This window comes from Geotrypetes seraphini, chromosome 16, assembly GCF_902459505.1.
Source record: "Geotrypetes seraphini chromosome 16, aGeoSer1.1, whole genome shotgun sequence".
Lineage (NCBI taxonomy): Eukaryota > Metazoa > Chordata > Amphibia > Gymnophiona > Dermophiidae > Geotrypetes > Geotrypetes seraphini.
In genome coordinates this window covers 12,566,153-12,638,241 of record NC_047099.1, presented here as the reverse complement: position 1 = coordinate 12,638,241, position 72,089 = coordinate 12,566,153, and the positions used below count along the sequence as shown (strand labels likewise).

Sequence of the window (72,089 nt, the reverse complement as noted above, 5' to 3'; positions counted from 1 at the left end):
TGATGGATAGGGTTAAAGGAGAACTGCCCTCTTCCCAGAATGGGATTAGCGTATATAGAGTTAAAGAAAGGAGACCTGCCTTTTTCTCAAAATGGAATCATGATGGATAGGGTTAAAGGAGAACTGCCCTCTTCCCAGAATGGGATTAGCGTATATAGAGTTAAAGAAAGGAGACCTGCCTTTTTCTCAAAATGGAATCATGATGGATAGGGTTAAAGGAGACCTGCCCTCTTCCCAGAATGGGATTAGCGTATATAGAGTTAAAGAAAGGAGACCTGCCCTTTTCTCAAACTGGAATCACGATGGATAGGGTTAAAGGAGACCTGCCCTCTTCCCAGAATGGGATTAGCGTATATAGAGTTAAAGAAAGGAGACCTGCCCTTTTCTCAAAATGGAATCACGATGGATAGGGTTAAAGGAGACCTGCCCTCTTCCCAGAATGGGATTAGCGTATATAGAGTTAAAGAAAGGAGACCTGCCCTTTTCTCAAAATGGAATCACGATGGATAGGGTTAAAGGAGACCTGCCCTCTTCCCAGAATGGGATTAGCGTATATAGAGTTAAAGAAAGGAGACCTGCCCTTTTCTCAAAATGGAATCACGATGGATAGGGTTAAAGGAGACCTGCCCTCTTCCCAGAATGGGATTAGCGTATATAGAGTTAAAGAAAGGAGACCTGCCCTTTTCTCAAAATGGAATCACGATGGATAGGGTTAAAGGAGACCTGCCCTCTTCCCAGAATGGGATTAGCGTATATAGAGTTAAAGAAAGGAGACCTGCCCTTTTCTCAAAATGGAATCACGATGGATAGGGTTAAAGGAGACCTGCCCTCTTCCCAGAATGGGATTAGCGTATATAGAGTTAAAGAAAGGAGACCTGCCCTTTTCTCAAAATGGAATCACGATGGATAGGGTTAAAGGAGACCTGCCCTCTTCCCAGAATGGGATTAGCGTATATAGAGTTAAAGAAAGGAGACCTGCCCTTTTCTCAAAATGGAATCACGATGGATAGGGTTAAAGGAGACCTGCCCTCTTCCCAGAATGGGATTAGCGTATATAGAGTTAAAGAAAGGAGACCTGCCCTTTTCTCAAAATGGAATCACGATGGATAGGGTTAAAGGAGACCTGCCCTCTTCCCAGAATGGGATTAGCGTATATAGAGTTAAAGAAAGGAGACCTGCCCTTTTCTCAAAATGGAATCACGATGGATAGGGTTAAAGGAGACCTGCCCTCTTCCCAGAATGGGATTAGTGTATATAGAGTTAAAGAAAGGAGACCTGCCCTTTTCTCAAAATGGAATCACGATGGATAGGGTTAAAGGAGACCTGCCCTCTTCCCAGAATGGGATTAGCGTATATAGAGTTAAAGAAAGGAGACCTGCCCTTTTCTCAAAATGGAATCACGATGGATAGGGTTAAAGGAGACCTGCCCTCTTCCCAGAATGGGATTAGCGTATATAGAGTTAAAGAAAGGAGACCTGCCCTTTTCTCAAAATGGAATCACGATGGATAGGGTTAAAGGAGACCTGCCCTCTTCCCAGAATGGGATTAGTGTATATAGAGTTAAAGAAAGGAGACCTGCCCTTTTCTCAAAATGGAATCACGATGGACAGGGTTAAAGGAGACCTGCCCTCTTCCCAGAATGGGATTAGCGTATATAGAGTTAAAGAAAGGAGACCTGCCCTTTTCTCAAAATGGAATCACGATGGATAGGGTTAAAGGAGACCTGCCCTCTTCCCAAAATGGGATTAGCGTATATAGAGTTAAAGAAAGGAGACCTGCCTTTTTCTCAGAATGAGGTCAACATGCGTATGGCTAAATGAGACATGTAATCACTATTATTCTATCTTTCCAAAAGGTACTCAAGGCATTTTACAGCATTGTTGATTTTCAGGAACAATTAGGGCTAGATTCATTAAGCCCACTGATCAACTTCCGAACACTTAGCAACCCCTTTACAACCCAATTTCCCTCCAACCCGATTCATTAACCTCTGTCCCGATCATCCTCCGATCTGCGCATGCAAATGAGGGAGAACGGCATTCAAATGCAGGCAGGACACGATTCACTAAAATAAAAAAGCAACACCAACTGGGCTGGCCAATCCAAAAATAAGAGGCTGCTGAGAGACTGCTGAGTCACTGAGGTCCTTTCTGACTGCCCTACCTTCTGCCACCCTGCTCTCAGCCCCGATCTTCTGATCTCTCCTGCCTGCCCCGAATCTCCCGTTCTTCTCATGCCTGCCCCGAATCTCTCCTGCCTTACTCCAAATCTCTCCTGCCCTTCCCTGCACTACGAGCCCATGGTTTTAACCCGCGGGTTTAAAGCGGATTAAAACCACGGGCTTGCAAAGAAAAAAAGAAACAAAAGTAAAGTTTTGAAAAAGATCGCTGCTCTTAAGCATGCGCAGACCATCTACAGATGGTCTGCACATGCGTCAAAATCGCTAGAGAGCGATCCCAACAGTCGGATGGGGGCATGATTCCGATCGCCCTCATTTGCATGAGGGCAATTCGTGAATCCGCCCCCCGGACACGGATCGGATCCCTCATGGATCGGATCGGAGCCGTGCCCTTAGTCTCTTCCCTCAAGGGCTTACTGTGGAAGGGGCTACCTGAGGCAGTAGAACCTGGTCACAAGAAACCAGCAGGGTTAAATTGTGGAGTTAACCCTGGCTTGCCTGGTTCTTCACTTGTGGACTGATGTTCAGAATTCTGGTGCTATCTGGAATAGTCTAAAAAACACAATATGCCAATATGCTGTGTAATAGTAATAAATATTCATTAATCTAAGTGAAGTGCTCAGTCGCCAACCGATCCGTGCATAAAGTACCGTTAAAAGTACAAGCGCCGATTGTACAACAGGGACCATCGTAGCACTCACATTCCCTAAACCTTCCTTATCTAATATAATAAAACGGCAAGCCGCGCATGCGCACTTCCTATGCGTGCGTCCGTTTTCCATGAGCTGTAGCTAGGAAGTGCGCATGTGCGGCTTACGGTCTGGCCTCACGCGGGCAAGACAAGTACACATGTGCGCCCTTCCCTGCTCTACACCTGCGGAGCGGCGGCTGCCGGCCGCTAGCACCCCTGCCCTCTCCGTCGCCTCCCGGCTCCAGAGGCGTGACAGTTTTCAAAGAGGCGCGGGATTCTTTCTACGCGGAACCACCAGCCGTTAAAGCTCCTGGCGCTGACTCCCGACTCCAGCCTCTAACAGATGGCTGCTTCCCATTGGATCCGGCCGCTGGCAGGTCTCGCGCGCAGCAGCCAATGGATGCCAACCACGAGTGGGGCAGCACCAGAGGGGGGAATCAGGAGAGACGAGCATCAGAGGGTGGAGGAGAGGCAAGGTAGAAGAAGAAAATCGGAGAGGAGGAGAGAAGCAGAGAGAGAGAGGACAAAGAGGAGGGGATGGTGAAGGAGGAAGAGAAAAGAAAAGGAAAGCATAGGAGGAGCATTAGAGAGGGAGAGGAGAAGGCAGTTTGCCAGCCTGAGAAACTCCCTAACCCCTTATGCTGCTGCACAGGGAAATTGTGAAAAATGACAGACAGACAGTGGGAGGGAGGGAGACAGAAAGAAAGAAAGACTCAGGGGCGGGGAGAGGGACAGAAAGACAGAGAAAGGGGGCCAGAGAGAGAGTCAGCGGGAGAAGGAAAGAGGGCTGCTTTGGGGGGAGGGGTGTGCTTGGGGGCAAACAGCTTTGCTCTGGGGGGGAAGACAGAAGGGGCCATGGAGAGACAGGGAGAGGGATAGGGGGCTGCTTTGGGGGGAGAGGTGTGCTGGTGGGAGACAGAAGGGGCCATGGAGAGATAGGGAAAGGGGGCTGCTTTGGGGGGAGGTGTGCTGGGGACAGACAGCTTTGCTCTGGGGGGAAGACAGAAGAGGGCCATGGAGAGACATTTGGGGGGGAGGTGGGTGCTGGGGGCAGACAGCTTTGCTCGGGGGGGGGGGGGGGGGGGAGGGGGAGACAGAAGGATACAGACAGCGGCCAAGGAGAGAGAGCTAAAGAATCACAGACAGACAGACACATCTATTCTAGCACCCGTTAATGTAACGGGCTTAAAGACTAGTACAGTAATAATTGTCAAGAAGAAATGAAAAAACACTTATCTTCAAATAAGCAAAAATAAGGTAGCAAATGCTTTGTTCAAATCCAGCGCTCGTAACAGATATCCATCTCAATAAAGACTCCCCGAATTTGAAACTCTCATAGCCTCCCTTTTGAAGGGTTTTGAAAAGTTTCTGGCAACGAGATACATTTGCGCATGCATGGATGCAATGTGGTGACATCACATGCATGCGCATGACATCACCGCATCATACCAGCGCATCATACCAACAAGAGGACATCCACTAAAACTTAAAGGGGGAAGATTTCATGGAGACACCAGGAAGTACTTCTTCACCGAAAGGGTGATTGATCGATGGAATGGCCTTCCACGACAAGTGGTAGAGGCCAGCGGCGTGCTCGACTTTAAAAGACGTTGGGACAGACAAGTGGGGTCGCTACAGAGTCATGCTTAAAGGACGGACTCATGGAGAGGAGGCTCTAGAGAGGGCATTTTAGCTGAGGGAGGGTTCTGGAGTGGACAGTCTTGTTGGGCCGCCGGCCCTTTTCTGCCGTCATATTCTATGTTTCTATGTGCGAATGCCATCCGACGCCACTCGTTGCTCGTGCAGGTAGAGGGGGGTGGGCTGGGCGCCGGCCTGGGGGCAGAACAGGGCAAGGCCGGCCAGAGCGGGGTGGGACTGCGGGCGGGGCCATGGGTCCGGATTTTCCGTTTGGAAAATCTGGTCACTCTACATGCAACGCCGTAATCGGCGGCCACTTGCAAAACCACTGCTGATCGCATGTCAATCATGCTACGGTGCCATATACAGAATTGCAGCTTCCAGTAAAGGCAGGCATCAGTAATGTAAGCCAGGGTTTTAAAGGCCTATATTACCGGCACCTACCTTTGACGAAGAATCATGCCTAAGGTCATTTCCTGCCCAAACCACGCGTACTTTGACCTTAGGCATTGCTAGGCACCTCTGTAAATGTGATTCCAGCACTCTTTTAGCATGTGCCTTTGGGCACCTACTTTTTTTTCACAATACAGCAAAACCTTGGTTTGCGAGCATAATTCATTCCAGAAGCATGCTTGTAATCCAAAGCACTTGTATATCAAAGCAAATTTCCCCATAGGAAATAATAGAAACTCAGGCGAATCGTTCCACAACCCAAAACCTTTAATATAAAATACTATACATACTTGTATTGCAAGACCTCGCTCATTTAGGACAGTCACTACACTCCCACAGCGTCCGAGAGAGAAGAACCATCGGCTCAGTTGTGATGATGTGACACTTGTATACTGTATGTACTCGTATTGCAAGACTTTGCTCGTTTAGAAGAGTCACAACACTCTTGCAGCGTCAGAGAGAGAAGAGCCATCGGCTCAGTTGTGATGTGTGTATACTATATGTACTTGTATTGCAAGACATTGCTTGTATATCAAGTTAAAATGTAATCAAATGTTTTGCTTGTCTTGCAAAACACTTGCAAACCGAGTGACTTGCAATCCAAGTATTTTATTTGGTTTTTAATTGGCGCAGTCAATTAGTACACCGATTCAAACAATTAAGTTAGTGGGTAGGGTGCCTACTGGCACCAAACTTATGGCACTGTTTGCAGAATCAGCCCTTCTGTAATCACTAACGTTAACTAATCCAGCGCTAATTGCCTCTAGCGCCAGGCGTAAGGTTTTGAGCATTGGCCCATTGGTGTGCTATGCATCAGGCCACTTTGCCTATAGGCTAAATGCAAAAAACAAAACTGGTTTCTTTCCTGCTTGTTTAACAAGATATTTTGTTTATATGTTGCATTTTTTTTTAATGTCCTGTAATAATGAGAGACTCCTTATATATTTTTTTATTGTGGTTTTGAAATATACATTTCCTGTCACCATAAAAAGAAACATAAAGAATCACATGCATCATTCAGCAACTATTTCACTAGGGTACCATATGCACTTTCTAGACCATATCTAAAGAAAATAGAGTTTACATTTCATAAGAAAAATAATATACTCCAGAAATCTTACAACATCTATATTTTAGGTCTTGACAATCAGGCTAATGTTTAGCCATCCCCTTCAGCACCCTGAGGTTGTGGGTTTAAATCCCTCACTGCTCCTTGTGACCCTGGGCAAGTCACTTAATCCCCCCCCCCCCCATTGCCCCAGGTACACTAGATCAGTGGTCTCAAACTCAAACCCTTTGCAGGGCCACATTTTGGATTTGTAGGTACTTGGAGGGCTGCAGAAAAAATAGTCAATGTCTTATTAAAGAAATGACAATTTTGCATGAGGTAAAACTCTTTATAGTTATAAATCTTTCCTTTTGGCAAAGTCTTAATAATAATATTGTCATTTATAGCTAAAGAGACATAGGATCAAGAAACTGTTTTATTTTACTTTTGTGATTATGATAAACATACCGACGGCCTCATAATAGCACCTGGCGGGCCGCATGTGGCCCCCGGGCCGCGTGTTTGAGACCACAGCACTAGATAGAGTTTGAGCCCATCGGAACAGATAGAGAAATATGATAAAGAACCTGAATGTAAAACCACTTAGGATATAAGAGGTATATAAATAAATAAATATCTTGCCCAAATATAAATATATATTTCTATATAACTGTAACCACCGCCCTGGCATTCTGTTTGTCTTGATTGCTTAGACTGGAAGCTCACTCAAGCAGGGACTTTTTCCTTTGTGGTTCTGTACAGTGCTGTGTCTGATAGTGCTCCAGAAATAATTAATAGTGGTAGCAGTGCAGTATTCACCCCATCCCAGTCTATTTCAAGAATATTAGATAGAAAAATTTTCAGCTGCAAAGGATCAAAAAAAGATATTGTTTCCCTTGCTATCCAACCAGATATCTAGAAGGAAAACAAAGGAAAAAAGTTGATCCCTTTGCAAACCCAGCTTTTCAGTACAAAAAAAAGACCTTGCTGGACACATCTATAGATTTTCATTTTATTTGATGATGTTATGTATGTTTTTTTTTTATTTTGTACCTCATTTATTTTGAATCAATAAACTTTTCCTTCCTCTCCAGCATCTGGGTGTCTTTTCCTTTCTTGCTCCCCCCACCTTCCCTTCCACACACACTTGTCACCTGTCTCTGTCACGTTCCCCACCCTTTTACCCCTCTTAATGTGTTGCTAATCACCCTGGAAAATGCCCAGTCCCATCCCAGTACGTCTATAGAAATGTCTGGTACCTATCTCATCCCCCTCCCACCTCTTCCCCCCTCACAAAGATCAGCCTCAGCTCTGGATAGTGCAGCTGGACTAGGTGAGAGAGGCGAGCCTTTCAGATATCCCAGATCATAATAGTGTGTGAAGTGTCCCCAAAGGGAATCTGCTTGAAGTATAGATTTATCCCTTCAAACGCTGCTAAGAAAGGCCAGGATTCACTAACCTGCCAGATCGGGCCCAATCCGGGCAGGTCTGACCAATTCAGAAAATATAAAAATGCAGATGGGGGCGATCGGAGGAACGCCCCCCATCTGCCTGCACGGCTCACGTCCTAGCCGTAACTTTTTTTTTTTAAACTTTAAACTTTTGCAGCCCGTGGGTTTAACCCGCTTTGGGTTAAACCCAAGGGCAGGGCAGGATTAATTCATCGAGGGCCCCTAGGCACACAAGTACACTGGGCCCCATGCCCCGCCCCACCCCACCATGCGCCCAGGCGGAAACAGGAAGCTGCGTCAGAGGGAAGCTTTGGGCAAGCAGCACCGCTTGCACAATTACAGTTCCTGTTGCCTTTCTTACCCGCGTTGCTTGCTTGTCTTACTTTCCATTGATGGGGGGGGGGGGGGCTGCGTTGCTAATTGGGGTGGGGCCCGCATTGCCGATCAGGGGGGGGGGCCCTTGTTGCCGATCGATGCTGGAAGGGCCCATTGCAGTTTGGAAAAAAACAATGTTGATGCCCCCCTTCATCGGGCCCCCCTGACAATTTCGGGCCCTAGGCACGTGCCTACTTGGCCTATTGGTTAATCCTGCCCTGCCCAAGGGCTTGCACAGGCAGTCGGGGCAGTGCTGTTGCACGCGGCAGCCTCTTCCCTCCTTCCCTTCAGTGCAAGCCCGTGGGTTTAAAGCAGGGCTGCACTGCGGCGTGCAGCCCCGCTTTAAACCCGCAGGCTCGCACTGGAGGGAAGGCGGAATAGCCAGGGGGAGCAGAGAGGACATGTCAGGCAGGCATTCGGGGCAGGCAAGCCCAGGGGTGCAGGACTGCGAGAGCCAGGGGGCAGGCAGATCAGGGCTGCAGGAGATCAGGGCTGACAGGGCAGAGAGCAGGGCTTCAATAGAACAGGAGAGTCAGAAGGATGTGCTCCCCAGCAGTCGCTTCTTCCGTTGATCCGATGTGAAATTTTGGGTAGTGAATCGGGTCGCTGGGTGTGACATTAGCCAAATGCGAACAAGAAAGGGACTTGGGGGTCCTGATAGACAGAACCCTAAAACCATCGGCTCAATGCGCGGCGGCAGCAAAGAAAGCAAACACGATCCCCCTATCCCTCAGGACGGATTCCTGAGGGATAGGGGGATCGTGGGATACTGAGAGAGGTGCCGGGATGTAACACAGGTATAGAAAGCAAACCAAGTAATAAGTATAGAAATCCAACCAGGTCGTGCATGTGCAAGACCAGAGGGTTAAGACTTCGATGGGAAGATAAGACTCAATGGGAAACCAAGGTGGCAAGGGGGCCCCTTCTGGTGACTCAGACAGGCCGTGACCTGTTCGGGCCGCCGCGGGAGCGGACTGCTGGGCAAGATGGACCTGTGGTCTGACCCAGCGGAGGCACTGCTTATGTTCTTATGTTGAGCATGATTAAAAAGGGGATCACGAGTAGGTCGGAGGACATCATAATGCCACTTTACAGAGCAATGGTCAGACCACACTTAGAATACTGTGTCCAGCACTGGTCTCCATACCTCAAGAAGGATATAACTCTGCTGGAGAGGGTGCAGAGGCGAGCCACGAAACTAGTCAAAGGTATGGAAAATTTGAGCTATCAAGAACGCCTCAGAAAACTGGGACTGTTCACCCTCGAGAAGAGAAGATTGAGAGGGGATTTGATAGAGACTTTTAAAATATTAAAAGGATTTGACATAATAGACCAGGAAGAAGCATTACTGACATTTTCAGATGTGACACGGACAAGAGGTCATAGCCTGAAACTGTGTGGCAGCAGGTTCAGGACAAACGTCAGGAAGTTCTGTTTCACACAGCGAGTGGTGGGCGCTTGGAATGCTCTCCCAGAGGAGCTTGTGGCAGAGACTAGTGTTCAAGGTTTCAAGCGCAAGTTGGATGCACACCTTCTTGCAAATCATATCAGGGGATACGGGAAATCTGGGTCTCCAACAGGGAGCACCTAACTGGGCCTCCGCGTGTGCGGATCGCCGGACTAGATGGACCTAGGTCTGATCCGGTGAAGGCGTTTCTTATGTTCTTATGTTTATGTTCTAATTTGCAGGCGTTTCTCCTCATTTGCATGCACGGATCGCAGGAGAGGTAAGTGAATCAGGCCAGAGGGAAATTTGCTCGTTAAGGGGTCGTAAACCGATCGGTACACGATCAGTTTGCTTAGTGAATCTAGCCCAAACTGCGGATTTTCATCAGAGCTCCCAGAAGGCATCACACTGATACACAAGAGTAACCGTACAAACAGCTAAAGTGTAGTTATGAACATAAGAATATAGGAATAGCCAATGATCCATCCAGCCCAGTAGCCCATTTTCACGGTGGCCAATCCAGGTCACTAGTACCTTGCAAAAACCCAAAGAGTAGCAACATTCAAGTAGCAACCAGTAAAACAGGTTATGGCAGACAATATTTAGAAGATTCTTCTCATTTCAGTAACGGTTCACCAAACATTTTAGATTATCCAAGTCTGAGCAAAGTCCAAGAAGCCAGAATCAACTATAAAGATTGTTCTACAAAGATCCCCCCCCCCCAAAAAAAAAAAAAAATCTACATCTCACAACCCTTCCAGGGATGCTCTACGTTTTGGCCTGGCGGGGGAGCAGACATTAAGGGGTTCATAGACAATCCCGCGAAAGGTAAAGGCGCGCGCCGACAACTGAGCGCAAGACGGAGGCGCGCGCCAAACAAAAGTTACAGTTTTTAGGGGCCCTGACGGGGGGGTTTTGTTGGGAAGTCCCCCCAGTTTACTTAATAGAGATCGCGCCGGCGTTGTGGGGGATTTGGGGGGTTGTAACCCTCCACATTTTACTGTAAACTTAACTTTTTCCCTAAAAACAGGGAAAAAGTGAAGTTTTCAGTAAAATGTGGGGGGTTACAACCCCACAACACCCCCACAATGCGGCACGATCTCTATTAAGTAAAATGGGGGGGTTCCCCCCCACGCCCCCCGGTCGGAACCCTAAAAACAGTAATTTTCTGCGGCGCACGCCTCTGCGCTGCGCTCAATTGTCTGCGCACGCCTTTGTCCCGGCGCACTTTTGACCTGACACCCATTAAGGAGGAGGAAGGGAGCTTTGGTATATTGGCTAGAAATTTCCCAGTTCAATGACAGAATGAACTGGATGAAATAGGTGAAAAATATCAGAACATTACAAGAGCTCCTTTAAGCGACAGAGCTAGGATTTACTTGGTTACTAGTAGTGGTCACTTAGGCTTACCAGACTTCTGGACTTACCCGGACATGTCTCTTTTTAGAGGACTGTCTAGGCACCCAGACGGCTTTTCAACACCCAGTACTTTGTACGGGTTTTGAAGAGCTTCCAGCTGGGGACCGCATCGGGAGGGTATCTGCGCATGCACGGATGCAACGCGGTCATGTCACCTACATGTTTAGGCTCCTCCCTGTGCATCACATGGTGCACCAGAGAGGAGAAGGCCAAGCATTTTTGATGGGCGGGCCTTTGAACTGGAGGGACCATGCTTCCCTCCAGCTTCCCAATGTCTACCAAAGGTATGGGGGTGTTTGGGGAGTGGGGGTGGGGTTCGGGGGAGCATCTGGTGGCAGTAGGGAATGGGCATCACACCTGCCTTTTTTTTTCATGAGGAAGAGGGGAGGGGATTGTTGGATGGGGGACCAGTGGCATGGGGGTATGGTATGGGGGTATTGGGCCAGGCAGGAGGGAATAGGTATTATTGGGGGGCTTTTTTTTTTTATGGGGCAAATTGTGCGTGTGTAACACACACACATGTGTGCCATTAAAAAAAAAAGAAGCCCTAACAGCAGTGACAGGAGGCTGCTTCCCCTGTCACTGCTGTTAGGGCTCTGGGCATGTGACTAATTAGGACACGCTGGGTAGAGTTACCAGATGCCTGGATTTAGGCGGACATGTCTTCTTTTTAGGGTTCATAGACAAAATTGTGCGAGACAATGGCGCGCCGACAACTGAGCACAAGGTTGATGGCGCGCCGAAGAAAAGCACTATTTTAAAGGGTTCCGACAGGGGGTGTTGGTGGGGAACCCCCCTATTTTAAATTAACAGACATCGCGCTGGCATTGTGGGGGGTTTGGGGGGTTGTAACCCCCCTCATTATACTTGAAACCAAACTTTTTGCCTGTTTTTTAGGAAAAAAGTTCAGTTTTAAGTATAATGTGGGGGGTTACAACCCCCCAAACCCTCCACAACGCCAGCGCAATGTCTGTTAAGTAAAGGGGGGGGTTCCCCCCCCACACCCCCTGTCGGAGCCCTTTAAAATAGTGCTTTTCTTCGGCGCGCCGTCAACCTTGCACTCAGTTGTCGGCGCGCCGTTGTCTCGCGCGATTTAGTCCCGTCACCCTTTTTAGAGGACTGTCCAGGCATCTGGAGAACTTTTCAAAACCTGTCATTTTGTCCGGGTTTTGAAAAGCTTCCATCTCAAGACTATATCGGGAGGACATCTGCGCTTGCATGGATACAATGCGGTGCACGCATGCGTGTGATGTCAACGCGTCACATCGATGTGGTTCTGAGCATGAGAAGAAGTTGGGGTGGAGCTGGGGCAGAACGAAGTGTGACTTGGGTAGAACAGGGCGGGCCTAGGGGGCAGAGCTATGGGTCCGGATTTTAAAATCATAAAATCTGGTAACCCTAACACTTTTAAATGTTTGTGCTTTCTTATTGGTTTCCTTCCCTCTCCTTCAGCATCGGTGGGGCTTAGATTCACTGTCACTTCGTTAGAAAGTTCAAAGTCAAATTGCAACTATCAGTCCATGCAAAGGTAATTAATGTTCAGGGCCGGATGTTAGGAACAATTTTCTTTTACATGGCTATGCACAAATATATAGCATGCTATTTGTGCAAATGGCCCCATAAGAGAGGAAGAACTGTGCCTGGTGCCTGCTCAGAAGAGCAATCACTAGGCACAGCTCCTCCTCCTGCCTACAGCCACCATTCTCATTTCCTCTACCCAGTTGATGGTGGCTACAGAACCATGATCAGCTGAAAAGCTGGCAGAGGGGAAAACAGTGGCTGCCAGCTCAGCTGATTCACAGCTCCCCCTGCTGGCTTTAGAGCCTTGATCAGCCAGCTACTGTAGCATTTCTCTCCCATTCAACTCCCTCCTTCCCTCCACCCCCCCCCCCCCCCATCAGCAGAGCAACCTTCAGAATACACTGCTCTTGCCAGCTTCGGGCTTTCCTTTCTGCCAGGTCCTGCCTTCGTATGGCTCCAGAAAAAGGAGGATGGATTGAGACATATTGGATTTACTCCCATTGTTTCCAATGGAAGCAAAGCCCAGGTGCCTCTATGTGTCCTCCTTACTTCCATTACTTTCAGTAGAAGTAAAGCCACGCTGTCTCAATCCATCCTCCTTTTTCTGGAGTCATATTATAACCCTATTCCAGGGGTCCCCAAAGTCCCTCCTTGAGGGCCGAATCCAGTTGGGTTTTCAGGATTTCCCCAATGAATATGCATGAGATCTATGTGCATGCACTGCTTTCAATGCATATTCATTGTGGAAATCCTGAAAACCTGACTGGGATAGGTGGCAAAGTTCAGTTGTGGATTAGGAATTGGTTATCGGATAGAAAACAGAGGGTAGGGTTAAATGGTCATTTTTCTCAATGGAGGAGAGTAAACAGTGGAGTGCCACAGGACCGGTGCTATTTAGCTTATTTATAAATGATCTGGAAATTGGAACGACGAGTGAAGTGATTAAATTTTCAGATGACACTAAACTGTTCAAAGTTGTTAAAACACATGTAGATTGTGAAAAATTAAAGGCAGACCTTAGGAAATTGGAAGACTGGGCATCCAAATAGCAGATGAAATTTAATGTGAACAAATGCAAAGTGATGCACATTGGGAAGAATAACCTAAATCACAGTTACCGGATGCTGGGGTCCACCTTGGGGATTAGCACCCATTTAATGTGCGGCGGTGGCCAGAAAAGCAAACAGGATGCTGGGAATTATTTAAAAAGGGATGGTTAACAAGACTAAGAATGTTATAATACCCCTGTATCGATCCTTGGTGCGACCTCTTCTGGAGTATTGTGTTCAATTCTGGTCTCCTTATCTCAAAAAGATATAGTGGTGCTAGAAAAGGTTCAAAGAAGAGCGACCAAGATGGAACTTCTCTCCTATGAGTAAAGACTAAAATGGTTAGGGCGCTTCAGCTTGGAAAAGAGACGGCTGAGGGGAGATATGATTGAACTCTACAAAATCCTGAGTGGAGTAGAACGGGTACAAGTGGATCAATTTTTCACTCCGTCAAAAATTACAAAGACTAGGGGACACTCGATGAAGTTACAAGAAAATACTTTTAAAACCAATAGGAGGAAATTTTTATTTTCAATAGTTAAGCTCTGGAAATCATTGCCAGAGATTGTGGTAAGAGCGGATAGCGTAGCTGGTTTCAAGAAAGGTTTGGACAAGTTCGTGGAGGAAAAGTCCATAGTCTGTTATTGAGAAAGACATGAGGAAAGCCACTGCTTGTCTGGTATCGGTAGCATGGAATATTGCTATGCCTTGGGTTTTGGCCAGGTACTAGTGACCTGGATTGGCCACCATGAGAACGGGCTACTGGGCTCGATGGATCATTGGTCTGACCCAGTAAGGCTATTCTTATGTTCTTAAGAGGAGATAGTGGATGGTGTGGAAGGGCAGACTGTAAAAAAGAAAAATAGGCATTGGAATCGCTTCTAAGTATGATGCCTAGAGGCGTCTGAGGTCAACGTAGGTGTGGCTGTGAGCAGAAATGACCTTAGGCACTGCTATGCATGATTCTTCTTCAAACTTAGGCACCGGTAATGTAGGCCTTTAAAACCTTGATCTGCATTACCAGCATCTAATCTTTTTCTTAGGTGCCAGTAGCTCCGATTCTGCAAACGTTGTTGAAGTGCGATTGACATGCAGATGGTGCCATTTTTGTAGGCACCGTCCTATGTAGGCGCTGTTTGCAGAATAGAATCCATCCCTAAGGGCTCCCATCTAAACCAGTTTGGACTGGATTTAGTGAATGGCATTCAAAAATCATCATCCAGAAAAATCGGTGTTGAGTAGATAAGTATAAAATGGGTGCTTTAGCATTTAGCACATACTACTTCAATTAGCATGGCCTCTTAGTTCAGAGATATTAATTTCATGAATATGGACATTTATCCTACTGACAATCCTTGAGACCTCGGGCATGTCAGCTAACGCTCCACTAACTCAGGTAGGACCTTTCCACCTGATCTTCAAAGCTGCTTATCCATGTTCCCAAGCATCATATTCTGCTTGATGGCAACAACAAAATTTGAGTTGGATGACAATAAGTAAAAACATTCGCTTGTGATCTGAATGATTCACCAAGGATCACTTTTCCCCCATGGTTTCAGAGGAAGATTTATAGCCGTGCTATCAAATTGGGAATTATAGTCTGTGAAGCGGATCAGAAAAGAAGACTAGGGTAGGTCATGAATTTGGACATTTTTTCAAGAGAGACATTGCCACTAAAAGATCGGTAGTGAACTCTAACTTGATAACACTCTCAAAGAAAAACTACGTAGTTTTGCAGTAAAGATAAAAGTCATACTGTGCTTAATTGCAAGGTTTACTGTTATGCAGTGTAACCCATGTACGAGAGGGCGCTGGAAGTTTTCAGCCCAAGCAACCAACTTCCTAAATTCTGAATGTTATTTTGTCACTGCAGTTGCAAAGAGGATTCTCTTATTGCATTAAGTGACAATCTGTAGAAACGAAATTCTTTGCTTTGACATTGATTCAGATCATTGATGTTGATGATGCTGATCTGATATAGGGCATGAGAAGAGAGAGGGGTTGCGTGGCTGTAATGACAATGAAGATAGGTCAAGTAATTACAAAATAATTTTTAGTTGTAGTTTACTTTTTCAAATAATGTTAAATCAGACCTTTGTCCAAAAGGCATGTGATCAGTTGGTACTGAGTTAGTAGGTGAATATTTTACTTGCCCAAAGTCACAAGGACTATCAGAGGACGAACTGTTTTCTGAATTCTGTTTTTTTTCTGATTACTTTGTCTGCTAGGTTCCGTCTTCACCGGCTAAATTTTAAATAGACTTTTGTGGAGAGAGAAGTTCAGTGGGAGATTAGCAAAGTGCAGGTTGTAAGTGTCAGAAGGAGAGTGTGGCGTATTGGTTAGAGCTACAGTCCCAGCCCTTTGAGGTTGTGGGTTCAAACCCCATGCTGTTTCTTGTGACCCTTGGTAAATTACTTACGGTAATCCTCCACTGCCCCAGGTACATTAGATAGATTGTGAGCCCACCAGACAGATAGGGAAAATGCTTGAAGTACCTGTATGTATACTGCTTTGAGTGTGGTTGTAAAATTAGAAAAAGTGGTTTACAAGTCAAAATCCCTATCATTGAGAAAGTGGATAAGCCTTTTGCGACTCCATTACTCTTTCACAAAGCTGCAGTAGAGATTTCTACCGTGGGCCAGAATTCCTATGAGCCCCAGAACATTTACCTCACCGGCCTGTGGTAGAAACCTTTGCTGCAGCTTTGTGACAGGAGCCCTTGGTGATATAGCTGAGAATGTTTACAGAAAAATTAATTTATTTAAAATATGTACACTCCACTCTGTCCTACAATCTAGGTGTGTTTCAATAGTATAGGATAAAATAGCAAAAAAAGAATATCTAAATGACATATGGATTAAAACAGAGAAATAAAAGTGTCTTAACTGAAAAAAAATATTAAAATGAGGATATTCTGTTATACCCAAGAGGTGTCATAGTAAAGGCAGGAGGCGCCTAGGGCAGTGGCGAGCCCATAGATGCCAGTGAATTTGTTGGCCTGCTTGCAATCGGACACAGATCTCAGGTTAGTGAATCTAGCCCTTAGTATTTTATAAAAACCCATAGATGCCAAGGTATCTTCACATAGATGACCTGTTATGAGATTACCCTCCATGAATGACAAAGTGTGAGTTCCTTTTATCCCATGAGTTGATGTCTCCTAAAGCTAGCACAAACGTGCTTCCACGATCTTGCTTTGTAATTTGTTAATCTCCATGTTTGCTCTTATCAGGTTAAACAGACGAGTAAATGTCACCAGGAAACCAAACTTCAGTTACGGGATTCATCCTCTTGGGATTCTCAGGCCTGTCTCTGCCACTGCAGTGTTTTCTCTTTGTGACATTTTTAGTTATCTACGTTCTTACCTTGTTTGGGAACATCATCATCTTAATGGTTATTACTGCAGAGCCTGTCCTCCATACCCCCATGTACTTCTTCCTCCGGAATCTTTCTTTCCTGGAGATCTGCTACACTTCTGTTACCATCCCTAAAATGCTGGTGATATTCTGGTCCAACAACAGAAGCATTTCATTCCTGGGTTGTGCTGTACAAATGTATTTCTTTTTTGCCTTTGGTGTGACAGAATGTTTCCTTCTAGCCATGATGGCCTATGATCGCTACGTGGCTATTAGCAATCCTCTGAGATATGTTAGCATCATGACCAGGAAGGTGTGTCTTTTCTTATCTTTGATTTCAGTGTTTGGTGGTTTTCTGGAGTCCTTGGGACAGACTTCCTTTATATTCAGTTTACCCTACTGTGCCTCAAATAAGATCTACCATTTCTTCTGTGATATCCCTTCATTGTTACGGTTGGCTTGTACAGATACTTTCTTGAATGAAATTGTATTTGCTATATGCACTGTGCTGTTTGCTTTATTCCCTTTCCTGATGATTGTGGTCTCCTATTCTCACATCCTGTCGGCCATCTTGAAAATTAATTCCTTGGAAGGGAGGCACAAGGCTTTCTCTACCTGTGCCTCACACCTGACTTCCGTTGCTTTGTTCTATGGCTCTGGTGTGTTTACCTACTTACGGCCCAAATCCAGCCACTCACCAGAGAGGGATCAATTCTTTGCATTGTTTTACAGCATTATAACTCCTTTGCTTAATCCTCTGATATATAGCCTGAGAAATAATGAAGTAAAGGGGGCCCTAAAAAGATTAATATTGCCTCATTAAATGATTGATTTTTTTTTTTTTAAATGCTTCTTTTGACTCCTTCACTGATGTTGCAGATATATGTTTTTCTCACATGCTCATCCTACAGTAGAATGCCCTGGCCTACTTAAAGTTCTATGGCATCACAAAGTTCCAGGAGGAAAAGAGTTTTCAGCATTTTAGTATTAAAAGGAACGTCTTCTGTGGAATAGTCCAACCCTTTGGAATGGAATTGCCGAAAAACTGAAACAGATTGACTGCTGAGACTACGAGGATTTTTAGAAGCATTTAAAACCTGTACCTGCCGCTAACTGAAATAAAACCTGTAGCTTGTTCTTGTGCTGATATTAATTAGTCGGTGGGGAAGGTGGGGTTAGGTGAGTTCATGTGCATGTGTGCATTGGGTATATATATTGGGTATGTAGTTTTTTCTACATTTTGTTAACTAACCTCCACCCTTTTACAAAGCCGAAGTAGTAGCTGACATGCAATAATGGAACTGAAGCTCATTCATTCCCAATGGGCTTCAGTGCAATTACCACAGGCTGCCACATTAATTGGCTTTGCAAAAGAGGCCATAAGTTATGGTAAAGACACTGGTATGGAATTTATTTTTATGGCTGTGAAGTTATGAGCCTCATTGAATGGTCCTGGAGGCTAGAAAGAGATGTGTGATTTTATTATGTACAAACCGCTTAGAAGACTGAAAGGCGGTGTACAAATTTTTATTAAACTTGAAACGTGATTAGATTAGACCATGACACTTTATTCCAAAACTTTCAGCAGCTTCACTTTCCTAAATGTCTCCTCTTTATATCTCCCCATGGATTCTATATATGGCAACTAAAGCTGCATGGCCAAATTTGGCGTGAATTCTATGAACTGCACCTAATTTTAGATGCTAAGCACTATATAATCATTTTACATACTGGAAAATTAAACCAACAGAGGGATGTGGTCCCTTATTGCCTGATATTCAGCCAACAGCGAGTAGCACTTTGACTGCCCGCCACTGGTATTAAATCAAAACATACAATGCCAGATCATTTCTGGTCACAGGCTGGTTAAGATGATTTTCAGACTTAACCGGTCGTGGCTTAGCAGCCAAAGATAGGCCTACTTTTAGTTCAGTCTTATTTGCCCATTAAGTCTGTCCACTTAAATTCTAAATATCAGGACTTAAGCATTCATGCCTCTAGAACAACCCTTGGTTGGTAAAAAGGTTGTATATTACTGCATCTTAATTTTAGTACAATAAATATTGCCTGCATCTTGTACACAGTCTGCAGTTTTTGTTTGGTTTTTCCTCGTTTGGTTGATTCACTGTAGATTTCGTTGGATTTTTTTCTTGTTGCTCTCTAGAACAACCCCAACATTACTGGCTTATTTTTCGGCACTGCCGGTGCATTTTCAGTGACTATAACCAGTTAAATGCTGCTGGAAATGTCCAGTTAGCTGGAAAGATGCAAATTAACTGATCAGCAGACCATTCCCAGTCAGTTGACTCATGCTGAATATCAGCCGGACCTACATTATTTCTATTAAACTAATTTCTTCATTAACATATTTCCACTCGTTTCTGTATAACAATTTCAGAAGTGAAATACACTTCGTTATAAAGGTTTCAGTCATAAGTTCATATTAAGTGATGGAAGTTATCTAATTACAAATGTTTGAACATTCCCACAAATTCTAACCCCGTTTTATAAAACTGTAGTGCAGTTTTTAGCGCCGGCCGTGGTGGTAACAGCTCCGATGTTCATAGGAATTCTATGAGCTTTGGAGCTGCTACCGCTGCGCTAAAAACCATGCTATAGTTTTATAAAAGGGGGTTCTATGAGATATAAATATTTCAGTTGAACCAGTTTCCTGTAATGAAAAGACATCTGGATGGCTAAAATTGTTTAACAATCTGCACGGCCTTTCTTCTATTCTTTGTCATGTTTTAATGATATTTTTTAAATGGGAACATTCTTAAAATAAGAATTATGTTGTAGGACTTTGAAAAATATTTGTTTTGGGGTTTTTTTTCTTCCTAACAGAGGAAGGAAAGGGACTGGGACTTCTATGCCACCTTTTTGTAGTTATACAACCACACTCAAAGCAATGTACATACAGGTACTTCAAACATTTCCCTCTGTTATAGAGGAAGTGTGATTATAAAAGGAATCAGTGCTTTAAGAATTAAACTAAGTGCAGTAGAAAGGGTAGATGTGAATAGCTTGTTCACTCTTTCCAAAAATACTAGAACTAGGGGACATGCGATGAAGCTACTAAGTAGTAGATTGAAAGCAAACCAGAAAAAAATATTTTTTCACGCAACGTGTAATTAAACTCTGGAATTTATTGCTAGAGAATGTGGTGAAAATCAGTTAGCATAGCGGGGTTTAAATAAAGTTTGGATAACTAATTCAATGCAAAGAAATGCAGAGTAATGCATTTGGGGATTAATAATCGGAAGGAACCGTATATGCTGGAAGGTGAGAAGCTGATATGCACGGACGGGGAGAGGGACTTTGGGGTGATACTGTCCGAAGATCTAAAGGTGAAAAAACATTGTGACAAGGCGGTGGCTGTTTGCAGAAGGATGCTGGGCTATATAAAGAGAGGTGTAGCCAGTAAAAGGAAGCATGTGTTGATGCCCCTGTACAGGTCATTGGTGAGGCCCCACTTGGAGTATCGTGTTCAGTTTTGGAGACCGTATCTGGCGAAGGACGTAAGAAGACTTGAAGCGGTCCAGCGGAGGGCGACGAAAATGATAGGAGGCTTGCGCCAGAAGACGTATGAGGAGAGACTGGAAGCCCTGAATATGTATACCCTAGAGGAAAGGAGGGACAGGGGAGATATGATTCAGACGTTCAAATACTTGAAGGGTATTAACTAGAACAAAATCTTTTCCAGAGAAAGGAAAATGGTAAAACCAGAGGACAATAAATATTGAACTAAGGCCAGTACTGGGCAGACTTGCACGGTCTGTGTCTGTATATGGCCATTTGGGGGAGGATGGGCTGGAGATGGCTTCAATGGCTGGGGGGGTTTAGATGGGATAGAGTAGGTTTTAATGGAGATTTTGGCAGTTGGAGCCCGGGCACAGTGCCGGGAGGAGCTTTGGATTCTTGCCCAGAGGTAGCTAGGAAGGAAATATTTAAAAGGTTTGGATTGGATTGGGTTGGGCAGACTGGGTGGACCATTTGGGTCTTTATCTGCCGTCATCTACTATGTTACTATGTTATTATGACATAATTTGAGGTTGAGGGGTGGTAAATTCAAGAGCAATGTTAGGAAATTCTACCTTATGGGAGGGTGGTGGATGCCTGGAATGCGCTCCCGAGGAAGGTGGTGAAGAGGAAACGTTGACTGAGTTTAAAGAAGCGTGGGATGAACACAGAAGATCTAGAATCAGAAAAGAATATTAAGTATTGAACTAAGGTCAGTATTGGGCAGACTTGCACGGTCTGTGTCTGTATATGGCCATCTGGGGGAGGATGGGCTGGAGAAGGCTTTACTGACTGGGAGTGCGTAGATGAGCTGGAGTAGGTTTTGATGGAGATTTCGGCAGTTGGAACCCAAACACAGTACCAGGTTGAGCTTTGGATTCTTGCCCAGAAATAGCTAAGAAGAAAAATTTAAATTGAATCAGGTTGGGCAGACTGGATGGACCATTTGGCTCTTTATCTGCCGTCATCTACTGTGTTACTTGGGGAAATCCACTGCTTATTCCTAGAATAAGCATCATAAAATCTATTTCACTACTTGGGATCTTGCCAGGTATTTGTTGCCTGGGTTGGCCACTGTTGGAAACAGGATACTGGGCTTGATAGACCTTCAGTCTGTCCTAGTATGGCGATTCTTATGTTCTTTATAGTGTTATGAAGGAGTCATATCACCGGCACTGGCGTGAATAACAGAAAAAACTAGATCAATACTGGTTCTACCCAGACTCTGCTCCCAAACAGTGTTGGAGCAATCTTTGTTGATATTCAATGGCATTATTCGGTGGTGTGTCTCTGGATATCAATGGTTAGACAGGCACAAATGATTTAATAGGCTGTGGCCTCCACTGCCCCATTAAAATGTTTTGAATATCATTTGTGTGATGGTGACAGTAATTATAACTAGTCACACATACCATATTCCTTCTAAGGTTCACTGATTATCAACAATTTAAAAGAACCTTCTTTACCTTCTGGTTTTAGGCCTTAATGGAGGGCTGGGTTCATTTTCAACGTTTTGATTATTTGGAGCAACACTGTATTTTATATAGAACTCAATTTAAAAAAGTCATATCACAGGACATCTTACTATCATAGGGTGCACTGGCTTCCAGTTGAGTCCAGAGTTATCTTTAAATTTGGATTATTGTGTTACAAGCAGATCACTTGGCGGAACATTTTACACTGGCTAACTCAAGGCGTTCTCAATGTTGTCTTGTAGTTTTTGCCTTCCATTTAGTCAAGGACTGTCAGTATAAAAAATATTTCAATAGGTTACTCTCATTCCAAGCAGCAGTGTTGGACTAGACGTTTACAACGTATACAAAATACGGCAATAAAACTTATTTACAAAAAAGGTAAATTCGAACACGTCACCCCTCTTCTCAAAGAGGCTCATTGGCTCCCTATCACCCACTGCATTATCTATAAAATTATCCTGCTCTCCTTTAAAATCAAACTTTCTCACTTGCCTTTATTTCTTGACAAATTACTAATACCTCAAAGTTCCCCCCGTTCTCTAAGATCAACCGACCAAAAACTTCTTTTCATTCCATCCTTAAAAGAATCCTACTATACTCGTAAAACCAACTTTGCAATAACTGCACCCACATTATGGAATTCTCTTCCTCAATTTCTCCGCAACGAACTTCAATTACCCAAATTCAAGACTAAGCTTAAAACTTTCTTATTTCAAGATGCCTTTGATAAATCATAATCTAAATTTAGTTTTTTTTTTTGTTGTTGTTTTTGTTTTGTTCTGCTTATCAGTTATATTTAAAACAAATATTTTTCTCAGCCTGTATCCACCTCAACTATGCACCCTTCCCCTTCTCGTTCTATCCCTTCCCCTCTATCTCATTTCTTCTAAATTATGTAACTTTTCCCTTCCTCCCCAGTTATCCTCACTTTCTAGTTTGTCAGTCTACGTCATTTACGTTCACTTCATTTACTTTTACGCACTTACTATTATTTCTTTCTAATTTTTTCTCTTTTTTAAATTTTATTGTTAACCGGTCAGATATTTGTTTTATGATCGGGATATTAAAAACTAATAAACTTGGAAACTTTGTTACCTTGCAGCAAAGAAGCTCAGGTTTGACTCCCCTGACTGGATGTTTGAATTTGAGGAGAGTGTGGCGCAGTGGTTAAACCTACAACCTCAGCACTCTGGAAGGTATTGCGGTAATGTTATGTTACGAAGTCTTCCACGAACATTCCTGTCATGAGGGGATTTGGACCATCTTTGTAGTTTCAATCACAAGGGAAAAGTCAAGTTCTATATAATTCCCAGATGGCCTGCTTGACCCTTGCTATTGAAACCACATAAGAATATAAAAACAGCCATACTGGGGTAGACTAATGGTCCATCTAGCCCAGAATCCTCTTTCCAACAGTGGCCAATCCAGAAACCCAAATAGTAGCAGCGTTCCGTGCTATCAATCCAGGGCAAGCAATGGCCTCCTCCATGCCTCGCTCAATAGCAGACTATGGACTTTTCCTCCAGGAACATGTCCAACCTTTTTTTGAATCTAGCTACGCTTACCACTGTAACTACCTCCTCTGCCAAGTTCCACTGAATTACTGCAACATATTTGCAGCAGGAATATGGTAGAGGATTCCCGTACACCTTAGAGATAAATACCCGTATACTTTAGGAGTAGAGATACATATACATGAATTTGGTGTTAGTAGCTGGGATAATTTACTTTAGAATATTGCCTTTTTAAGTCCATTGAGCCCTGATGAGGCCATCTCTGATAAATGATAATAATAATAATAATTTATTCTTATATACCGCTATACCCGGCGAGTTCTAGGCGGTTTAGATGACTGAAAACTATAATAATATCATTAGAAACATCTTTGAATTTCATATAGAGATACACAAGTCTTTTCTTTTTTTAATCATCTTTATTCATTTTCAAACAAACAGTGACAAGCAAAACAATGGTCAGCAATATTGCAAAGACATCAGGAACACATGTCAAGTTTCAAGTTTATTAGGATTTTATATACCGCCTATCAAGGTTATCTAAACGGTTTTTACAATCAGGTACTCAAGCATTTTCCCTATCTGTCCCGGTGGGCTCACAATCTATCCAACGTACCTGGGGCTATGGAGGACTGAGTGACTTGCCCAGGGTCACAAGGAGCAGCGCGGGGTTTGAACCCACAACCCCAGGGTGCTGAGGCTGTAGATCCAACCACTACGCTACACACTCAATATAAGACCAATAATGTACAGGTAATAAACTGGAAAAGGTATCAGCACCGAATATGAAAAATGTCCTCGCCCTCATTCTGAACTTCCCCCCCTCTCCTCCCCCCCCAAGCCCATCGCCGCAAGTCATTTTTAAGTTACTAAATATGTTTGAGGGTTTTGTTCTGCGATTTCCTCTTGCAGAGATTATTATGATCACCTTCATTAAAAATTATTTTCTCAATATATCCCCAGTGGTGAACTCCACCTACATCATTAAGTAGGAAGGCAAACAGTAGTAATATAAAATGATGGTAAACAGTATTATTCCAGGTTATCTCCTTATAAAGATGAGCAGGCTCCCTCCCTCCATCTCACCTCTGAGGCAAACACTCCCTTGTAAGGTATTCAGTCTCTGACTTAACTTCTTCAATGAAGAAAAACATACTGTATGTATCCTAAGCAAATTTCAGTCCAATTTTTTTAAAATCAAGTTTCAAGTTTTTATTCAAATTTGATTCTGTCGCTTATCAAATTTCTAAGCAATAAGAATACAAATAATTACAAAAGAGAGGTAAAACCACGTTGATTAAATGGCGTGATTAACAGTTGTTTTTAAGGTGGCTGCCGTCAACGGCACCATTTGTAGAATTCCATGTCTGAGCGATCCGCAGCACAGGCTCAATATCACCGGCATCTGTATTGCACTGCTGATTACTGCTCAATTCCGATGTCCAGCACCAGTCACTCCCTGAATACCAGAGCAGAATATCTGGATATTTTTGGCTCCTACTGTTGGTGTTTGAAAAATTGCCAACCTCAGCAGCTGAATATCAATGTTTTCAGATACTTAAGTGAAATAAACTGTAGTGTCAGAAAATAGAAAGAAATATTTTTCCGCTGAATGAATAGTTAAGCTCTGGAACTCTTTGCCAGAGGATGTTGTAACAGCAGTTAGCTTAGATAAGAACATAAGATTTGCCGCTGCTGGGTCAGACCAGTGGTCCATCGTGCCCACCAGTCCGCTCACGCATCGGCCCGTACGTCAAAGACCAGTGCCCTATTTGAGTCTAGCCTTACTTGCGTATGTTCTGTTCCAGTAGGAACTTATCCAACCTTGTCTTGAATCCCTGAAGGGTGCTTTCCCCTATAACAGCCTCTGGGAGTGTGTTCCAGACCTCTACCACTCTCTGGGTGAAGAAGAACTTCCTTACATTTATAAGGAATCTTTTCCCTTCTAGCTTTAGCGAGTGCCCTCTCGTTCTCTTCACCTTGGAGAGGGTGAACAAGCTCTCTGTCTCTACTAAGTCAATTCCTTTCAATATCTAAAAATTGATTTAGATAAGTTCCTGAAGGAAAAGTCTATAGTCTGTTATTGAGTCAGATATGGGGGGTGTCACTGATTGCCCTGGGATCGGTAGCATGAAATGTTGCTACTATTTGAGTCTCTGCCAGATACTTTGACGTAGATTGGCCACTGTTGGGAACAGGATACATGGCCAGGTGGACTGACACAGTATGGCTATTCTTATGTTCTTATGTAGATGTTATATGTTAGGAGTTACCTATCCATGACCCCACAAAAGGGTTTATGTTCACCAGGTCCAAAACATTGGTAAAACTGAAGTCTCCTTGAAGTGTTGTCTCAGCACATGCTTAAAATTTAACAGATTTAAATATCAATTTTCTTGCTACAGGTGGATAATTTAAATGATGCAAGGTGAAAATCAAATCACCCTGAGTGAATTCATCATCCTGGGCTTCTACAATATCCCCAAGATGAAGCCATTACTGTTTGGGCTTTTTCGGATAACTTACATTATAACAGTACCAGAGAATGACATCAGCGGGAGAGCCGAAAGGGTTGCGAACAACTTCAACTAGAGGTAGGGGGGAAGGAAAGGTGGACGTGCGCATGGAAGGGAGGAATGGGAAGAGGCGGAGTGGCGAGAAGGAGGGGTGCTGGTGCCCCCACCAACATGGCACCCCCTTGCCCCCTCCTTACTACGCCACTGTTCCAGAGCTTCCTTTCAAATGAAAAAGACTCGACTCATGTGCATTTATGCACCATAAGTATTTAAACATATCTATCATATCTCTCCCGCCTTTCCTCCAAAGTATACTTGTTGAGATCTTTAAGTCTGTCCCCCATGCGCCTTATCACGAAGACCACACACCATTTTAGCAGCCTTCCTCTTGACCGACTCCATCCTTTTTATATCTTTTTGATTAAATGACCTTCACACATTGAACAGGGCATAGAGGGGTTTAAGCTGCATGGAGTGGCAGGTACAACTCTGGCTGTCTTGTTGGGTAGACTGAATGGACCATAGGCATACCTATTGCAGCTAAAAATGGGATACCATGTGATATTCTCAGGTCTACTCTGGGAACTACCAAATGTGTGTGCGGTAACCTCCAAATTCTATATAAGGCAACCAGAACATTGGCACTGCTCAGAATGATGTTGTAATGCATTCACCATATCTAATATAATAAAACGCTAAGCCGCGCATGTGCACTCCCACCTGCGTGCATCCGTTTTCTGTGAGATGTAGGGCACCTGAGGTAGCAGTGCGCATGCGCGCGAATCTCTCTCTCTCTCTCGCCGGTCGTCGCCGTTGTCTTCGTTCCTCTCCCCGGCACACCCGAACCCCTGTTCAGCCTCCCATCCAACCCTACCTTCAGCTCCCTTAGTCCCTTGCCGCCGCTCCTCTTCTCTTCCCGCCCCGCGGTCCCGACAAACGTCCTTACTCCAGCAGGGGCCACAGCACTCTAAACACGGGCAGAGCAAATCAGGGCATGAAGCAGCGTGTTTAGAGTGTTGCGGCCCCTGCTGGAGTAAGGACGTTTGTTGGGACCGTGGGAAGGGGGCGGCAAGGGATTAAGTTGGCCGGTAGTGCTGTTTTTCCGTGATGGAGGTCTGCGCGAGCTCTCCCAGAGCCTGGCCCGCACCAAGACGCGCTCCTATGGCACTACGGCTAACACGCGAAAAGAAAACAAAAGAAAATAAAGAAAATGTTGGCCCTCGCCAAAGAAACGGAAGGTGGAGGAGGGGCATGAGGAGCCGGAGAGCTGTATGTAAGTGTGTGTGTGTGCGTGTGTATAGCCGAGGAGGAAGTGCAGCAGGAGCAAGGAGGTGGGGAGAGTGGATTTCCCTTACTTGGATGTCAGACATCAAGAGGATTGGAGTAAAAGCTTTGGTCCTGCGATCCTCACTCTTTTCCTGGGGCTTCTGCTGGACAGGGGGGGAGCAGGACGTAAAGGAGAAGAGCTACTGCTGGACAGGGGGAGCAGGGAATGGGACGGGTGCTGCTGGACAGAGGGAGATAAAAGGAGAAGGGCTACTGCTATATGGGGGGAGCAGGGAAAGGGAGGGAGGTGATGCTGGACAGGGAGGAGGTAAAAGTAAGGGAGAAGGGCTGCTAGCACCCGTTAATGTAACGGGCTAAACAACTAGTATATATATATTTATTTAATCAGTTTTCTATATCGTTCTCCCAGGAGAGCTCAGAACGGATTACATGAGATTATTCAGATACTCAAGCATTTTTCCCTGTCTGTCCTGGTGGGCTCACAATCTATCTAATGTACCTGGGGCAATGGGGGGATTAAGTGACTTGCCCAGGGTCACAAGGAGCAGCATGGGTTTGAACCCACAACCCCAGGGTGCTGAGGTTGTAGCTTTAACCACTGTGCCACACAAATCACTGTGTACGAGTACGCTTTGTACTCTCAAACAGTGTGTAGTAAGGGGGTGGGGGGTGGACCACCCCAGGTGCTGTCTTGGTGGGGGCACCAGCACCAGTACCTCTCCTCTTCTCTGCCCTGTTCCTTGACTCCCCTCCCTGCCACAGGTATGCCTTCTCCCATACTCTAGCTCTTTGCTGGCATGAGCAACAACTCCAACCTGCTGGTCGTGCCAGCCTCGGCTCTCCCTCTGATGTCACTTCCTGATCATGTGACCAGGAAGTGACGTCAGAGGGAGAGCCGAGGATGGTGTGGGCAGCAAGTTGGAGAAGCTGCTTGTGCCAGGGAAGTTAAATAGGAGTGGGGGAATGGAAAGGGCACATGCACATGGCAAGGAGGCAGAGAAGGAGAGGGGGAGTGAAGAAGAGGGTGGGGATGCTACCATCCCAGGCACCTCCTACCCTTACTACGCCACTGCTTCTACGTGTGACTATATTTAGATGCAACATTTAGGTCAATGTAAACCAGGCCTAAGCACTTGTGTCTAAGTTGTGTGTGGATTGTTCCTATGCTTGTCTTTCCCTGTGACCAATTATGGTGCCAGACATAAAAAAATAATTAGTTCATATTGCAAAAGAAATAAGTTTGAGGTGTTACAGTCCCTACACATATCTATTCCTGCTGAATCTTCTTGTAAGAGCTCCTTTCACTTCTTTATTTCGTAGGCTGTAGATCATTGGGTTCAGCATGGGCATCACTATAGCATAGAACAAGGCAAAGAGCCTGTCCCTATCTGCAGAAGAGCTAGAACGAGGCTGTAGATACGTCAACATGGCCGCCCCATAGAACAAGGTGACAGAAGTGAGATGAGCTGTGCAGGTAGAGAAGGCTTTCTCTCTGCTTTCAGAAGAGCTGATCTTCCCGATGGAGGAGAGGATAAAAATATAAGAGGCCACAATTAACAAGAAAGGTAGGACAATAATCATCACACCTGATATCACTGTCACTTGATCATTGGTGTGAGTATCTAAGCATGCCAGGCGCAAAACTGGTGAAATGTCACAAAAGAAGTGATCCAAAACATTTAACCCACAGAAGGGTAGTGAGAAGACAAAACTAGTTCTTCCTGCTGAGAAAAGCATTCCTGCAACCCATAGCAATGCTACCAACATGTTGCATTTCCGTTTGGTCATGACTGTTGTATAATGTAAAGGGTTGCATATGGCCACGTAGCGGTCATAAGCCATGGCAGCCAGAAAAAAGCACTCCACAGTCGCCAGAAAAAGAAAGAAATACATCTGCAGGACACAGCCCAGGATAGAAATACTCTTATCTTCAATTAGCAGGCTTATCAGCATCCTGGGTACAGTAGTGGAGATCAAGCAGATTTCTATGATGGACAAGTTTCTGAGAAAGAAGTACATAGGGGTGTGGAGATGAGGCTCTACTGTTAGAATCAGAAAGACGAGCATGTTCCCCAACAAAGTGAGAATGTAAAGACTGAGAAAAAGAGAGAACAGTAAACATCGTGCTGGCAGAGAGAAGTCTGAGAATCCCAGCAAGATAAATTCAGTCACTAGAGTTTGATTCTCTGGTGTCATCTGTTAGTTTGTTCAACCGATAGAGGATATCATGAAAAGAACCCAACATTCCTTGAAGTTATAATTCTATGCTTTAAATCGGTTTATGAATGCAATTTATACTTCAAGGAAAGTAGGGTTTTGGTTTTTTTTTTCACAAATATTATTTTAATGGAAAATCAAAAAAATGTCCATAATGCCATTTAGCACAATGTGCAAATTATTGTGAGCATGACACTTTAGTAGAGGAACATAATCCTTCACTGAACTAGAAAAAGAAACAGACAAAAGTGAATGGAGAGCAAGAAAGAGACAGACAAATGCTTTGTTTGATTAAAGTACACAAATGTGTCCATTTTTGATGGATCCTGACATTTTTCCATATAGGCTAAGGTTTATTTATTTTTAAAATTGATAAACTGCTTAAATCTAAGCGGTGTACATAATTGTGAAAACAAACAACACAATAACACGTAGTTACCAACATACAGGAATGGTTAAATTGGTAGAAACATTTCAATGAAACATTATCATAAGTTTAAATTCTTCCTCCTCAACCTTACTCTACTCTTAAGATTTAAAACCACCCATATCTGTAGAATTAAATCTCATTAACTTTAAAAATAAGCATCTCTTGCCCTTTCTCCCCATTGTTCCCACATCCCTTAAGTTAACTCAACTTGTACGTCAACTCAACTTGTACCCCACTAATCTTCTGTAAACCGCATAGAACTTAACGGTATTGCGGTATATAAACTGTTATTATTATTATTATTATTTAAAGTCTTATGATCCCTACATAATCTTAACACTCCAGTACCTCCATTTTTTTTTTTTTTGGATTGTCTTTAAAATTGACCAGAAACAAAGAAAACTGCAGACAGCTGTACAAAGATGCAGGCTAAATTTATTAAAACAAAATCAAGATTGCGGTTAATGTTACCACCTTGAACCAAACCAAAGGAACCAAAAGACGGTCCGTGTTTCGGTAAACATGCCTTCATCAGGGGTCCCAGGCGGATAAGATATCAGATAAAACCGCCTGTGCTCATGAGAGCAGCAGCAATAAACTGATCTCTTGGATACTCTGCCATAGCGGAAAAAAAATTGACCTACATTTTTCAAAAAGTGCAACATCCTGAAAAAATCAAGGAGTCCATTCATCAAACTGCAGTAAGCATTAGCAAACACTTACTGCACTTTAAAATGCTTTACTGCAGGGTGTGCTCAGGAGTCCCGTGGTCATTTTGGCATTGGTGAGGGGGGTAGAACATCTTTTGTTACAAGATCTGAGGATCCTTTTGCCAACCTGCTTTAGTGTGCATTTATATGGGTTATTCCCAGGCACCAAAACCATTTTTAGTGCATGGATAAAATGGCTGAATTTTCCTAATGGTATGTGGTCATTAGCGGATGAGTTTCTACAGTATTCTATTTGGTAGGCAGAAATGCCCGGATTCTCTAACCAGTGCCCATGTTGGCATCAACCTTAAAATCAGCCGCCAATCACGTGTCAATCACATGACAGCGCTGGTTAAAGAATTGCGCCTCAAGCGCCTATGTGGGTGCGATCGATGCAAAAACAGATGGCAGAAATGTAGGCCCGGAAAACCATGGCCTACATATTCAGCGCCTATCATTGCCAGGGGATCCTAAAAATAGTCGTTGATATGGCAAGGAAGATAGTAAATGGGATTACCTGGAAACCATCCACAAATACAGAAGATCCCAACCATCAAATGTCTACTATAGGTAAGGAGGGTAAAGGGTCTCAGAAACCCGCTTGATTTAGGACACCAATGTGTAATAGCAAGCCTAATCGATTCAGAGTCTCAATCATTCCACCTCCTCCCTAGTGCTCAGCTGCAGTCCCACTGTTATCAATATGATTATTATTATTTCACTTGTTATTTTATAACATTAAGAAATCATTACTTATCTTTAGCAAACAGAGGTTTTTTAGCCTGCCCCGACGGGACCCATTTTGCCAGATCAGATAAATAGAGGGGGTGGTGAAAGTTCTCAGCCCAACCAACCACTTTTCAGCACCCCCTTATATATCTTTAGTGAGTGCCCTTGACCCACCCATGCTTTTCCCATGGCCACATCCCTTTTTTAGTTGTGCACTAAAGATTTGCACACACATCCTCATAGAATAGCAGTGTTCTTCAACTGACGGTCCGCGGACTGGTGCTGGTCCGCAGAAATTTCCTGCCTGTCCACAGGGCCAGCAAGTGCATCGGGCCTGAGACATTGTTCTTCAATCGCCGGTCCGCGGTGCGATCGATGCAGCGTAATCTTTGGGCCGGCTCCCTCTTTCTCAGTGCTCTTACGCGTGTCCTGCACCTGAACTGGAAGCCTTTTCTCTGACATCAGAGGGAAGGCTTCCTGATGAGACGTGGGATGTGCGCGAGGAGCCGCTGCCCATGGCTTTGTGCACTGCGTCAGTGAGGAAGAGGGAGCTGGCCCGAAGATAACAATGGGGGCAACATAAAATGGCCAGACAGGAGCAGGCCAAAAGGTAAAGCACAGCATGGAGGGAGGGAGACAACAAAGTTAGGGGAGATGATTTTACTTTTAAATTTAGTGATTGAATTGTGTCATTTCTGAGAATTTACATCTACTGTCTGTATTTTGCAGTGTTCAGGAAGAAATGCATTTGTTTCTTTTTCTCTGGGGTTGTTCTGCATGCAGAGTTTTGCATCTTAGGATTTGTATATATTATTACTTTTAGTTTTTGGTCCTGTATTTGCATAGGGGTTAGGTGTTCTGGTAGGAATGAATGTTGAGAAGCATACAGTGTGCTTTGTGTAGATTAATTTTGTGGTTAACCATAATGTGTTGTTAATAAGATTATATTGTGAGTATGTGCGTGTGTGTATATATGAAAAATGAATGGAAAAAATGGTTACAATTTATGCAGGTGGGATCTGGGGCGGAGATTGGGCAGAGATGGGTGGGGTCTGGCCCACAACTTAGCCCAGTGTTCTTCAACTGCTGGTCCACAAAATAATTATTTTATTTCCGCCGGTCCATAGGTGTCAAAAGGTTGAAGAACACTGGAATAGCACATAGCAAGCTGCACACCCAAATCTAATTTGTTGCCAACTAACACCAATAATTGAGTATTAGTACTCAATTAAATGTCATATACAAATTTGGTGCATGCCCAAATTTGAGCATGCAATTTTGGTCACCAAATACAGAATCAGGAGTGTGTATGTATAGGGGGGCTGGTGGAAGTTTCTGCTGTCTGAACAGAATTGCCTTTAGGAATTGCCCTCACTGGCTATGATTTTTTTTTCGCTGGCTGTGAAAATCCATACCCTGATATGCACGTAAGAGGCCTAAAAAAACCTGTATACAACCTGGGGTATGAAGTTATACCTTCTCCATGCAGGCTATACATTGGTGCATCTATTTTTATATGCGTACTTATAAGATAGAAAATAAACTAAACTAAACTAAACCTTAATTTGTATACCGCATCATCTCCACAGAAGTAGAGCTCGACACGGTTTACAGGAATAGATATAGAAGGAACTCCAACGAAAGTAGAAGGACTTAGTAAAGAGAAAGTTTAGAGGGACTTAGTATATTGAATAGGGAGAGGTCAATTATATTTTAGAGTAAAGCCAAGTTTTCAAATGTTTTTGGAAGAGTTGGAGGGAGCCTAGACTCCGAAATGGGACAGTAAAGCTGTTCCACAGTTCGGTGATCCTGAAGACGATGGATGTCCCTAATTTTCCTGAATGGGATATGCCTTTTAAAGAGGGGAAGGATAGTTTGAATTTTTGAGTGGATCTGGTGGTGTTGGGATTCGAGGAGTTCCAAGATAGTGGAAAAAGGGGAGGAAGGATGCCGTGTAAAGATTTGAAGGTTAGGCAGGCGCATTTGTAGTGGACCCTAAGGATTACTGGGAGCCAGTGAAGCTTAGACATAAGCGGGGAGACGTGGTCAAATTTGCTTTTTGCGAAGATTAGTTTAGCCGCGGTGTTCTGAATCCGTTGAAGTCTAAGAAGGCTTTTCTTTGTTAGGCTTAAGTAGATGGAATTACAGTAATCCAGTCTGGAAAGAATGATGGATTGTACGAGGACAGCGAGGTGTTGTTGATGGAAGCAGGATCTCACTTTCCTTAACATGTGAAGATTGAAAAAGCATTTTTTTACTAGGGAGTTAAGGTGGTCGTGCAAATATTCATCTCTGCCTAACTCTGCCTAATGCCTACTTTGCAAGTACATAAAACGCTTGCAATTGGGTTCTACACATTTTTCAATCTTATAAGAGGTGATTTATGCATAAAAACCTAGAAACATGATGGCAGATAAAGACCAAATGGTCCATCTAGTCTGCCCATCCATAGCATCCACTATTGCCTCTTTTCCCTATAGTCTAAGGCTCTTAACACTTGCATTGTGAGGTCATAGAGCTTTATGGTTATAGAAACATAGGCAATATATCAGAAAAATGCATTCAAAATGAACTGTGCCGTACAGAGACTATATACAGACTTTAAAAAGGAGGAGAAAAAGACCTCAGTGTCACGTTGGTTTAAGGCCCTCATTTATTAAGGTGCGCTAAGCGTTTAGCGCGTGTTTAGCGCACACTAAAACGCATAGTGCACCTTAGTAAACGAGGGGGTAAGTGGAAAACACTATCTCCTCCAGACCTATCAACTTCAAACAACAGTTTGAAGATGCAGACACATCCTCGGTCATAAAAAAACTCTACTTTTTATTAATTTGTTTAAAATGTTAGCAAAATATTTTCTATCAGAGAATAAACTTCAAAATAGCATAATGGCTACATAATAACCCAGCTAAATCAAAAAAAGAAGTTTAATAAATAATTTATTTCTTATATACCGCTATACCATAAGTTCAAAGTGGTTTACAACAAGATACATACAGTGAGTATGTGAAGTGAGGAGAAAAAACAGCTTGAACTGGGATGCAAGTTACAAATGGAAGAGAACCAAGTTGTTTTGAATCTAAAGATGTGAATAGTCGAAGATTGATACAAGGAAAAACGATTTGGGTTAGAATACAATTACTAAAGGGAAGAGCATGAGTAATCTAAAATCTAGGGAGAAGGGGATTGAGAAGAGGAAAGTTGGAGGGATTGGACATGAAGTGGGATTAGAATTTGTTAAATAGATGGGTCTTCAGAGTATGGGTTTTACGAGCCATGTGTTCAGTTTGGTTGCCTGGAATGATAACATTCTGTCTAGGAACTTTTTGTAACGGCATGATTTCAGGGGAGGATAATTAAAGAGATTTATTCTGCAGGAGCTCTTATTAGAGGTGTTGAGGATGAATTGAGAGGCGAGGTAAGTTGGTAGCATCCCAAAAACCGCTTTGTAGCTGATGCAGGCAAACTTGAAGAGTATTCTGGATTCCACCGGCAACCAGTGGAGCATCTGGAAGTATGGGGTGACATGTTCCCATTTTTTTAAACCAAAGATTAGCTGGACCGCAGTGTTCTGAATTAATCTCAGCTTGTTAAGTGTCTTTTTATAGGCTCCTAGATATTTAATGTTGCAGTAATCCAGCGTACTCAAGATGGATGATTGAACCAGTAATCGGAAGGACGATTCATCAAAGAATTTTTTAATGGTGCGGAGCTTCCATAGGACTGATATACTTTTTTTGAACAGTAGATATGTATCTTTTCCAGGGTTAGGTGTTTGTCTAGTGTAACTCCCAGTATTTTTATGGTTTGGTCAATTTCGTATTCTCGGCCATTCACGTGGATCGTGTTATCTTTTACCTTTTCGTTGGGGGATGCCAGGAAGAATTTTGTTTTTTCTGTGTTAAGTTTTAGTTTGAAGGCCGTCATCCACAGCTCTATTTGATTTAGGGTGTCGGTTAGGAGAGTGATAAAGTCTGACGACAGACAGGTTAGTGGTAAGACTACCGTGATGTCGTCAGCGTAAATGTAAAAATTGAGCTTTAGTCTTTGTAGCAGGTGTCCCAATGTGATAAGGTAGATGTTGAACAGGGTCGGGGACAGTGGAGAGCCCTGGGGTAAGCCACAGTTGTTATTCCAGCTGTGGGAGAGTTTGTCTTCTTTGAATACCTGATAGGATCTGTACTCGAGGAATCCCTGGAACCAGTTGTAAGCTTTTCCTGTGATGCCTAGGGATTCTAAACAGTTCATTAAGATGGTGTGATCAACTAGGTCGAAGGCACAACTTAGGTCCAGTTGCAGAATCATAGCACTGGTGCCTTGACTGAGAAGGGAATGTAGGTGGTTTAGGAGAGAGGCCATAATTGTTTCGGTGCTGAAGCCAGGTCTGAAACCTGATTGGTTATTCTGTAGTAAGTTGAATTTGTCTAGATAGGTATTAAGTTCAGCGTTTACCAGACCTTCAATTAATTTAGCCGTCAGAGGGATGTTTGCGATAGGTCTAAAATGGACATGTTATTGGATGTTTCTTTGGTGTTCTTTTTTATAGGAGTTATTACAATTTGACCCAAGTCTTTTGGAAACTTGCCAATGGATAGTTGTAGGTTGACCCAGTCTAGTAGTTTGGCTTTAAAGTTGATAGGGGCCACTTTCATCACATTTGAGGAGCATGGGTCCAATCTGCAATATGATTTTGCGTACTTGTTGTAGAGCCTATTAAATGTTTGCCAGTCACACTCCTTGATGTTGGACCAACTCATGTCGGCTTTAGAGGCATCTGGGTTGTGGGAGATGGCGTAGTCCCAGTGGGAGTCTTGGGGGTTTGATAAGGCATGTCTTAATTTTTTTATTTTTAAGTTGAAAAAATCGGTTAGATTGTCTACTGTAACTGTGGATTCTTCAACCAGGATCGTGTGGGAATGAGTATCGTACAGGTCATTGACAAGTTTAAACAGCTTGCTGCTGTTTATGGAGGTATTACCTATTTTGTGGGCATAGAAGGCTTTTTTCTTTTCTTTGACGCCAGGCGTCTCTAGTCTCTGGGGTTCCTGATTTTGACCATTTCCTTTCCAACCTTCTTAAATCTCTCTTTATCTCTAGGAGCTCTAGGTCAAACCAGCCTGTTAGGTTTCTAGGTCTTATCCTTCTTTTTTTCAGAGGGGCCACTTTGTTTAGAATGTGGGTGCTGGTGCGGATCCAGGTACTCATGAATTGATTGATATCTTCGTCTTGGTTGTGAATAATATCGTGGTGAGACCAGAATTCTATGGGGTTAATCTTGCCTCTACTGGTGTGAAATTTAGTGGGTCTGTTCTTAACTTTCAATGTGGTAGAGGTTGTTTTCCATTGCCATTCGAGTTCGAAGTTGCATATTTTATGGTCTGACCATAGTGAATCAGACCAGGTTTCTGATTTCCATTGAATTGTGGGATTTATCGAGTTTGTTGAGGACAGCATTACCAGGTCCAGTTGGTGGCCTTTCTTATGAGTTGTTACCGGGGGTGAGTTTGGGAAGCCTAGTGAACCTAGAAAGGACCAGAATTCTGTAGTTTCTGGATGATCTGAATGTTCTAGGTGTAAGTTTATATCTCCTCATAGGAGGTTATAAGGGCCTGTTAGAGAATTGGTTAACAGGAATTCGTAAAATTCTTTTTTAGCTGAGGACCATTTTTTTGGAGGAATATAGGCTAGAGTGATTGTTAGGGAGTCTGCTAGGAGTTCTGAATGTAGTTTTAGAGAGAAGATTTCCAAGTTGGAGGAGGAGTTAAAGCTTAGAATGAAGCAGTTTAAGTTGTCTTTAAAGATTACTGGCAGTCCTCCACCCCTGCCTCTTTCTCTTGCTCAGGATAGGATTTTGAAGTTAGGGGGGAGGCATTCTTGGATGATAATGTCATCGTCCGAGAGTAGCCAAGTCTCCATTAGTAGGACGAACTCCGGATTGTTGTCAGTTAGCAGTCATAAATTAGTTGGGATTTGTTCCTCATAGATCTTATATTTAGGTAGGATCCTCTAAGGTTAGAGTGACATAATGGGACGTTGGGGAAGGAATGAGAAGGAGCTAAGTTTTTTAGTACTCGGTCTTTTTTGATGAACAGTCTGGAAGGTCTGTGGAGAGTTGTAAGGACTGGGATCGCTGAACGGCTAGAATCTGGGTAATCATGGGGAGTCATGTATTGAGCTATTGGGGGTTTGGGCTTGAAGCTACGTACTGCCGAGTAGTAGGTGGGGAATAGGAGTAGGTAAGGGAGGGCGGTAGCCTTACTTCTTAAACCGATTAAGTGTAAGGCGAGGAGTAGTATGCTCAGGCTATGGTAAAGGAGCGCCATATTGGGGAAATAAATTGGAAAATACAATTGTATAATAGCCAGCTAGTAAGTTATCTGTGGGTTGTAAAAGTATAAGCTAGACTATACAGAATATGCAGGTTGTACAGATGTACAATAGTCAGACAGCAAGTTGTCTGCGGAAAGGGGTTCTTTAGGGCTCTTTGCCAGAGTCAGTTGAACAGAATGTACAATTGAACAATAGTCAGCTAGTAAGATACCTGTGAGTTGTACAATTACAAATTAGCCTATACGGAATATGCAGGTTGTACAATTGTACAATAGTCAGACAGAAGATATCTGCCGTAAGGGGTGCTTTAAGGCTCTTTGCCAGAGTCATTTGTACAAATTATGCATTTGTAGGATGGTTATACAGCAAATTGCCTGCCTTGTAGACGATTTGAGAGGCTCTTGTACTAAATATATAATTATACAGTGGCCTGGGTACAGTTACCTGCCTTGAAGGGTTCTATGGGTTCAGAGTCGGAGTCACATGCAGTATGCTTGAGGAGTTGACAAGTTCGGCAGAGAGTGACAGGAACTCCGGGAGATCAGGAGGTCTAGGCGAGGTTATAATCCAGTGGTTGCTGCAAATCAATTGTTTCCAAGGACGTTTCACGAAGGCACTCACTAAGGCGCAGGCACCTTTGTTGGCACGCCGAACGGTAGCGCGCCATTGGCACTGTGGTCTTTGTAGGATCCCCTTCTGGTTCGGGGAGGGGCGGAGCAGTGCTCCCACGCTCCGTTAGAGGCCCCAATGGACTGTTCACTGGGAGAGACAGAACACTAATGCTGAGACAGAGAGAACACTAACACTGAGAGAGAACAATAGCACTGAGAGAGAGAACACATGAATACTGAGAGAGACAGAACACTAACAATGAGAGAGAGAGAGAACACTAAGAAGAAGAGAGACAGAACACTTGAACAGTGAGAGATACAGAAGACTAACACAAAGAGAGACAGAACACTTGAACAGTGAGAGAGACAGAACATTAACACTAAGAGAGATAGAACACTAACACTGAGAGAGAGAACACTTGAACACTGAGAGAGACAGAACGCTAACACAGAGAGACAGAAATCTAACACTAAGAGAGAGAGAACACATGAATACTGAGAGAGATAGAACAATAACACTGAGACAGAGAACACTAACACTGAGAGAAAGAGAACAGAAACACAGAGAGAGAGAACACATGAATACTGAGAGAGATAGAACACTAAAAATGAGAGAGAGAACACTAACACTGAGAGAGAAAGAACATAATCACTGAGAGAGAGAGAACATATGAATAATGAGAGAGACAGAACGCTAACACTGAGAGAGAGAACAATAAGACTAAGAGAGAGAACACTAATACTAAGAGAGAGAGAACATTAACACTGAGAGAAAGAGAACATTAACAGTGAGAGACAGAACACTAACACTAAGAGAGAGAGAACACTAACACTGAGAGAGAGAACATTAACACTGAGAGAAAGAGAACAGTAAAAGTGAGAGAGACAGAACACTAACACTAAGAGAGAACTTAAACACTGAGAGAAAACACTAACACTGAGAGAGAGAGAGAGAGAGAGAACATTAACACTGGGAAAGACAGAACACTAACGTTGAGACAGAGAGAACACTAACAATGAAAGAGAGAGAACATAAACACTGAGAGAGAGAGAACACTAACACTAAAAGAGAGAACATTAACACTTAAAGAGGGAGAACACTAACACTGAGAGAGAGAGAGAACACTTGAATACTGAGAGAGACAGAACGCTAACACAGAGAGACAGAAATCTAACACTAAGAGAAAGAGAACACCTGAATTCTGAGAGAGAGAACACTAATACTGGGAGAGACAGAACACTAACGCTGAGACAGAGAGAACACTAACACTTGCACTGAGAGAGACAGAACACTAACACTATGAGAGAGAGAATATTAACACTGAAAGAGAGAACACTAAGACTGAGAGAGAGAGAGAACACTAACACTGAGAGAGAGAGAACATAAATACTTAACTTATCTGCTTTTGTAATCTCCTTTGCACAGGTCAGCAGGAGAAAAATCAGGAAATGCCGGGCTTTCCTCTTCTCACAGCGGCGATTTCTGTCAAAACAGCGAAGTCCCGCTGACTTCACTGTTTTGACATATTCGCTGTTTAAGAAATCACCGGTGTCAGAGGAGGAAAGCCCGGCATTTCCTTTTTTTCTCTCCTGCCGACCTGTGTGAAGGAGACTCCAACAGCAGATAAATTAAACTTCTTTTTTGATTTAGCTGGACTATTATGTAGCCATTATGCTATTTTGAAGTTTGTTCTCTGATATAAGAAAATATTTTGCTAAAAATTTAAACAAAGAAGTAATAAAAAGTAGAGGTTTTTTTTATGACCGAGGATGTGTCTGCATCTTCATACTGTTGTTTGAAGTTGATATGTCTGGAGGAGATAGTGTTTTCTACTTAATCCAACGTGACACCGAGGTCTTTTTCTCCACCTTTTAAAAGTCTGTACTGCAAAGTTCATTTTGAATGCATTTTTCTGATATATTGTGAATGTTATAGCATTCGAATTGTATGAAGCATTGCTTTTCGTATAGAAACATGAAGGCAGATAAAGGCCAAATGGCCCATCCAAGGCACCCACCTTCTCCCTATTGGCTAAGGCTCTTCACACCTGCAGTGAGAGGTCATAGAGCATTATTGTTGTAAGTTAAGGCTCTTAATATTTGCATTGTGAGGTCATAGAGCTTTATGGTTATAGGCTAAGGAGCTCATAATTAAAAGAGAAAAACGTCCAAAAACTGGCCTAAGTTGGCACTTGGACGAACATTTCTCAAAAATGTCCACGTGCCGATAACAAGAATGGGTTTTGGATGTATTTCTAAATGACCTAGGCCTTTATAGTGCCGCTGAATGACCAAAGCTAAACGGGGCGTTTCGGAAGGCGTGTTGAGGGTGGGAGTTGGGCAGGACGTGGGCCTGCTTAGACTTAGTCGTACACCATGTATAACCGAAAGTTTTACAACAGAGCCTAGACGGAACTTGGACGTTGTGACTTAGACCATGCTATATGCTATAAAATATAATAAATTATAATAAAATGGACAGCCAATGATGAGGCACCACATAATTCTTCCCGCGGTAGCAAATCATTACAGCGGTGGAGTGGTGGGGCTGAGGTGTCCTTTAAAAATACATATATAGAGTGAAAAGCATTATTCTATCCAGATTATATACATTTAAAGCTATATTGATTCTAATACTGGATATAATTATCAAGCGATTAACATTGCCAGTTCTATGAGGCTTTGTGAGGTCATAGAGCATCATTGTTATAAGCTAAGGCTCTTAACACTTGCATTGTGAGGTCATAGAGTTTTATGGTTATAGATACATGATGGCAGATAAAGGTCAAATGGCTCATCCAGTCTGCCCATTCGCAGCATCTACTATCTCCTCCTTTCTCATGAGATCCCGTGTGCCTGTCCCATGCTTTCTTGAATTCAGACACAGTCTCTGTCTTCACCACCTCTATCGGGAGACTATTCCACACATCTACCACCCTTTCTGTAAAAAATATTTCCTTAGATTACTCCTGAGCCTATCACCTCTTAATTTTATCCTATGTGCTCTCATTCCAGATCTTCCTTTCAAATTAAATAGATTTGGCTCATGCCCATTCATGCCACGTAGGTATTTAAACGTCTCTATCAAATCTTCCCTCTCCTACCTTATGAATAAGGCTATAGCAGTTATAATTAGTAAGGATAGAATTTAAACTGCAGGTCTACCTGTGGCCATTCTCTATGGCAAAACATGTCAGCCTCGTGTTGCTCTCAATGATGTCTGTCTATATAGTAGAAAGGATGACTTGCCAACTCTGAACATGATCCAAGAGGCTGGTTTAAATAGGGGAACTGATAATGATTACATTCAACAAGCTCCCTTGTCCCTAGAGGAGAATGAACTTAAGTGGTGTTTCAAAAAAAGACATCCTAAATGTTTTCTCTAATTATATTTCTTTCTTTTTTTTATTTGTCCCTGCATCCTCCCATCTAGAGTCCCTTAAGAGACTATCAATTTATGCACACAGAAACAACAAATTTAAAACATCATAAAAACTAGATAAAAAAGAGAGGGAAAAAAAGCAGATCATACAGCTAAAAAAGTATTTAATAAAAAGCCACCACAAGCAAATTTATAACCTCATAAATCGCCGTGCAAATAAGACTGTTTTCACAACTTTCCTGAACTGAGCCAAAGTAGGAGAACATAAGAACATAAGTAATGCCTCTGCTGGGTCAGACCAGAGGTCCATCATGCCCAGCAGCCCGCTCACGCGGCAACGCATCAGGTCCAGGACCTGTATAGTAATCCTCTATCTATACCTTTCTATCCCCTTTTCCTGGGCCAATCAGGCCTTAGGATTAGTGGGGATGGGCGGACCTGCTATGCCTAAGGCCTGATTGGTCCAGGCTTCTAGAGCCTGGGCCAATCAGGCCTTAGATTTAGCGGGGATGGGCCGGGAAGGGGCGGGCCCATCTCATTTCCACGAGGCGGGCCTGTCGGCTGGACGGCAGCAAGACCCGTCCAGCTGACCAACATTTAAAGGTTAGTTGGGGGAGGGAGATTAGTTGGGGGGGTGGGGGTCGTCGGGCTTTCCAGCAGGAGGAGTTGGGCATCCTCCTGTCGGCGATTACCAGTTTGTGGGGGAGCGGGGGTCCGGGGTTCGGGGTTCGGACAGGAGGAGTTGGGCTTCCTCCTATCGGCGATTACCAGTTTGGGGGGGAAGGGGGGTTCGGGGTTCCGACAGGAGGAGTTGGGCATCCGCCTGCCGGCGATGGGACAGGCGGCCGCGGCTGCTATACTTATTGCAGCAGGGAGAGATCCCTTGCAGCGATAAGTGTAGCGACTATGTCTAATTTAATCCGATTCTCTAACTGGCGTCTGTACCATGGACGCCGGTTACAGAATCGGGGTTTAGTGTAGGACCGATTCTGTATAGGACACCTCTCCTGGGCGTCCTATACAGAATCAGGGCCTTGGGGCTAGACCTGTTTTAAAACTGAATAAGGGTCAAAAAGGTGCCCAAACTGACCAGATGATTTCTGGAGGGATTAAAGCATGACCCCCTCATACTCCCCTCATGGTCACCAATCCTTTCCCACCACCTAAAAATGTGACAAAAACAGTACATTCCAGTCTATATTATAGCTTCAGATGGCCACACAGACAGCTGAGCAGAGCAGAGCAGAACAGAGGGGCAATCTAGGGGATACTGCAGTGAATATCATTAAGAAGGGTATCACGACCAGGACGAAGGAAGTCATCCTGCCACTGTATCGTGCAATGGTGCACCCGCATCTGGAATACTGTGTCCAGTACTGGTCGCCGTACCTCAAGAAGGACATGGCGGTACTTGAGGGAGTCCAGAGAAGAGCAACTAAGCTAATTAAGGGTATGGAAAACCTCTCATATACTGACAGACTGAAAAAGCTGGGGCTGTTCTCCCTGGAGAAGTGGAGATTTAGAGGAGATATGATAGAAACCTTCAAGATCCTGAAGGACATAGAAAAAGTAGACAGGGACAGATTTTTCAAATTATGGGGAACCACAAGTACAAGGGGGCACTCGGAGAAATTGAAAGGGGATAGGTTTAAAACAAACACTAGGAAGTACTTTTTTACCCAGAGGGTGGTGGATACATGGAACGCGCTTCCGGAGGCTGTGATAGGCAGGAGCACGTTACAGGGCTTCAAAGAAGGTTTGGATAGGTTCCTAGAGGACAAAGGGATTGAGAGGTACAGATAGGCGTAGAAGTAGGTTATAGGGATAGGAGTAAGAGGTAAGTTATAGAAATAGTCAGGAACCACTGCTCAGGCAATAGGCCTGATGGGCCGCTGCGGGAACGGACCGCTGGGTGAGATGGACCTATTGTCTGCCTCAGCGGAGGCAATTTCTTATGTTGTTATGTTCTTAAAAGTTCCAGGTACACATATCACTATAACCTATTTATGGTGAGACCTCCAAAAGCCACCCAAAACCTTCTGTACTATACCTATATAAAGATGACACCTGTAGGCATAAGGGCTACTGTAAAAGTGGGTACAGTAAGTTTTGGGTGGATTTTGGAGGGCTCACCATACAATGGATGGATGCATTATGCCTCTGAGTTGATTACTGACCCCTGGCAACACACAGTGAGGAATCCATCAGGTTATGCTTCATGGCAGAGCACAGGAGTGATTTCTCATTGCCTTCTCCTGTGCAGTGTGTGGTTCTACTATGTTGCTGCTGCCCAACATAGGGATCCTCAGTCTACAGAAGCTGGTGTTCTCAGATCTAGGTAGTAGCTGGGCCTGACCCTGCTTAGCTTATGATAGTAAGGGTGGGCCTATTTAGAGCAGCCAGGCCGTAGGCTCTCCATACAAAATAAGCAGGTTATAGTGACATGTGCACCTGGGAATTTTAAATGTGACATTCACTGCAGTTCCCTGCTCAGATGTCTTTAAGGCCAGTTTGCTAAGAATACTGGCTGCTTCTAGGTCCCAATAGCTTGTTTTTATGATAGAGACTTATAAGATCATGAAGGGCATAGAGAGAGTAGAGAGGGACAGATTCTTCAAACTTTCTAAAAATAAAAGAACAAGAGGGCACTCGGAAAAGTTGAAAGGGGACAGATTCGAAACGAATGCTAGGAAGTTCTTCTTCACCCAACGAGGGGTGGACTACTGGAATGCGCTTCCAGAGGGCGTAATAGGGCAGAGTACAGTACTGGGGTTTAAGAAAGGATTGGACAATTTCCTGCTGGAAAAGGGGATAGAAGGGTATAAATAGAGGATTACTGCACAGGTCCTGGACCTGTTGTGCCGCCGCGTGAGCGGACTTCTGGGCATGATGAACCTCAGGTCTGACCCAGGAGAGGCATTGCTTATGTTCTTATGTTTATGTGTTTTTCATTTGAGCATCTTAGTGTGTCTATCTTTTTTTGCCATTTTCAAATATAAAGGACCAAAAATGTCTAGATAGGTCATTTAAAAAAGATAGACTTCTTGTTGCTTTGAAAATGGACATTTTCTCTACTGGATTTCTGTACATCTTTCCCAAAACGTCCAAACTCAGACTTAGATGTCCTATCGAAAATACCGCTCTTTGTGCTGTATGTAGTACGCTGCTATCTGACTTACCAAATTGATCAAGATTAGAAGAAAATGATCTGAAATTTAGAAAGTGTTTAAAGGCTTTATTTTTGGAGATGGAGTTGCTAGTTTCTAGATATTCATAACATGGAAAATAAATCATTGTATAAGTCTTGGCATTTGTATAAAAAACCTTATTTACACACTGGAGCAAATATTCATATGTTTTTGAGGATGTGAAACTATTTCTCATCTATTCATGATGCTGTATATACTTCTGCATTTTCAATTATTACAAGGATGAATGAATTACTGAAAGATGAAATATAAATATGGTTCTGGAATGATACCAACATTTGTAACAGAGTGGACACCCTAGGGAGTAGAAAACATGAAAAAGGATCTGCAAAAGTTAGAATGGTCTAATGTCTGGCAACTAAAATTCAATGTGAAGAAGTGCACAGGGATTCACTTGGGGAGTAGAAATCTGAGGAAACCGTATAAGCTGAGAGTTGAGAGACTGATATGCATGGATAGGGAGAAGGATCTTAGTTTGATAGTGTCTGAGGATCTGAAGGCAATGAAACAGTGTGACAAAGCGATGGCTATAGCCAGAAGGATGCTTGACTGTATAGAAAGAGGCATAACCAGTAGAAGGAAGGAGGAGTTGATGCCCTTGTATAGGTCATTGGTGAGGCCCCACCTAGAGTACAGTGTTTAGTTTTGGAGGCTGTATCTGGCTAAGGATATAAAAAGACTTGAAGTGGTCCAAAGAAAAGCAGCAAAAATGGTATGGGACTTGCCGAAAGAGATGGCCTAAATATGTATACTCTAGAGGAGAGGGACAGGAGAGATATGATACAAATGTTTACATACTTGAAAGGTATTAATATAAAAACAAATCTTTTCCAGAGAAATGAAAATGGTAAAACAAGAGGGCATGAATTGAGGTTATGGGGACTTAGGAGTAACGTTAGAAAATTATTTTTCACAGAAACGGTGATGGATGCCCTCCCGAGGAAGGTGATTGAGATGAAAACAATGGTGGAATTCAAAAAAGTGTGGGATGAACACCGAGGATCTCTAACTGCTATCATATCAAGCTGCCATATGGGGTAAAGACCTAGAAAAACTAATTGCGCACACAAACAACTATGAAGAATTCAGAAAACACCTAAAAACTTACCTATTCTTGAAATACCTAGGTAACGAACCGGAACATCAACCTCCCTCGTAACATCACAACACACCTGAACTTGCAACTGTTAACCCCAAACCCCTAATCACTAAACATGAACACTATATGAACTTACGGAATATTTCTACTTCTATGCAAACAACTTGGCGCTTCCTGGCCTTGCAACACACAAACTGACGTTAACATTACTAATGTTATCAGCTGTACAATGCTATACTCTTTAAGTAGTTGTACGAGATATACACTGCTATACTCTCTTATTCGCTGCATGTAAAACTTCTCTTGATTGTATTTACAGTTTAGTTTATTGTAAACCGCCTAGAAGTCGCAAGATTACAGGTGGGATATAAGAATAAAGTTATTATTATTATTAATTAGAAAATGAATGGTATAAAACAAGCTAAGGCCGGTACTGGGCAATTCTGCACGGTCTGTGTCCCATTTATGGTGATTTGGTTTGGGATGAGCTGGGGAGGGCTTTGATAGAAACTCCAGTGACAGTATGGTTAGGATAGGCAAAAGTGGACTTTGATGTCAACCCCAACAGTGAAAACCTAAAGACAATACCGGGTGGCCTTCTATGGTCTATTGCCCAGAAATTAATTAAAGAAAAGACAATCTAAACATGAATGTAAAATGGGTTTGACAGTTGGGCAGACTGGATGAACTGTTCAGTCTTTATCTGCTGTCATTTACTATGTTACTATGTCCGGAAGCTGGCAAGGGGCACACATAGTAATTTTTATTTGTAGAGAAACAAGTCTAGGACCATCTTTCAAGCTGAAGCAAGCAAGCACCAGGCAATCCATTCTCACCTTTCTCTCCAAAATGATGGGAAACCCACATCAGATCTGTAATTTCCAAAAGTCAATATTACTCTTCTCAAAGTGAAAAGAGGTACTCTCTTGAACAGTGAAAGATTTCTTTAGCAACAGACTATATACAATATTTCCTATTGGTAAAGATTTTAAGATGTTATAGAATCCTCCTTGTTGGATGGATTCAGATACAATAATCCATATGCATGGGTCAGTTGGTTGGAGATGGATCAAAATACAAATTTGCTGCCCAAGAACAGGTCTTAGATCTCCTCTGGTGTGAGGTCATTTTCTAAAGACCACCCTCCAGGGAGTCCAAGAGCTGTCATAGTCTCTTACAGTGCTGAGCTTCCGGAAACTCCCCAACCCCTCTTGAACAAAGGAGCTTTGCAGTTTCACAGGATCCAGCATGTTTGCATACACTAACCTGTTTCCTTGACAACTTCTCCCTTTCATGTGCAGACAATGCCAACCCAAAATGACACATATCCAGCAGTCCTAATACTATGGGGCTTCAAACAGCAGTGATGATTTTAAACCCCTGTATCTTTATGTTAACACATTGACTAGCAGAATAGGAAACACATGCGCCATACCCCTTACTCCCATGGTATATGATATTTCTATCCTGCTACAAGAACAAGTTTTTATTCACCCTGAATGTTTTTCAACTCTTGTCTATGTATAGTTCTGCAAATTCTTCTTCTTAGAGCTCTTTTCACCTCTTTATTTCGGAGACTGTATATCATAGGGTTCAACATGGGCATAACCGCAGCATAGAACAAACCAAAGAGTCTCTCCCTTTCTGTTGAATATCCAGAACGAGGCTGTAAATAATTCAAAATACACGTTCCATAGAAGACTGTTACAGAGGTGATGTGAGCTGTACAGGTGGAGAAGGCTTTCTCTCTGCCCTCAGAGGAATTAATCTTCCTGATGGAGGAAATGATATAAATATATGAGATAACAATTAACAAGAAGGGAAGAAGGACAAGTAGAACTCCAAACAGTAGGGTCATTTGATCATTGATGAACGTATCTACACATGCTAAACGCAAAACTGCTTGAATGTCACAAAAGAAGTGATTTATTACATTTGTCTTACATAAGGGTACAGAGAAAATGAGACTGGTTCGACCTACAGAAAATACCATCCCTGTAACCCACAATGCTTCTGCCAATTTGGCACACTTCTCCTTGGTCATTACCGTTGCATAATGTAGGGGATTGCATATTGCCACGTATCGATCATAAGCCATGGCAGCAAGAAACAAACACTCACTGACTGCAAAAAATATAAAGAAATACAACTGGGTAGCACATCCCAGCTTAGAAATACTCCTGTCTTCAATTAGTAGGGTCACGAGCATCCTGGGGACAGTGGTGGAGATCAAGCAGATCTCTACAACAGACAGGTTCCTGAGGAAGAAGTACATGGGGGTGTGGAGGTGAGGATCCACTGTGAGTATCAGAAAGATGAGTACGTTCCCCAGCAGGGTGAGAATATAGAGAATCAAAAACAGAAAAAACAGGAAATGTTGTAATGGTAGAGACAAGTCTGAGAATCCCAGCAAGATAAGCTCAGATACGAGGGTTTGATTTTCTGGTATCATTTGTTTGTTCTGTTTCATCTGAAGGGGAAATAATGAGAAGATTTCAATATACATTATATTTGCAGCTTGCCCAATTAATTCTTAGAAAACAACAAGAAGTCTATTTTCTGGGATATATTTACCTGCATACGAGGGGGTGCTGAAAAGTTCCCAGTCCAACCAACCAACTTCCTAAATTCTGAGCATTATTTTGGCATTGTAGTTGAAAAAAGTGTTATATTTTTCCTTAAGTGCCAATTTGCAGAAACAAAATTCTATGTTTTGACATTGTTTCGGATCATCGATTGAACCATATCCATGTCAATTTTCTTCATGATTGGTCTGAGAAACTTTCAGTACCCGCTCGTATATATGGTATAAAAAAATGTAGACATTTATCAGGATTCCCTTGTACCCTCTAACATGTATGTGGTGTGGATAAAACCTTAAGAAAAAAAATTAATATTTACATATTCATCATCAATATTCATATTTCATTTGAACATTGAGATATAACAGCTTTATCTTGTTCATTCCAGATTTACAAAGCATATAAGAAGAATATAACTTATATCTAAAATAAGCAGTTAAATGAAACAAAAAACATAATGTACTTATAAAACTGAGTAAATAAGACAAGATATAACATCAAACTTAGGGGCCCTTTTACTAAGCTGCAGCAAGCCAACTGCATGCTTACCACAGCAAGATATGCCTTACCATGAGATCTGCAGTAAGTTTTGGATCAGCATACACTACCCATGAACTAAAGAATTTTTTTTCTCTGTGTGGTAGAACTGTTGGTGATAAAGTTCTCTTAGGCGTCTGCAGCTGGAGTTGTGATTGTAACAGTTTTCTGGGTCACCTCAATGTTGGCACTCAAATTCCAAGGTTCTATTCCATAATGAAAAATGTGAAGAAAAGTATGGAATAACTTGTAAGTTTCATGACTCCACATCATTCTCTTCTTGGTTGGACTGAGAACTTTTCAACAGCCCCTTGTATTGTGATGTCACAATGCTTCATTTCACCAATGCCTAAGAACCAACCTCTTGGGTGATGCCGCAATAGCTTGTTTCCCTAAACTTGTGCTTATTTACTAGATGCATTTGTCTCATTGAAATGAAAAGTGTCAAGAAAAGTGTGGAATAACTTGTAAGTTTCTTGGCTCCACATCATTCTTTTCTTGGTTGGGCTGAGAACTTTTCACTGGCCCCACCTATTGTGATTTCATAAGGCCTCATTCCATCAATGCCTAAGAGCCAATTTCATCGGTGATTCACAATGACAGGGGAGGGGCACCAATGCCCTGGGTGCTTCTCACCCTTGCTACACCACTGCTGGTGAGACCTCATGTAGAATATTGTATACAATTCTGGAGACCACACCTTCAAATAGATATAAAAAGGATGTCGGTCCAGAGGAAGGCTACTAAAATTGTGTGTGGTCTTCATTATCAGGCGTATTGGAACAGACTTAAACTTCTCAATATGTATACTTTGGAGGAAAGGCAGGAGAGGAGAGATATGATAGAGATGTTTAAATATCTATATGGCATAAATAAGCATGAGTCGAGTCTCTTTCATTTGAAAGGAAGCTCTAGAATGAGAGGGCATAGGATGAAGTTAAAAGGTGATAGACTCATGAGTAATCTAAGGAAATACTTTTTTACAGAAAGGGTGGTAGATGTGTGGAACAGTCTACCAGAAGAGGTGAGAGAAACATAGACTATGTCTGAATTCAAGAAAGCGTGGGATAGTTATATGGGATCTGTTAGAGAGAGGATGGGCCATTTGGCCTTTATCTGACATTATGTATCACATCATTCTCTTATTGGTTGGGCTGAGAAATTTTCAGTGGCCCCTAATCTTTACCTGGTTTATCTAATACAACAACCTCTGCCTCTGAAAAGGACCTGAGCCAACAAATATTAAATACAGTTGGGGGTTAATATTAATCCCTCTGGAATATCTTAATCACTAGGTCATGGGAGAAAAGAAAAATATGTGCTCGCTGTGCTCTTTATAATCAGCCTTGAAGAAAGGAGTGGAACCATGGCAAGATTCTCCAAAAACTTGAAAGAATACTGCATTATGGGTGGGTGAAATACTTCTAGACATGAAAGAAGAACAGGACGTAGGGTGGCCATATCTGATGATCTTAAAGTGGTCAAACGGGCTGAAAAAGTGATGACAAGAGCCAGAAGGATTTTGGGGTGGATAGGGAAAATAATGACCAACAAGAAAAAGGATGTGATAATGCATCTAAGTCTCTGATGAGACTTCTTTTGGAGTACTGTATACAGATCTGGAGACTGCACTCTCATATTGATATAAACAAGATGGAGTTGGTTCAGAAGGCAGCTAGTAAAATGGTAATTGGTATTCATCATTAAGAAAAAAGGGACAGACTTAAAGATCTCAATATTGGAATATAGAATATAAGAGTTACCCTATTGGGTCAGACCAAAGGTCTATCTAGCCCTGTATTCTGTTTCAATAATAAGTTTAAGTCACAAAAACCTGCCTGAATCCCCAAAATAGTAGAATTATGCATTACCTAACCCAAGTAATAAGCAGTGCTGATAAATCACCGGGTCCGGATGGAATCCATCCAAGGGTTCTGAAGGAACTAAAGGAGGAAATAGCGGAACTACTACAGCAAATTTGCAACCTATCTCTGAAAACAGGTGTGATCCTGGAGGATTGGAAGATAGCCAACGTTACGCCCATCAAGAGGTGACCCGGAAACTACAGACCGGTGAGTCTGACCTCGGTTCCGGGGAAAATGGCGGAAGCACTGATAAAAGAAAACATCGATGAACATTTTGAAAAAAATGAACTTCTGATAACCAGCCAACATGGTTTCTGCAGGGGGAGATCGTGCCTGACTAACTTATTGCACTTCTTCGAGGGAATTAACAAACAGATGGACAGAGGAGACCCCATAGACATCATATACCTAGATTTCCAGAAAGCCTTTGACAAGGTGCCTCATGAACGTCTACTCCGGAAACTGAAGAACCATGGGGTGGACGGAGACGTGCATAGATGGATTAGAAACTGGTTAGAAGGTAGGAAACAGAGGGTAGGGGTGAAGGGCCACTATTCAGACTGAAGGAAGGTCACAAGTGGTGTTCCACAGGGCTCGGTGCTCGGGCTGTTGCTTTTTAATATATTCATAAATGATCTAGAAACAGGAACGAAGTGTGAGATAATAAAATTTGCGGACGACACCAAACTATTTAGTGGGGCGAGGACAAAGGAGGACTGTGAAGAATTACAGAGGGACTTGGACAAACTAGGGGAATGGTCAGAGAGATGGCAGATGAAGTTCAATGTTGAGAAGTGTAAAGTATTGCATGTGGGAAGCAGAAACCCGAGGTACAATTATAAGATGGGAGGGATGTTATTGAATGAGAGTACCCGTGAAAGGGACTTGGGGGTAATAGTGGACATGACAATGAAGCCGACGGCACAGTGCGCAGCGGCCGCTAAGAGAGCGAATAGAATGCTAGGTATAATCAAGAAGGGTATTACAACCAGAACGAAAGAAGTTATCCTGCCACTGTATCGGACAATGGTGCGTCCGCATCTAGAGTACTGCGTCCAATATTGGTCACTGTACCTTAAGAAGGATATGGCGTTACTCGAGAGGGTTCAGAGGAGAGCGACACGTCTGATTAAGGGGATGGAAAACCCCTGAGAGATTGGAAAAACTGGGTCTCTTTTCCCTGGAGAAGAGGAGACTTAGAGGGGATATGATAGAGACTTATAAGATCATGAAGGGCATAGAGAAAGTAGAGAAGGATAGATTCTTCAAACTTTCAGAAAATAAAAAAACAAGAGGGCATTCGGAAAAGTTGAAAGGGGACAGATTTAAAATGAATCCTAGGAAGTTCTTCTTTACCCAACGTGTGGTGGACACCTGGAATGCGCTTCCAGAGGACGTTATAGGGCAGAGTACGGTACTGGGGTTTAAGAAAGGATTGGACAATTTCCTGCTGGAAAAGGGGATAGAGGGGTATAAATAGAGGATTACTGCACAGGTCCTGGACCTGTTGGGCCGCCGCGTGAGTGGACTGCTGGGCGTGATGGACCTCAGGTCTGACCCAGCGGAGGCATTTCTTATGTTCTTATGTGCATTCACCATGTGTTCCTTAATAACAGTTTAAGGAATTTTTCCCTAGAAATATGCCCATTTCATTTTTAAACCCAGCTACATTAACTGATCTGGCAAGGAGCTCTAGACTTTAAGTATATGTTGAGTGAAAAATATTTCTCCTATTTATTTGTAGGAAAAGTGAGAAAGTGGAAATATGAAAGACATTTTAATACCTGCACGGCATAAATGTACAGGAAGTGGGCTTCTCATTTGAAAGAAAGCCCTAGAAACCGAGGCATTGGATGAAGGTGAAAGGAGATTGAATCAGAAGTAATATACAGAAATACAACTGTAGAGAAATGGCCTCCCAATTGAGTTGATACAGTTGAAGACTATATCTACATTCAAGAAAGCATGGGATAACACAAAGGATCTCTAAGGGAGAAGGAAAAATGGTAGAGATTAGTAGATAGTATGGTCTGATAGATTGGACAGTCCATGTGGTTTATACCTACCATCATTTAATATATTTCAAAGTTTATCTCTTTTCATGATAAATGGACTTGCCATGCCACTGGGGTTTGCTTGCATTTGAGAAGCTGAAAATTATGCTGTTGTTAGTTTCACTATCAACACGGCCTCCCGAGGTTGACAGGTTTCAGCGGAGATGTCAGACTAACAATATACCATCCATCTGGGCAGTGTTGGAGGCACATTTCAGGAAATAACAGTGACAACATCAAATTTATGCTACGCAGAAGAAAAGCCCGGCACTCTACTTCTATATTCTGCCACGAAAACTTGATGATGTTCATTAATTCACTAGACTCGAACATGAGTCAATGACACTTAATAGTACAGAGAAATATTCTAGAAGGAACCCATAATCTATCATATCAAAACCCATTATAATATTTAAAGCAAACACAAATATAAATAAAACAAGGACAGATACTATCAATGAGTGAGTACAGTAGTGGTTCAGTCCCCCAGACTGTTGAGAATCAAGCCAGAATATAGAGTTGAACTGAAGACATGGGTTGATTTGAGATGCAGCTACATTTTCAAATGTTCCCTAATAGAAGTCAAATTAGTTATTGGTCCATAACTAGCGAGTACAGATTTATCTAAGATATTGTTTTCAATATTGACCAAACTACAGCCAATTGAAATAAAAAATGACAGAAATTTCATCCCTTCAGAAAATTTCAATTACTATTGTCAAAGATAGAGTCCTCTTTCAGAAGAAAATTGAATTGGAGGCTTAATCTTCGGATATTAAATTTTCCTAAAATACAATTAACTAATCCTTCAGACTTGTTTAAAAAATATTTGATGGAAAATCTTCAATTTACCTCCTAAATGATTCCACCAATAAACAGATTATATTACCTACCGAAAAAAAGAGAGAATTCACAAGAAAATCAACAAGAAATGGAACAACGAATTGACCTGAATAATTTGACTGATTTATTAGAAAATTCTCAAGAAGAAATCGAATATCGAGGAACTTTGGTCATTTCATTTGTCTTTGAGTGGGACCTGAATTTAATTATGAAGGCCTTTTTTTTTTTTCCCCACAGTCCTTTTATGGGACAAAAAATTAGAATATTCCCAGATGTTACTAAAGTAACACAGGACCGCAGAAAGCTATTCTTAGTTATGCAGGAAGAAGATGTAAAAATGGGAGCAAATTTTTTGTTATTCTATCCATGTAAATGTCAGATAAAATATTCTGGTATAAAATATATATTTTTTGAACCAGAGCAGCTTCGAACTTTTTGGGATGTTAAAATGAATGCAATAGAGTTGTAAAAGAAAGGAAGGCCGGTTTTGTACCGTGTTAAGTTTTGTTTGTAACCAATTTTCCTATAGTGAGAGGTCTCTCTATCTTTCTTACTTGTTTCTCCATGGTTGTTGTGTGGTCTAAGGAAGAGTTTTGGATATTGTGTTAATGTTTTTATGATTTATAGTTTCTTATGTTTTTTCTTGAATATGATTTATAGTTTCTTATGTTTTTTCTTGAACTTTTGATGACAAATCATATATACTCTTTAATAATTGTGCTCTATATTACTGTGACAAGAGGATTCTTGTATTTAATTTGAAATGCAAATAAATAAATAAAAAATAACAAAATGAACATCCCAGCGTACAATAAAACACTGATTAGGTATGTATACCAATTTAGAAATTTACCTTCTTCATTTTTTAGCAGTCAGAAGCCCAGAATCAAGTGAACAGGTAAGAGACACTCAATGAAGCTACATGGAAATACCTTTAAGACAAATAGAAGGAAATATTTTTTAATGAACAAATATATAAGCTCTGAAACTCATTGCCAGAGGATATCTTATGAGTTTATCTTGTTGGGCAGACTGGAAGGACCATATAGGTCTTAAGCTGATGATATCTACTTGTTTACCCTGGTTCTTTACATTCCTACCCTTGTAAATTTAAACATTTGTCTATAATATTTGTCTTGCATGTATATCTTTACAAGGTCTCCATATTAGGGACCGTTGCTTAGCTATATCTATACAATGTCTGTATCGGAACCCGCCTTGGTATTAGGCAGGAGATAAGTATAATAAATAATGTTAGTTTTAAGCAGTGGTGATGGTAATTATTAGAAAAGATCAAATACCAGTAACTTGTAATGATATAATACTTGCTAGATGTCTATCCATGGCCTCTACATGAATATAGGGATAATTTGCAGCAGCTTTTGCTAACACCTGCAAAGAAGAATTATCACTGTTGACCTGGAATATGTTGATCAGAAAAGCTGGTTTAAATAAGGGAAATGAGTCCTCAGATAATATCTTCAACCCAGCAGCCTTATTCCTCCAGGGAAAAAAATACAGTATTGTGATCACCACACATAAGGTGTCTGTAATTATGTTTCTTTCTTAATATGTGCCTTTATCTTCCATCTTAGAGTCCCTTAACTGACTCCGTATTGCATTTCTGTATTACATTTTTCTCCATTTATCTCCCTCCTCTATATAACCCTTCACTCATCCTGTGTTCAATAAACACCTATAAATCAGTATCTTGCCCACTGTATTACTCTGTATCAAGCTTCTATAAGATGCACCATTAAAAAATGACTGTTATATCATAAGATGAGGTACATGGGAGTATGAATGGAGCTGACTAAAAGCTCTTGAATTGGGCATTTGGGACTTAGGCTGTTTTTGGTTGATTATATGTTGTTAGTGTAGACGTAGTGGTGGTCTAGACGTTTAAACAGCAGAACGTAGAGGCAGGTCATTTTTTTTTTTTTTTTTTTAATAATGGACATTTTCCCTGCTTCTACTTTCAACGTTTATGGCCTTAGGCCAAAAGGGGACTTAGACGTTTTTTAGGGTTTTTTTTTATTATGCCCCTCCACTTCTTTTAAAACCAATAGGAGCAAATATTTTTTTCACTCAGAGAATAGTGAAGCTGTGGAATGCGTTGCCAGAGGATGTGGTAAGAGCAATTAATGTAGCTGGTTTTAAAAAAGGTTTGGACAAATTCCTAGAGGAAAAGTCCATAGTCTGCTGTTGAGACAGACATGGGATAGCAGCATGGAATGCTGCTACTATTTGGGTATTTGTCAGGTACTTGTGACTTGGATTGGCCTCCGCAAAGAGAGGATACTGGGCTAGATGGACCACTGGTCTGACCTAGTAAGGCTTTTCTTATGTTCTTAGATGAAAACACAGATCATGCCCATTATTAGAGGGAAATACAGGTCCTGCAGCAAAATCTTCAGGATTCTCATTAGCAAATTTTAGCCATTGCTGGGATTCCATATAAGCAGTCAGATGCAAATACAGTTGCAGCTAAGCCTGTGTGAGCAGTGATAAAGGTATCATAATTTTACCTATAGAAGGGGGGGGGGTCACTCATACTGTTAGCTTCTAACCCTTATTCCTCTTGCAGGGCTACTTCAGGGGGGGTAGTTGGAGGTTCTAGGGGGTGGTGACAGGAAGGAGTAGGGATTCCTCCTGCTGATTTTGGGGGTATTTCTTAGGGGGTTCCCTGCTGCAGCTGCTCAGTTGATCGCATTAGGGGTATTTTCCCACGATCGGCTGAGCCTACAGGACTCCCCAAAGTCACGGATGATCGGGGATTCCCTTGCCACAATCAGGCAGGTGCGATTCTGTAACACGGGTGCCAGTTAGAGAATCATGAGTTAGGTGGAGTTAGGCGTCCATCCGTTAGGGCAGACATGATTCTGTATAGGACGCCAGTGTGAAATTCTCAGCCACTTCTTAGGCATCTGCTGGGACCGGCGTCCTATACAGAATCAGTCCCAAAATGTCTAGATGGGTCATTTAAATAAAAGAGATAGACATCTTGTTGTTTTGAAAATGGACATTTTCTCTACTGGATTTATGGACGTCTTTCCCCAAACATCAAAACTCAGACTTAGACGACCTATCTGCTATCTGATTTACCAAATTGATCAAGAGGAGAAGAAAATGAATTGAAATTTAGAAAGCTTTTAAAGGCTTGATTTTTGGAGATGGATTATATGATTGCTAGTCCCTAGATATTCATAAGATGGGGGGGGGGGGGCAGAAAACCCCATTGTTCAAGTCTTGGCACTTGTATAAGAATACTTATTTATACCCTGGAGCAAATATTCATACGTTTTTGAGGATGTGAAATTGTAATTACAGGATTTCATCTATTTTTTTCTATATTGCCATGTTTTAAACTGTATTTCGCATCTATTCGTATGCTGTATATTCTTTTGCATTTTCAGTGATTTACAATGATGAGTGAATTGCTGAAAGATGAAATATAAAGATGGTTCTGGAATAATTCAAGATACAATAGTGTAATCCATTTGTTTGCCCAGATGCTGGCAAGGAGCAAGCAAAGTAATTTTTTTTTCTAGAAGACCAAGGTCAGGACCACCCTTCAAGCTGGATTCCTGAAGCAAACATGCACCAGACAATCCACTCTTACCTGTCTCTCCAAAATGATGGGAGACTGTATCAGATCTGTAATTTCCAAAAGTCAGCATTATTCTTCAGAAGGAGAAAAGAGGCACTCTCTTGAACATAAGAACATAAGAACATAAGCATTGCCTCTGCCGGGTCAGACCAGGGGTCCATCGCGCCCGGCAGTCCGCTCCCGTGGCGGCCCTCCAGGTCCATGACCTGAAAATGTTCCCTACCTAACCTAAAAAGTCCATACCCTATTTGCTCAGTGTCCTGTGAGGTAAACCTCTATCTGTACCCCGTTATTCCCTTCGCTTCCAGGAAGTCATCCAGTCCCTTTTTGAACCCCAGAATTGTACTCTGGCTTATCACCTCTCCGGGAAGCGCGTTCCAGGTGTCTACCACCCGTTGAGTGAAGAAGAACTTTCTTGCATTCGTTTTGAATCTGTCTCCTCTCAGTTTTTCTGACTGACCTCTTGTTTTAGTTGCCCCTGCTAGTTTAAAGAATCTGTCCCTCTCCACCTTCTCTATGCCTTTCATGATTTTATAAGTCTGTATCATGTCCCCTCTCTATCTCCGCTTTTCCAGGGTAAAGAGCCCCAGCCTGTCTAACTGTTCGGCATATGAGAGGTTCTCCATACCCTTTATCATCCTCGTTGCTCTCCTCTGGACCCTCTCGGGTATTGCCATGTCCTTCTTGAGGTATGGCGACCAGTATTGGACGCAGTATTCCAGATGTGGGCGCACCATTGCTCGATACAGTGGCAGGATAACTTCCTTCGTTCTGGTAGTGATACCCTTTTTGATAATGCCCAGCATTCTGCTCGCTTTTTTTGAGGCCGCTGCACATTGCGCCTCCGGCTTCATTGTGTTATCCACCAATACCCCCAGATCTTTTTCTTGGCTGCCTTCCCCGAGTACCCTCCCTCCCATCGTATAGCTGTACCTGGAGTTCCCCTTCCCTATGTGCAAGACCTTACATTTCTCCACATTGAAGTTCATCTGCCATTTTTTTGCCCACTCACTCAGTTTGTTCAGGTCGCTCTGCAGGTCTTTGCATTCCTCAACAGTTCTGACCATTCTGGAGAGTTTTGTGTCATCCGCGAACTTGATAACTTCGCACTTTGTCCCCGTTTCTAGATCATTAATAAATATATTGAACAACAGTGGTCCCAGCACTGACCCCTGCGGAACACCACTTGTGACCCCTATCCAGTCAGAGTAGTGCCCCTTTACTCCTACCCTCTGCTTCCTGTCTGCCAGCCAATTTTTGATCCATCTGTGCACGTCCCCTTCCACCCCATGACTCCACAGTTTCTTCAGTAGGCGTTCATGGGGCACCTTGTCGAAGGCTTTTTGGAAATCTAGATATACGATGTCTACGGGGTCACCTTGGTCCAATTGTTTACTTATCCCCTCAAAGAAATGCAGTAGATTCGTCTGGCATGATCGGCCTTTACAGAAACCATGCTGGCTTGATCTCATCAGATTATTTTTTTCTATATGCTCATTGATACCTTCCCTGATCAGTGATTCGGCCATCTTCCCCGGAACAGAGGTTAAGCTCACCGGTCTGTAGTTTCCCGGGTCGCCTCTCGATCCTTTCTTGAAGATCGGTGTAACATTCGCTATCTTCCAGTCCTCCGGGATTACCCCTGTTCTCAAGGACAGGTTGCAAATTTGCCGCAGTAACTCTGCTGTTTCATCTCTGAGCTCTTTCAGTATTCTCGGGTGGATCCGTGAAAGATTTTTTTTAACAACAGGCTACTAGGAGATATACAATATCTCCTAGTGGTAAAGATTTTCAGATGTTATAGAATCCTCTTTGTTGGATGGATTCAGATCCAATAATTCATATGTACTGGTCAGTTGGTGGGAGATGGAGCAAAATACAAATTTATTGCCCAAGAACAGGTCTTAAATCTCCTCTAGTGTGAGATTATTTTCCTAAGACAATCCTCAAGAGCGATCTTGATCTCTTACAGTGCTGAGCTTCCGGAAACTCTCAACCCACCTTGAACAGGGAGCTTCAAGGATTCAACATGTATGTGCACACTAACCTGTTTCCTTGACAACCTCTCGCTTTCATGTGCAGACAATTCAAACCCAAACTGAAACACATCCAGCAGTCCTAATACTTGGGGCTGCAAACAGCAGTGATGATCTTAAACCCCTGTATATTTATGGTAATTGCATTGACTAGCATAATAGGAAATACATGTATCATACCCTTTACTAAGAACAAAGAAATACTGTGGAAAGAGATGTTCATGATTCAGATATTTATTCAGTCAACATTTCCAAACAAAGTAATCCACAAATGCAATAGATGTTGCAGAGCCAACACAGTCCGTGTTTTGACTTATCCGCCTTCCTCAGGGATCCAAAGGTGTATAGTTATACGACAAAAACAAGCGAATATGGATATTCTCTAGGTTGAAGAGATCAGCATCTCCGCTAAAATGCGAGTAGGATACTCCTTCCACGGTATTTCTTTGTTCTTCGTCTTATCGTTTTTGCTGTAGTACTGTTGGGTTTCTTTTTGTTTTTTTTTGCCATACCCCTTACTCCCATGGTATATGATATTTCTATTCTGCTACAATAACAAGTTTTTATTCACCCTGAATGTTTTTCAACCCTTGTCCTTGCATAGTTCTGCAAATTCTTCTTCTTAGAGCTCTTTTCACCTCTTTATTTCGGAAACTGTATATCATAGGGTTCAACATGGGCATAATTACAGCATAGAACAAACCAAAGAGTCTCTCCCTTTCTGCTGAATAGCTAGAACGAGGCTGTAAATAAGTCAAAAGGGCCGTTCCATAGAAGATTGTTACAGAGGTGAGGTGAGCTGTACAGGTGGAAAAGGCTTTCTCTCTGCCCTCAGAAGTATTAATCTTCGCGATGGATGAAATGATATAAATATATGAGATAACAATTAACAGGAAGGGAAAGAGGACAAGTAGAACTCCAGATAGTAGGGTCATTTGACCATTGATGAATGTATCTACACATGCTAAACGCAAAACTGGTTGAATGTCACAGAAGAAGTGATTTATTACATTTGTCTTACATAAGGATAGAGAGAATACGAGACTGGTTCGACCTGCAGAAAATACCATCCCTATAACCCACAATGCTTCTGCCAGTTTGACACACTTCTCTTTGGTCATTACCGTTGCATAATGTAGGGGATTGCATATTGCCACGTATCGATCATAAGCCATGGCAGCAAGAAACAAACACTCACTGACTCCAAAAAATATAAAAAAATACATTTGGGTGGCACATCCCAGGATAGAAATACTCCTGTCTTCAATTAGTAGGGTCACGAGCATCCTAGGGACAGTGGTGGAGATCAAACAGATCTCTATGACAGACAGGTTCCTGAGGAAGAAGTACATGGGGGTGTGAAGGTGAGGATCCACTGTGAGTATCAGAAAGATGAGTACGTTTCCCAGCAGAGTGAGAATATAGAGAATCAAAAACAGAAGAAACAGGAAATGTTGTAATGGTAGAGACAAGTCTGAGAATCCCAGTAAGATAAGCTCAGACATAAGGGTCTGATTTTCTGGTATCATTTGTTTGCTCTGTTTCATCTGAAGAGGAAATAATGAAAAGATTTCAATATATATTATACTTGCAGCCTAGCAAAATTAATTCTTAGAAAATAACAAGAACAAGAAGTTTACTTTCTGGGATATATTTACCTGCATATGAAGGGGTGCTGAAAAGTTCTCAGCCCAACCAACCAACTTTCTAAATTCTGAGTGTTATTTTGTCACTGTAGCTGATAAGAATATTATCTTATTTCGTTAAGTGCCAATTTGCGGAAACAAAATTCTATGTTTGGGCTATGAACTTTTTAGCACTTCCTCATATACTGTATATGGTCTAAAAAAATGTAGACCTTTATCAAGATCCCCTTGTACTTTCTGACATGCATTTAGTGTGGATAAAACTCTTAGAAAAGTTTGATATTTACATATTCAGTATCAATATTCATATTCTATTTCAATAACGACTTATAACACCTTCATCTTGTTCATTGCAGAATTCCAAAACATATAACAAGAATATAACATATCTAAAATCAAACAAAAAAACCACAACGTACTTATAAAAATGAACTAGTAAGATATAGCATCAAACTTAGGGCCCTTTTACAAAGTTGCAGTAAGCCAAATGTTTATTTAAAATTTGTTATACTGCCCAATCAAGCCTTCTAGGCGGTGTACAAAAACATCAAAACAATACACCAAATAAAATACAATTTAAACAGAAACAGACCAGGGGAAATGACAATATGTAAAGACATTGACGAACGGGAAAAAAAGGAAAGAAGGGTTAGAACTACAATTGATAGAGAGAAAGAGAACACAAAAGGGAAAGAATGAAGAAGGGAGGGAGAACTGAAGGTGAAACCTTTCTTGAATCTAAGTCGTCCTTAAAAGGACAGTTTAAGTTGCAAAAGCATCAAGGAAGAGAAATGTCTTTAACTTCACCTTAAAATTGGCAAGAGTTGTTTTTTTCGCGTAAGTGATTTGGGATACTGTTCCAAAGAGAGGGAGCACTAACAGAGAAAATTGTAGGCCTCATTGTGATGATATGTTTCAATGAGGGGATGATAAGGAGGTGGGAGCTGTAGATCTTAACGTCCTAGTTTGGTTATATGGGATAAGCAAAACATGCCTTACCTCAAATTATATTGTAAGCTCTTCTGAGCAGGGACCATCTATTAAATGTCAAAATGTACAGAGTTGCATACGCCTTTCAGCTCTATATATATGATAAATAGTAGTAGTTACTGAGAGACCTGCAGCAATATTTGGATCGGCATATGCTACCCATGCATTAAAGAACTTTTTAAAAAATCTGTGTTTAGGCACTTAAATGTTGGCACCCAAATTCCAAGGTTCTATTCTATAACAGAATATCGTAACATTATAGAATATTATCTTAACACACAGAAAAGGGATGCCTAATTTGTATTGCCCTTTACAGAATTGACCTTTTTATTCTGTGATAAATATAACACAATTCCTTACCTAATCTATGAGTAAAAAATATTTAGCATGATTCTTACAATATATATTTAATACATAAAACTGAATAATGATTTGGTATGAGGGGCCACATAGAAACATAGAAATAGACGGCAGATAAGGGCCATGGCCCATCTAGTCTGCCCACCCTAATGTCCCTCCCCTACCTTTGCCCTGTGAATAGATCCCATGTGCCGATCCCATTTGGCCTTAAAATCAGGCACGCTGCTGGCCTCAATCACCTGTAGTGGAAGACTATTCCAGCGATCAACCACTCTTTCAGTGAAAAAGAATTTCCTGGTGTCACCTCGTAGTTTCCCGCCCCTGATGTTCCACGGATGCCCTCTTGTTGTCGTGGGACCCTTGAAAAATAAGATATCTTCCTCTGCCTCGATGCGGCCCGTAAGATACTTGAACGTCTCGATCATGTCTCCCCTCTCTCTGCGCTCCTCGAGCAAGTATAGCTGTAATTTGTCAAGCCGTTCTTCGTATGGAAGATCCTTGAGTCCCGAGACCATCCGGGTGGCCATTCTCTACACCGACTCCAGTCTCAGCACATCCTTGCGATAATGCGGCCTCCAGAATTGCACACAGTATTCCAAGTGGGGCATTACCATGGATCTATACAATGGCATAATGACTTCCGCCTGACGAAACCCCTTCGTATGCAGGCCACTGAAAAGTTCTCACCCAACCAAGAAGAGAAAGATGTAGAGCCATGAAACTTACAAGTTATTCCACACTTTTCTTGACACTTTTCATTTCAACGATATGAAATGAAACAAAATGTGTCAAGCAAAGTGCGGAATAACTTGTAAGTTTCATGGCTCCACATCATTCTCTTCTTGGTTGGGCTGAGAATTTTTCAACAGCCCCTCGTATTGTGATGTCATTATGCCTCATTCCACCAATGCCTAAAAGCCAGCCTTATCGGTGATGTCACAACGGCTTGGCTTCCCTTTACTTGTGCCCATTTACTAAATGCATTTGTCTCATTGAAGCGAAAGAAAAGTGAAATAACTTGTAAGTTTCATGGCTCCACATCATTCTCCTCTTGGTTGGGCTGAAAAATTTCAGCGGCCCCTCGTGCGTACATTGAATCTTTACCTGGTTTATCCAACACAATAACCTCTGCCTCCGAAAAGGACCTGAGCCAACAAATATTAAATACAGTTGGGGTTAATATCAGTCCCTCCAGTCTGGTTTTCATCCGCTCCCATATAGCGATGTAACTGAACTGTTTATAATTATAATTCTCTCTGCTGCGCTCTCAAAAGGTAGTGCAGATATCCCTTCAATGTACGTGTTCTTTTATTCATTTCTCCCTTCATTAGGTTTTTCACCAGATTTTATTGTGCTATACTGCTGTTGTAATTTTCGATCTTTGATTTTCAAAATGGAGTCTCGGCGTTTACTCTTGTCATGTGCGACGTGACTTTTATCATTTACTACTGTTGGGATTTGATATCACTGTTGATGTCTCTTTCTTTTTATGTTGTTTGTTATCCTGTAAACTCTTTTTACGGTTTACATTTTGTTACCATTGGCTCACGTGATTAACTTTGTTTTGATGCGATGAATCTGTCTTGTGAATCTCATGTATTTTTTACGCGGCTTTATAGGCCATTTAATAAGGTTTAGTACTCTACTCGTATATTCCAATGTTTATTAATGTGCAGTTAGACCAGTGGTCTCAAACTCAAACCCTTTGTGGGGCCACATTTTGGATATGTAGATACTTGGAGGGCCGCAGAAAAAATAGTTAATGCCTTATTAAAGAAATGACAATTTTGCATGAGGTAAAACTCTTTATACTTTATAAAACTTTCTTTTAACAGTTAAAAGGAAAGATATATAAACTATAAAGAGTTTTACCTTATGCAAAATTGTCATTTCTTTAATAAGATATTAACTATTTTTTCTGCGGCCCTCCAAGTACTCTATTTTTTCTGCAGCCCTCACATTTAAAGTTTAATATCTTTTCTTTCTCAAAACTGACACATTTCAATCACTATATTGAAAATAAAATCATTTTCCCTATCTTTGTTGTCTGGTGACTTTATTTTTCTGTGCTTTCAACTATGTTTCCAGGACCTTCTTGTCCTTTGTTTTTCTCTCCGTCTTCACTTTCTGCCTTACATCCATCTTTGACATTAACTTGTTCAATTTTTCTGCTTTCTTTTCAAAATCTACGTTTCCATGTCTTCCCTTCCCTTCCTATCTCTCTCTTCTTCCGTCCTATTTCCATGGTCTGGCATCTCTTTCCTTCCTTTCTCTCCCTCCCTCCTTCCTTCCTTTCCCCTGGTCTGGCATCTGTCTCCTTCCCTTCCCCCATGCCCTGGCATCTCTCCCTCCCCCTCCATGGTCTGATATCTCCTTTCCTTCCCTCCCTCTCATGAACTTGGCTTCTCTTGTTCCTCTACTCTCCCTTGTCTTCCTTCTCCTTCCTTCCCTCTCTTTCCCCAATTGGGTGCAGTAGCAACAGAAGCAGCATTTCCCTTCCCCCCTTTCCTGTGCAGCAGAAGCATTTCTCTTCCCCTTTCCCTCCCTCTCCCTTTCCCTGTACAGCAGCAGCAGCAGCATTTCCCTAGGCTCCCCCTTTCCTATGCAGCAGAAGCATTTCTCTTTCCCCTCCCCTTCCGTTCTCTTCCTTGTAGAGCAGCAGCGTGTCTGGCCGGCTCAGTCGATCGTTCCGAACGTTCAAAGCAGCGGGTGGCGGCTCCTCACGAGATCCGCGCCTGCGTCTGAAGCCTCTCTGATGTTGTGACGTCAGAGAGGCTTCCGATGCAGGAGTGGATAGCGCGAGGAGCCGCCAACCCGCGGCTTTGATCGACTGAGCCGGCCAGACACGCTGCTGCTCCAAAAGGAAGGGAAGGGGGAAGAGAAATGCTGTTTTGATCGCGTCCAGACTGCGCGCCACAAAATAGCACCTGGAGAGCCGCATGCGGCCCATGGGCCATTTGTTTGAGACCGCTGAATTAGACGCATCTCATACTTATAAAGTGTATTCCCTCCAGCATTTTCTTGATGCTGTACTGCATCTCACTACTTCTCTCTTTGCCAGTTGGGATGTTTCCTTACCACCATTTACTCGACCTCTACTCGTTCCTATCTCGCAGCAAGGGCTCCGAAAAACTACCGGCTGCTTAAGAGGAGATGGTAGTGGCTAGCCGCGCATGTAGCATTTTAGCGTGTGCTATTCCGCGCGTTAAGGCCCTAACGCACAGGTGTCAAAATCGGTCCTCGAGGGCCGGAATCCAGTCGGGTTTTCAGGATTTCCCCAATGAATCTGCATGAGATCTATTTGCATGCACTACTTTCGATGCATATTCATTGGGGAAATCCTGAAAACCCGACTGGAATACGGCTCTCGAGGACCGGAGTTCCCTACCCCTGCACTAGCATCTCTCTGCACGTGATGGCTTCTTTGCTATGGCTTATTCTTTGCTTGTGATTAATATCCTTGTTTACCTTGAGTAAATTACTTGTCTCTGTGTTGTTTTATCTCCAAGTTCTCTCTCTCTCAGCTTATTGCTCACCTTATTGCAGGACCTGTAAATCAATTTTACATGCTTTTTGTGTCTTGTAATTCATAGAGTTATAGGATACGCTTTATGCCTATGCATCTCACTTATTACTAATGTGCATTTAAATGTTTTCCTCATATGTTATTCTTCATGAATTCCTTCATTAACTATCAATATTATCTCCTCTGATCTCTCTCTGTGTCTGCTCTGGTATGTCCTCACTGGCATTTTCTCTGCTCCTGTTTGTTATCAGTGTTTGCTTTGTACAGTATAATCGACTTAAGTCTGTATTATTGTAATCAGTCCCGATGCCTTATCTCTTTTCTGTGCAATTATCTGCAGACTGTACTTGTACATTTTATAACTTCCTCTCACTATCCTCTTATCATGTATTATTTTATTGTCCTCTCTCCATATGCAGTGACATTTTCCTACCAGCATTTACACTGCATGTTAGCTTCCATTGTTTGTCTGGATTAATTGACATACTTTTGTCAAAGCTGTACTGTTTTCTCCCCACGTGTTTTCTATCAGCTTGTTAATCACTTTTTTGCAGGTCATATAAATTGACTGAACTTGCTTTCTTTGAGCTACATTGACTAACCCTCCGATCCGTGTCCGATCCATGGGCGATTAGAGGCAGGCCGACCAATTCGCCAACCATCTGCATGCAAATTGGGGCGATCAGAGGCATGCTTCAACCGACTGCACAGATTGGATTGAGCCCTGACAGTAGTGACAGGAGAAGCAGCCTCCTGTCACTGCTGTCAGGGCTCTGCCGTTTTGGGGTTTTTTTGCTTTTTTTTTTTTAGGCTGCAAAATATCAGACCTATTAAAAAAAAAAGAAAAAAAAAGCCTCCCTTGTGCCGAACACCCCCTCCCCATGCATGCCCAAACCAGCACCCACCCGCCAGGCCCACCTCCTCCCCGTACCTTTAAAACCATTGGGAGCAGGAGGGATGTTCAGTCCCTCCTGCTCCTGGCCTCCTTCGACAACGAGTGCAAGCCTTAGGCCTCGCCCCGATGCATCATGTGATGCACGAGGTAGGTCCTAAGGCCCTGATTGGCTGAGGCACCTGAGGCACCTCAGCCAATCAGAGACTTCCTTAGGGAGGAGTCTATGAAAGTCCCTGATTGGCCAAAAACAAGGGAAGAGCCAATCAGTGCTTAGGCCCCACCCCGTACATCACATGATGTACCGGGGCAGGGCCTAAGGCCGCACTCGTCAAAGGAGGCCAGGAGCAGGAGGGACTGGGCACCCCTCCTGCTCCCGAAGATCACCGGAGGTCTACGGAGCAGGAGGGACTGGGCACCCTTCCTGCTCCCAATGGTTTTAAAAGTATGGGGAGGAGTTACTATGCTAACATTTGTTCTCAATGCTTGCTTTCATCTATTGATGCGTCTCTGTATTCTCGATACATGCTGTAATGCCTTTTCTCCCTGTATTTTCTCACTGTGTATTGCTAACCTAACTGCAGGTCTTATACTATGCCTCTATGCTATATTTTGTGAGATATATCTCCATCATTTTATCTTTGCATGATTGCATTACTGTTATCTGTCAATTATGTGTCACCTGCTTACTATGTGATATACTTATGTGGGGGCTATTCGGAAAGTATCAGACCTTTGTTCATAAAAAATACTCGAATTCAGATACAACAATCTTATACTAATCTCCTTCAAAGTAGTCCCCTTAGGCTGCCACACACTTCTTCCAATGGTTCTGCCACTGTCAGAAGCAGTGTTGGAACGCCTCTTTTGAGATTGCTCGCAACTGGTCCTTCGCATTCTGCATGATGTTATCTCTTGACTAAAATCTGGTCCAATTCAGGGGCATTTTCAGCTTGGGGAAAAGCCAGAAGTCACATGGAGCCATGTTGGGAGAGTAGGGAGCCTGTGGAATCACAGGTGTGTTGTGTTTGGCCAAGAAACTCCATATCAAATGTGAAGAATGGGCAGGTTCGTTAGCAGCTTTGGCACAAACTTCACTGAAATTCTCCTGAAGCTCAAATCCTCAGTCACAATGGAATGAATGAATCCAACGCTGGTGCTCGCCTCGTCTGCAAGTTCTCTGATCATGACTCGATGATCCTGCATCACCAGAGTCCTCACTTGGTCAATTTCTGGATGTTGAAGGCCTACCAGAATGTGCTTCACTCTCCACTGATGTGTGGCCATCTCTAAAGCGGTTGTACCACTCCATTATCTGTGTGGTGCCCATTGCTTCATCCCCGAAGGCCTGTTGAATCCTGCAGATTGTTTCCACAAAATTTAATGCAGTAGCATTGTTCAACCTTTTTCTGTCATTTTGTCAAAAAGAAATCCAACAGCGCTCACTTACACTTCCTCACTCATCAGTGGTCTGCCAGCGACTGACAGCTTCTGTAGGCGGGAAAAAATTCAAGCATGCGCATTAGGGTCACCTACATACGTGCCCAAACCATACCTTCCTAGCTTTATTTGTTTACGCAAGAAAAATTGAGGTCTGGTGCTTTTTGAACAGCCCTCATATGTTCTATTTTGCATCTGGTACTAGTTCATATTTTCCGTATTGCTTTTACATCACTTTTAAGCCTTTTCTTATGGATTTTTCTTGCAAGTTATGACATTCCTCATGTCTTCCAAATCTCTGACAATTTTTTGTTATTACCAAATAATACTATTACTTCCATACCAGACATATCCATTTGTATGTACTCCCTATATTATCCGTGTTCTTTAGATTCTCATCAAAGCCCTTGGAGACCTTCTCTTTTTTCCATTGGAATTGTTTTTTGACCAGTATTATTTCAAATAGTTCTCCTCCAGTCACTTATGGTTAAACTTAACATGGCCATTTGGAACAGAAATGGCCTTAAACATCCCATAAAATGCAAAACAAATCTCAGACTATGTCTCCCAAAAGAATATAGATATTCTACTTCAGGAAACACACTTAAATTCTACTGATTGTTCTAAACAAAAATTTGATTGGACTAAATGTATACATTCATTCCTCTGCCTCTTTAAAAAAAAAAAAAAAAAAAAGGAGTCTCCATTGTTTGCAAAAAATCATTCTCACATAAAATTTTACAAGAAATAGCTGACTCAGAAGGGAGATGGGTCGTAGTTATGTTCCAATTTCATTCATTCATCTTCTCAGTGTTAAATTTATATGCACCAAATATTGATTCTAGTGACTTCATGGCTGATATAAGGTCCATTTTGCTGGAATACAGCTCTCATCCTTTGATTATTGGGGGTGATTTTAATCTCCCTCTAGATTTTGTCTTGGATAGACAGTCTACTTCTACTTTTCGCCCATCCAAAATGTGGTCTGAACTTCGTTCTATTATCACTGATATGGGCTTGTCTGATCCCTGGAAAATCTATAACCATACTGGTAAAGAATTTACTTTCTTTTCCTCATGTCACCCGTCCTATTCCAGAATTGATTACTTTCTCACATTTAAATCATTAATTCCCAATATCTTGAGTACATCTATTTTTCCAATAGTGATCTTGTATCATGCACTTGTAAACATGGATCTCCTGCTAACTTCTTCCCCATGACAAAAAATATGGAGATTTAATTCTTCTTATTTATCAGATTCTCAGTTTTTTGAGAGAATCACCAATTTTATCACAGAATTTTATCAGATTAACAAATCTGACTCTATCTCACTCAATACTGTTTGGGAAGCATTTAAATCTTGTCTCTGTGGTGAAATAATCAGTTATTCTGCTTATAAAAAGAAAACAGATAATGCATCCTTGTCTAAATTGGATTCAAATATTGCATAATTAGAACAAGTTCATATTAAAAATAATGATAATACCACTCTACACAAACTAGTCAAATTAAAATATGAATATAACACTTTGGCTAGCAGAAAAGCCTGTATGGATTTGTTGATTCAAAAATCTGGCCACTACTCCAACGCTAATAAGGCTGGTAGATCTATGGCTCGTTATTTGGCTAATCGAAAACAAAGAACTAGAATTATGTCCATCACAGCTGACAGTGGGAAAGATGTTACTTCTGATACAGACATTGAACCCCTTTTGATAGCTATTAGAAACTATCCAGTTATCCAGGGAATTTTGTATAAAGATTGCCAATTTAAAATCCTCGCATATGCAGACGACCTGCTTTATTACTGAGCCTCTTACCTCCATTCCTGCTCTACTCCAGACTGTTTCTCAATTTTCTGTATTCTCCGGTTATTGTATTAACTGGAATAAATCGGAAGCAATGCCTCTTATTGATAATACATTTCAATCTGATTTAGGTCCTTTTGCATTAAAATGGTCCCTGTTATAATTAAAATATCTTGGCATTTTCTTTCACAAACATAGAGACACCCTAATGTCCTTAAATTAACAATTTCTTCATGCTAAAATCTCTGCTTTGACCTCTCACTGGTCCCCTTTTAACCTATCCTGGTGGGGGAGAATAGAAGTGGTTAAAATGACCATCTCTCCTATTATCAATTACGTGCTGGGTATGCTTCCCAGACTTGTCTATCATTCATTTTATAGACATTGATGCTCTCCTTTCCAGATTTATCTTGTGTAACAAACCCCCTCACATTGCTCTTTCCATTCTAAAATTGCCCAAAAAACATGGGGAGTTGGGGGTTCCCTGACTTCCATAAATATCATCTTGCTATGTTTCTGAGATATGGCACTTTATGGATGGTCGACCAACCTCAGTTCTCTGCCCAACCAGCTTGGTATTCTATAGAATCATATCTAGCTTCCCCAACTCTACTAAAATTCATCCACCTTCAGGATAACCTCAAATACCTTTCCTCACATGACACCATCATGTTTACTAAATATGCTATTCAAGTCTTTGAAAAAGCTTATCCTTCCCAGTGTAAACACTGTCTTTCTGCTCCTCTTTGGTACAATCAAAATATTACTATTGATAGAAAGACAATTAATTGAACTATATGGACAGGAAATCAACTTATCCATAACAATTCCTTCTTAACCTTTCAACAATTACAATCTAAATACGATCTACCCCCGACAGAATTCTACAGATGGTTCCAATTACATAATTGCTTGAAGACTTTAAAATGGCCTTTACATCCTGATTCACCTCTATTATCCAAATTTTTGGAATTTTGTCATATAGGTATTTCTCATGGCCATACCACTTCCCTGTACTATAAATTTTTTATATCACCAACTTCAACTGCATCCTCATGTACTACACATCTATGGACTTCTGAATCTACTTGGGCAGGGGAGGATTATCAATGGTTATATTTTTTCCAACATATACAACGTCCCACTCTATCCACTAGACCAGTGGTTCCCAACCCTGTCCTGGAGGAACACCAGGCCAATTGGGTTTTCAGGCTAGCCCTAATGAATATGCATGAAGCAAATTTGCATGCCTATCACTTCCATCATATGCAAATCTCTCTCATGCATATTCATTAGGGCTAGCCTGAAAACCCGATTGGCCTGGTGTTCCTCCAGGACAGGGTTGGGAATCACTGCACTAGACTAATGCAATCATTATATTTCCTGTATCATAAAGCATATTGGACTCCCAGCAAGCTACTTAGGGCTCATTTAACGGAGTTGAAAAAATGTTGACATGGCAATAGTCACCTGGGCAATCTCAAACATATGATGTATGATTGCCCTATCATACAACCTTTCTGGAGATCTGCCTGGAATATCATTTGCACTTTACTTCCTATTACTTCCCACCTCTCTTTTGATATTCTCTTTTCATCTCTCGCCCTACCTGGTGCCCTGGATAAATGGCATACTAAATTATTTGATATCCTTATTGCCATTACTATACAAATGATTGTCTCACATTGGAAATCTGCTCAGTTACTAAACACCTCCTTTTGGTGGGTAACGATTTTGATGGTTCATAATTATGAATGTAAAGCCAACTCCCTTACAAATAAGGTCTATAAAACTACTAAAATATGGTCTCCACTTAAGTATATATCCTCTCTTCCCTAATTTTTTTGTACTTTTCAACTGACTTACCTGCTCTGTTTAACTGTCAAACCTAATTTTTTCTCACCATTAGCTTAGCTTTTATATGCTAGGGCTATGCCATGCCATATACGATGGTCTCCATTAGTGCTTCCTGATTATTTTCACTTATATAGCTTTATATCCATTTCTGTTGTGACTCAGTTTTAAGGATGCTTATTGCTCCTTCGTGGCATCCATTCTGTTGTATGTATCATATTTGTTGTACAATCTCCCTATATCTGTCTGTTGGTTTTTTTTCTATTGTTAAAATTTCAATAAACAAATTTTAAAAATGAAAATGAGAATTAGATCTAAGTGATCTTATTGGCATATATGGGATTAAAAGTCTATCAATGAATTTAGGGAGATTTGAAATGCAGGCTTTAA

General features: G+C 42.2%; 4 protein-coding genes across 4 annotated transcripts; 1 reads left to right on the top strand and 3 right to left on the bottom strand.

The window, feature by feature from the left end:
- Positions 1–16,520: 16,520 nt before the first annotated feature.
- On the top strand, positions 16,521–20,096 carry LOC117350644 (olfactory receptor 10A5-like; the record flags this gene model as incomplete). Its single annotated transcript, XM_033925071.1, has 2 exons — positions 16,521–17,417; positions 20,067–20,096. Coding segments are annotated over exons 1-2 (927 nt in total), but the record flags the coding sequence as incomplete, so codon positions are not given.
- An 8,099-nt stretch (positions 20,097–28,195) lies between these two features.
- On the bottom strand, positions 28,196–29,134 carry LOC117350642 (olfactory receptor 5V1-like). The gene has a single exon (XM_033925069.1). The coding sequence runs from the start codon at positions 29,132–29,134 to the stop codon at positions 28,196–28,198; it is 939 nt and encodes a 312-aa protein (XP_033780960.1).
- Positions 29,135–47,141: 18,007 nt separating this feature from the next.
- On the bottom strand, positions 47,142–48,107 carry LOC117349633 (olfactory receptor 10A4-like). Its single transcript, XM_033923224.1, has one exon. The coding sequence runs from the start codon at positions 48,105–48,107 to the stop codon at positions 47,142–47,144; it is 966 nt and encodes a 321-aa protein (XP_033779115.1).
- An 11,638-nt stretch (positions 48,108–59,745) lies between these two features.
- On the bottom strand, positions 59,746–60,747 carry LOC117349631 (olfactory receptor 10A4-like). The gene has a single exon (XM_033923223.1). It carries the CDS (start codon positions 60,727–60,729, stop codon positions 59,746–59,748), a length of 984 nt encoding a protein of 327 aa, XP_033779114.1. The 5' UTR covers positions 60,730–60,747.
- Positions 60,748–72,089: the final 11,342 nt, after the last annotated feature.

Excerpts from the sequence above, each read along its gene's own strand:
- LOC117349631 (XM_033923223.1), bottom strand. The coding sequence starts at position 60,729 with ATGAAACAGAGCAAACAAATGATACCAGAAAATCAGACCCTTATGTCT.
- LOC117350642 (XM_033925069.1), bottom strand. The coding sequence starts at position 29,134 with ATGACACCAGAGAATCAAACTCTAGTGACTGAATTTATCTTGCTGGGA.
- LOC117349633 (XM_033923224.1), bottom strand. The coding sequence starts at position 48,107 with ATGATACCAGAAAATCAAACCCTCGTATCTGAGCTTATCTTGCTGGGA.